This window comes from Mytilus trossulus, chromosome 3, assembly GCF_036588685.1.
Source record: "Mytilus trossulus isolate FHL-02 chromosome 3, PNRI_Mtr1.1.1.hap1, whole genome shotgun sequence".
Classification (NCBI taxonomy): domain Eukaryota; kingdom Metazoa; phylum Mollusca; class Bivalvia; order Mytilida; family Mytilidae; genus Mytilus; species Mytilus trossulus.
Window position 1 is genome coordinate 58973256 of NC_086375.1, and position 72089 is coordinate 59045344.

The window sequence follows — 72089 nt, forward strand, 5'->3', positions numbered from 1 at the left end:
TCGTTGATTATCGTACCGAATCCACTAGTTCTTATCAATTCTCTACTACATAATTAACCCCTACAACAAATATAATAATACAGTGTCAAATCAACTATCAGCAGCATTTGATCCAGTGTGATTATATTTAAATGAAAATACAAGTTTTACTTTATACCCTTATGAGGCTACCAGAAGAGTGAAAAGGGCTATTGTCTATATTAGTCTACAAGAATTCAGATAACCAGAGAAAATCTTGTAATTGATTTCTGTCTGCGGTTATATTCTTCAGTCGCGTTTGTCAACAACTAGAAGATGATTTTTCGAGACAGCATAAACTTTGTGACAAAATCCACTCAGCATAGACTGATACCACTATATCTCCATACAATCTGTATCACACAAAGCAAATCGATTTGATTTTAAACAACATCAACTATTTCAACCACACTTGAACCTTGAAAGAGAGACGAAAGAAACCAGACGGACAGTCAATCTCATAAATCGAAAAAAAACTGACAACGCCATGGCGAAAAATGAAAGAGACAACAACCCGACCAAAATAAAAAAACACAACAGCAGAAGGTCACCAACAGGTCTTCAATGTAGCGAGAAATTCCCGCACCCGGAGGCGTCCTTCAGCTGGCCCCTAAACAAATATATACTAGTTCAGTGATAATGAACGCCATACTAATTTCCAAATTGTACACAAGAAACTAAAATTTAAATAATACAAGACTAACAAAGGCCAGAGGCTCCTGACTTGGGACAGGCGCAAAAATGCGGCGGGGTTAAACATGTTTGTGAAATCTCAAACCTCCCCCTATACCTCTAATCAGTGTAGAAAAGTAAAAGCATAACAATACGCACATTAAAATTCAATTCAAGAGAAGTCCGAGTCTGATGTCAGAAGATGTAACCAAAGAAAATAAACAAAATGACAATAATACATAAATAACAACAGACTACTAGCAGTTAACTGACATGCCAGCTCCAGACTTCAATTAAACTGACTGAAAGATTATGATTTCGTCATATGAACATCAGGCACAATCCTTCCCGTAAGGGGTTTAGTATCATACCATCATAACATATATGAGAAGAACATAACCCGTGTCATGCCAACAACTGTTTTTAGAATAAATGTGTTTAGTTCCGACGCAAAGACCTTATCAGTGACTCAATATTAACGCCAAAATATGCAATCTTTAATGACTTGACAACAGTATCGTAATTATATCCCTTCTTAATAAGTCTATTCAAAGGTTTTGTAAGTTTATGAGGTGAATACTGACACCTTTGTGCTTTATAAAGAATATTTCCATAAAAAATTGGATGTGAAATACCTGAACGTATAAAAAGTCTGCATGTTGAGCTATATTTACGAATGATGTCTTTATACCGATGATAAAATTTAGTAAATGTTTTGACTAGTTTGTGATATCGAAAACCCTGGTGTAATAATTTTTCAGTAATACATAAATTTCTCTCGTTAAAATCTAAAACATTGTTACATACACGAGCAAATCGTACAAGTTGAGATATATAAACACCGTAAGATGGTGACAAGAGAACGTCACCATCTAAAAACGGATAATTAACGATAGTACACATCACATAACATAGAAAACTAAAGAATTAACAACTGGTTAACAGTCGCCAACGTGATGAATTATTTAAAAAAAAAAAGAAGAAGTGGTATGATTGCAAATGAGACAACTCACTACGAGAGACCAAATGACACAGAAATAAACAACTATATGTCACTGTACGGCCTTCAATAATGAGCAAAGCCCATACCGCATAGTCAGCTATGAAAAAAACCAAAATGATAATGTACAACAATTCAAACGGGAAAACTAAGGGCCTGTTTTATTTATAAAAAAAATTAAAAAAACAAATATGTTACACATATAAAAAAAACACGAAAACCACTGAATTACAGGTACCTGACTTGGATAAGGATGTTCTTATTCCAAGCAGAAAACCCTAGCCGTATTTGGCACAACTTATTTGAACTTTTGATCCTCAGTGCGGTACAACTTTGTACTTTGCTTCGAACTTTTGTATATGGGCGTCACTAGTGAGTCTTGTGTGGACGAAACGCACTTCTGACGTATCAAATTTAAAACCTGTTGCCTTTTGTAAGCTATTATTCCTGTGTTTCTTAGTCTAATATGTTGTCCTATTTATTTGCATTGTAGTCCTGTAATGTTATATTTAACATTGCCATTAAAGCGAGAGGTTTGACATGCCACAAAACCAGGTATATGGCCATTGTTATACATTGAAGTTCGTTTCTGTGTGTGTTAACATTTTAACGTTGTGTTTCTGTTGTGTTGATTGTTTTCTCTCATATTTGAGTGTGAATTCACATTACTATAAGACGTGTCACGGTACTTTTATATCGCAAATTCATGTATTTGGTGTTGATGTTATATTTGTTATTCTTGTCGGATTTTTTGTGTGCGTAACATGTTTTTAATGTTGTGTCGTTGTTCTCTTATATTTAATGCGTTTCCCTCAGTTTTAGTTTGCTACCCCCATTTTTTTCTATCGATTTATGAGTTTTGAACAGCGGTATACTACTGTTGCCTTTATTTGGGACAGGTACCTACATACAGAATGTGGCGGGGTTAAACTTGTTGCAGGATATCAATCCTCCCCTCGGGTTCGACGACTTACAGAAAAAAAGCGACGATTTACAGAAAAGACCGATAAAAATATCGATTTTTTTTGTAATCAAAGGAAATAAGCAAATTTCAAATCATTGAAAACCTTATACTGTGACAGGACTAATTCTAACTCACATGTGAAAAATTACAGGTAGGGTCGAATGCCTATCCTATAAAATAGAAAAGAATTTTGTTATTCACCAAATAAGGGCCCCTTGGAGGGCATATAGCATACAAACAATAACATATGCAATACACAGACAATATGAGTTATAAAAAAAATACTGCAAGAAACATGCAATAAAATAATAGCAATACACTATAATTCAATTAATACTAGAGTTGACATTGACTCATGTGTTCCAGGTTTATTAACCGTACTTTACCTATAATTGGTTAGTCCTGAGAAATATATATACACATGTCAATACATTGAATTACACATAGTTTGGTTTTTGAAATCAATTTACTGCACGCGTTGCCGTTTTATCGTAGTTGTCCTATCAGCCAGTTTCCTTTTCCTCTGACCTTTCTTCTTTCCTTTCGATCAAGCTACATTGACCAATAGTCTTCCATCTGTTGACTTAACCAGTTTGGTCTTCATACGGTAGCGCCGGAACCTTGCAAAATATTTGTACCTTTCCATTAAAGTTTTATTTGCCCAAACATGCCTGTCAATCTTAAAATGTTCGTGTGTGCTCGCAAGCGTATAAGGTCCTCTCCCTATCCCTGCTGTCTGCAAATCTTTATAATTAGCTTCTACCATGTCTGTTATCTTTATCACAAAGTCAACTTATGACTGAGGCTGCCAATCGACAGCTATTTTGAGAAAATGATTGTAAGATTCACTTTTCTTGTTGGTCCACTCTCTTTTAATTTACCGACCGTGCAAGGGCGGTATAGGCAGTCAAGGTCGTTAAAAACTTCCATTTGTTTGCTCTTTCAATTCTTTCCGCATTTTGCGGCTCATATATTTTCCCTTTGAGTACTGGCTTCAAAACCGTTAAAAAGTAGACTATTATTATTTGACTTCTTCACAATTTTCTTCAAAAAACGGCACTATTGTCCGCATTTGATATACCATTTCTTCAACAAAAAAAATGCGTTGCTCGATATCTAATCTGTCCTTTCTATGCATCCCAACTCCATTTTTCATCTTTTCTGAAAGGTTTAGTTTCAAATGCCGGGTACATAATACATGAGTTGCCTCTGGAAAACTTTTGACAATGGCTTTAACTAAAGATCCTTCTTGATCGGAACCAATGACCAATTCCGAGGAGTCCACATCCGCGAGTTTGGTCTTAAGATGCAAGAAAAAAATACTATACGTATCAAAATGCGAACAGTCGTGTAAAAACATGGGTCCAACAAATAAAGGCGGTTCTCCTTTTTCAAACTTCGTGACAGAAAGTTGTTTGAAAACAGATGGTGTCACAAATTTTAAATATTTTGTCGAAACCCAAAAGAGTTTGTTCACTGCAGCACAAGTTAACATTATTCTTCATAATTTCTTCCGTATACAGGATAACGCACGTTGTTTTACCTCGAGAATGAGCCACATGCTTAATTAAATTGTGTCCTTTCTGCATCATATTTTCTATAGTTTGTATGTTATATACCATATTTCCACGGTTTCATGTTACGCCAGTTATTTCTTCTAATCACGGTATTTTTTGTCACGAATCTGTCTTGGTGCCGAAGGCCCTGTTGCTTCATCACTACAATTGATTAGCAAATTATTATATGCATTTTGTGGACGCATGTTCTTCACAAGTTCTCCCATTTCTTCAAATAACAGTGCTGGAGTACGAACGAATTCGTTTCCGTTCTTTGAATTGCTATGAGCAGAAACACCAGGGTGTTTGCCTTTTTATTCCATGACAGCCGCGTTGAAGTTGATATCAAATGAAGGAGGTTCTTTTCCGACCCATGTTACTCTCTTCTTGTATGACTGTTGCTTTTTAAAGTGGAGTAACTACGACTGATTTCCACAATTTTTTCATCGGCGGGCTGAGGATCCACTGGAATGAATTCTTTCTTCTTGTTTATTTGCTTTTCGGTACAAAATATACCGTCTTAATACAAATAGATTTTAGCTTACCATCATCTTGAACAACATAATATGTCGTGTTGAGCCAGACAGTCTACATACAATAGATTTTAGCTTACCATCATCTTTAACAACATAATATGTCGTGTTGAGGAACTAGTCCAGACCCCACAGTCATCGGAAAATTCACTACGTAAGTTATTAACTCCTCTTGCAATATTTCTGGAGTTGTCGATTGTAAAACATACGTACGTTGTCTTTCTTTCCTTCTGGGATACCATGTCTAACATCTTTTGATTTAAGTTTATTTAAAAGTTCCTCTAAATTTAAAAACTCTCCGGATCTTAATTGTTCTTCTGGTTGAAACATACAAGAATTTGACACTTCATCGAGAGAATCGTCTTTTTCGGCGTCATCTGAACTGCCTCCATTCTCCAGGTTTTCGTTTGCATCATCTGATCCATTGCTTCTATGGTTATGAAAGAAGCTTAATTTGTCTGACAAAACTAATTGATCAAGGGAACTGTTAAGCGTATTGCTACCGCTTTCATCTGGATCACTTTCACCAAATAAATCCGTAACAGTTCTTTCTGCAGATTCACCAGTTTGGTCTGTAGTCTTAGGTTTTATGCTGTAAAAAAATACATGTCTTAATAGAATAAGAATGAACCAACGCGCCATATGGTTATCATAAAATACAGATGACACATCACTTACAAGTAAGTGCTACTTTTTTGTGCTACTAGTATTTAAAATTGAACAAGATATTCGCTTGATGATCAACTAAATAGCTAGAAATTGTATTTTATTAGGGTTTAAAAGCGTCATCACCATTGAACGGTAAAAGTAACGCTACAAAAATCAAAACTATATTTTATGCGGTAATGAGTTTTGAACACATGAATTTCATACCACGGACGTAGACAAGGGCCATTTCGCTACGGCGGTCCATACAAACGAATCTTATAATTATACTAGAACACACCCGTGAAATTGCGGGTCCGTGACTGAAATAAAGCATATAACAATGCGTAGGCCTTAATTTAGTATTGGTATTGTCATGCCGATTAGAAGATACACAGATTTCTCTGCTTTCAAATCTTTCTGTTTGAACCCGTTTGACCTAGAACTTATCAATTATTGGTAATATTTTTAATTGGAAGGCCAAAGTTCCTGGAATGGAGTTTTGTTTAATCAACAGCATTGTCCTATAAAGTTGACTTCTTTGATTCGCTGTTTTACGTCATGCCCGCTAACAAATTGAAAACTGTATCTATATATATATATACGCCTTATTTTAAGTCCAGATTTTTAGTATTCGTATTGTTATCTTAGAAAATCTTACTGATTAGAATACTACAATAGGGAACAATTTGACAATGATTGAATTTAGAGTATCAACCCTGTGATAAATACTACAATAGAGAACAATTTGACAATGATCGAATTTAGTAGAGTAAACCCTGTGATTATGACCTTTCTATATAGCAGAATCAAATACACTGTTTGGTGGTGCGCCTGAAAGATGCGGAATCCGTACAGATAAGGTAAAGGTAACAGGTGAATATACTTTTGGTATCGGTATCGGATTCGACCCTGAACTATGCAAACTCTGTAATGAGGAAATAGAAGATGAGATGCATTTTCTTTTAACATGTCAAACTCTGGATAATGTTAGAAATCCCTTTCTAAGCAAAATATATAGTAAAAATAAAAATATTTCAAAACTTGATAACAAATCTCTTTTTATTTGGCTAATGGTAAATGAAGATAAAAACATTTTGATAATAATTTGTCAGTTATTAGAGGTTTTAAATATAAACAGAAATACAATATTAAATTAGATTTCTCTATATAAAATTATGTATGATCAAATATGCATTTACATAAATTATTTCTTTACATTTGATAAATTATTAGTATATACTACGAGGTGTGCTGTCCAATAAAGGGACCAGAGTAACAGACTATTGGTCATATTGTATTATATATGTTTTTTATTTACAAATTGCCTACTTCATTTTCTTTAATATTATATCAATCAACTAAATCAAAATAAATCATATTGTGTACTTTGTTTAACCTATTTTTAATTTACTTTACATTATGTTTGAAAATTGTATTATAATTATTCTGCTCATTCTGGGCGCCGTGATTGGCAAATAAAATATTTGTTTGTTTGTTTGTTTGTTTGTTTGTTAATTACTGGCAATATTAATTATGTGGAAAACAAAAGGGTCTCGAGTGGTGTAATTTTTAATCTACACCATTGTCCTATATTAGCCATATATAAAGTTGAATTATTTGATTTGTCGTTTTTACCCGATGACGGCTGACAAATTGGACCTCGTTATTTATGTATTTTAGATTTTATAATGCAACCATGAAATTACTAGTTATAACAAATTTGATCGTTTTACTATGCAGTGGTGTGACGTTGTCGTGAGAAGCAATATCATGTGATGTAATAAAGTTTAAATTTTACTGAGTGATACAATTTGGTATTGCAATGTCATTTGTCATATTGAATAAGTACTTATATCATACCTTTCATTATTGTATGTAGCATCATTACTGTCTGTTGTTTTGTTGTCTTTGTTGTGGGGGTCTTGGTTATTGCCTTCTTTGTTGTTTTTGGCATTGCTTTGGTTGCTTGTATGGTCCTGGTCACTACTGTCGTCCACATACACGAACTGTGAAGTCGGTGTATGTAATCTCAAAATAATCAAAATAGGATTTAAAATCGTTAAAGAAAAAGTCCCGTTATCTCCATGCACAAGCTTATCTATAACAGATACATGTAGCGCAGGCCAACATTTATCACCATCGGACATCGTTTCGCTAATGTACATATCTGTTTTAAGTGTTTTGTAAGATAAAGTAAATAGAAATCAACAGGCCATTTTAACACCCTTAAATCTATATGATAATTATAAGGTAAACAATTATCAATTATACCGAGAGCGGGTGCGCTATTAATTTATTTATATATCCTATGAAAGCCGAAATGAAAAGACTATAAAATACTAATAATTGGGACTATTATCTTAAGTTAGTATCATTATCCCATCTAATAATGATGTCATTTTTTTTTTATTAATAAATCTTTTTTTTTATTCCAATGTAGCCCTTTGTTTTATACGAATTAAGAAATTGAAATAACACGGAGAAGCTCTGAGGGTCCATTACTCCCATTTTGTTTGGGTGTGAACCATCGATGTTTACAGCAATATCAAAGAAATAAGATGATGATGGTAGAAAGAACTATGGGCGTTATGTGGCAAATATTACATGCATATCGGACCATGAGTTGTCAATCTGTATGAAAAGATTTCCAATACAACCATATTATTGAGAAGCAAGGTTTAAATGCTATACTCTCGTACTAGTATTACAGGGTTCTTGTGGCGTTCACCTTAGACACACATCTTTTTAACGATGTTTAAAAAAACGACAGAACCAATTTAATGTCATATTTCCATTTTTTTTTTAATGTAACTAAAAGTCTTTTATCTGACAAGAATACCCCTATTTAGCGGACAAGTAATTTATTCTTTTTTCTGTTATTGAATACCAAGAAAGAAAACAAATCCCGAAATTAATTTGAAACTTTGATACTCAAAAGTTTCCCAGCAAAATATTCACATCCCTTGGGGATAATTAGTGTTCGTCCAGTGGCATATATAACAATTGTGATGACGAATTCCTTCTTTGTTCGAGAACAATCTTATTGAAATATAAATCTGTGATTTTACTATTTCCCGTGACAACTTCAATGAACCAAAGCAAAAGTTATACATCGACCTGTATTTAAATCAAATTGGTTTTCTTCTTCTTCTGGTATACAATAGTCTATCGACATTCAATGATTACATACTGTTGGCATACGTGGACTAGTCTATTTACAAAACTTTTTACCCCAATTTATTAAAAATATATGTTTTTTTTCTGATGTTTAATGTATACATGTAAATATTTTAAATTGCGCTTTAGTTCCATAACTTTCTACCCAGTCGTATAAACGAATCGTCGGCAAGTGGGTACATTTTTTTAAATCAATATTTCTGGTATGCTCCAATCTGTCCTTCACCATTGACCATGAGTATATATTACATTTTTCCAAATTCACCCTTGGAAAAAATATTTAAATAGATTTTAATTTCATCTAATCTTATTTTTTGGGTATTATTTATATTTTTATGAATAATATTCTTTACACCAGAAATGTTATTCATAAACAAGCGTATGAGTTTAGTAATGACAAGCAAGACAGAGTTGTATATTATACATCTGATAGTTCAAAATGGAAAGTTATAAGTTATCAGCCGTGTACACTGATCAATACATGCAGAAGTGAAACGATGCATGAACTTGCAAGCCCGACAGGAAATCGCTTGAATACCTGGATGTGTCACCTCACACCCCTCACAATACCTTTGAAAGTAATACCTTTAGCCATGCTGGTGATCAGATGAGGGAAGATTAAAAGTTATTTGAAAAAAGTTTATTACTTTAAAGAATTATGAACAAATTAGATTTTCGAAAACAATTTTCACGGAACACTTATTTATGATTTTAACTTTGACTTTTTACCTAATTCCAATATCAACAGTTTAAAAACAACAGACCGTGGTAATTTAAAAAAAAATAAGAATATTTTCCGTATAAAGTTAGTAAGTCGGATAAAACAACCGTACGATTGACAAGATATCGACACGCAATTACGACTACATCGGTTACTGTAGTTTTGTTCCTTTTGGGTTTATAGACATATCGATTTTATCAACCGGGAAAGAAGACAAAATGGCTGAATGCAGAGAAATGATTCTCTAAATTTAAAATCGATGGTGATCGCTTATCTAGCGGAATAAAACTTAAATATCTATGAATTTGAGTATTTTTATACCGAATGAACATAATATCAATTTTTGATTTTTTGCGAAGTTTCCCTTTAACAAGAATATCGTAAAGTTTGGCAAGTATTACATGTAGCAGGACTTGAATTTTCGTCCAATATTTTTATAATTCTATTTTCTAAATATTTACCTTAACAGGGACTGTTGGCAGTCAAAACTTTCCTGGTCATAACAGCAAAATTTGCAGTAAAATTTTAGTCCTCTCGTTGCCTATTGTTTTGTTAAATCTGACACAGCCGCTGTGCACCCATTTTTCACACCAAAGTAGAGGACGGATTCTGTCCATTCACAATCCTTACTACAGATTCAGCATGCGTACTGTTTTCGATATCGAGATTTGCAACTACGTGCTCTCACCATTTTTTTTGTAATTTGGAAAACAAAAAAGGAAACAAGCCTTTTTTTATTTTTGTTAAAGTTACAATTATCGTGATTAAATCACGTGCAACAAATGTATATTTGACATTTAACCTCCGAGAGGAAATGGTGATGCTGACATGTATATTTTTTATATTACCATACCTAATGCCAACGGGCAGTATGCTGACATTTTACTATAAACAAACGAAATATTTTTTATTAAATGTAAGGATAAATATTTATAGTACGATACTATTTGCTTTTCATTTTACTGCGTATTATTAAAAACATGATATATGCTAATTAAAACGTTAAAACCCGCAGCATTTATATTTACACCTGTCCTAATTTAGGAACCTGATGTTCAGTGCATGGCTGTCGTTTGTTGATGTGGTTTGCGTTTCTTTTTTCTCGTTTTTTATATTGATTAATCCGTTGGTTTTTACGTTTGAATATTTTTTTCGATAGTCATTTTTGAGGGCCCCTTTACAACTTGCTGTGTGGTGTGTGTCATGTTGAAGACCGTATTTTGACCTATAATAGTTTCCTTGTACAAAGTATGACTTTGATTGGGAGTTTTCACACCTTCTTATATCTCTATAAACAAATATTTAATCCCTATAAATGCACAATCTAAATTTTGAATTATGCATTCAATTTTATTATTACGATATTACTACTTTGTCAAGAGAAACTATTCTTGGACTACGATATTCAATGCCAAGATTAATTTTTCTACTTTGCAATTTAACTAAATCGTTGGTATTTGCTTAGGGACCCTTTTGGACAATTTTCACATAATTAGCTTTTTGCTAGAACAGCAACTAAGACACGGTCATTATTGTTAAAAACCAAAATTTACCTACAAATTTAAGATAAATACATGCTTTATCCGATAAAAACAGTAGGTATCACAAAAACGTTGCATTCTCTTCATACTAAGTCGACATTGGAGCCCACCCTAGATTTAGATATAGAAATAAATACAAATAGGAAACAAACTATAGCATGAATTTACGTTGATGAAAAGTCCATTTGACCACGTTTCTCACTGTTTCACATTTTTCCCGAACAAAATGACTATTTTTGATATTTTTCAAAGCCTTATTAAAATAAAGTGTCATTTCTCTATAGGTTACAAGTGCGCAATTATTCGTAATGCATTTTCCATAGGGTACCACTAGTGTTCCGTATTTTTTTTCTCGAAGACTACACAAACTAGGGAAAACGGCTGGCAGTTTCTGTTACTAGAAATGCCAAGTGTTGCATTACAACCAAAAAAAAATATAGGGTCATTCGGCTCAGATTGACTTAAAATGCAGTTGAAAAAGATCGTCTACTTTTTTCGCTGAATGAAAAAGGCATATTTTCAATGGCATCGACGTGCAGAAATTGAAGATATTTTCTATACTTGGTAAAATGTGACTATGATTTGCGGCAATTTTTAAACCTAATTGGATAAGCTTTCGACTAAATGTAATTCCAATCCTGTATCAACCAATCAGAAGCTGTATAGCATTATATTCTGAATACCATGCCGGTAAAATGTAAACAAATAATTTCGCTCTTGTAACCTATACTAATGAAATATATCCTGTTGAACTCACTTTAAATAAAAAATAACAATGAACAATGCACTCTCCTGGATCCTGATATATCATTATTGAGAAGCTTAATACCAAAATTTATAATAAAAGAGTTGATTTTTCGTTTCCTTTTATTTACTTTCCATTTTCAGATTATATCTCATCTTGTTCGATTCTGTCTTGTATGAGCAAGGTATTAAAATTTAACGCAAGACATATTTGTATTTCTGAAAATTTATAACATCAGGGGTTCCGATACCACAGATAAGTCAAAACATTTACTTAATTCAAGGACATCATTTGTAAATATTAATCAACAGTCAGACATCTTATACGTTCAGGTATTTCACATCCAATATTTTATGGTTATATTCTTCACAAAGCACCAACATGTCGCCATTCACATCAAAAGCTAACCAAACCTTTATACAGACTTATTAAGAAGGGATAAAGTTACGTATTATGTTATCGGGTCATTAAGGATGACATTATGTTTTGGCTTTAATTTTGATTAACGTTTAACGTCTTTGAATCTGGAATAAACACATTGATTCTAAAAACCAGTTGTTGGTATGATACGGATTGTGTTCTTCTCACATATTTTATAATGGTATAATACTATACCCCTAGTGGCTAAGAGCGTGCTTAATATGCATATGATGAATACTTCAAATTTTTAAATCCGTTTAAATTAGGTCTGGAGCTTGCATTAATGCTCAAAGTAAAACGAACAATAAGACGACAATAACCAGTTTTGTAAATTCTCCGAGGAAGTTAATATTGTACTTCATGTAAACATAACCATGGCAATAACTAATTTGATTGTGAAGGACTATCTATCATTTTATCGTACAAGGCGAAGGATTTATAAATTCAAATGAACCCAAATGTACATGTTTGTGAGTGTACGTTTAAGCTTTAGCCAGTATTGAAGACTTTAAGTGGTTCCGTTTTATTGGTTCATCAATTTTTTGTTTTGATATATCTGATTTCAAGTAGAACGGTTCAGAAATAAAAAATCTAAGACTACTGTGTTGACTGATTTATACGGCTGTATACTTCTGTTGACTTTACTAAACTAAAAAAAATATGTATTTTGATCCAAATCTGTCGTCCTTCTATTCATCTTATATTCTAGTAAAATTATCTAATGAGATGATGAATATGTATTTTAAACAGAAAATAAACAAAGAAATTGTGCAGTTTATTTATTTTATGTTCAACAATAAATTATGACGATCAATGTACCTGGTAAACTTCTTACAAACAGTGACATCGAAAAAGAGTTAACTTTGTCAATTTTCTTAAACTGTGAAATTAGGACAACAACATTTTTAAAACCAATGTTCAAATTCGTAAATTGACCCTTATGTGTGCGTAATCTTATTCTTAGTAAAGACGGATCGAGTATCACATCACACCTCATGCACTAGGCTTTTTACAAGAAATTAATTTGAATAACATTCAAAAGAGGGACGAAAGATACCAGAGGGACAGTCAAACTCATAAGTCAAAAACTAGGTATAAAATACGTAGATGCAGTGTGCTTCCCAAATGACATAAATTGATGCAACTATAGCAGGTGTCATAAAATGATCCGACATGCAAAACACGTGAAGCAATTCAGACGAAAATAAAAATAAACGTAAAATAAACTTGACAGGAATCCGGGTTTAGTTGGAAAACATATGGCTTTTGAAACAATTGGTGTATTATCTCATATGATCATATATCAAAATCAGTGTTCCATAATAGCAGAAATGTTGGATTTGATTTGTAAGATGGAAATTAAACAAATGACAAAAGAAGACATAACAATAACCGAATCAAAATGCTCACATACATGCTTTAAAAAAAAAGATTGACACTGTTTATGGCGAATTGTCGTGCCGAAATATTCAGTCATTTTTATCATTATTTCGGAATCGTATACAGCATAGTTAAGTTATCTTCTTGAATATCTAAGTGGAAATTGTCGCTGGAATTAAACAGTTATTAATCACCCAAACTGGCAATCCAAGAAATATATAGCATTGTCAGTTGAATGGTCTAGATCGCTGGACATAGTGCAATCTGAGTTACCAGGATGTCCGAGACGACCACCTTCTGCTCTTATTCATAAAATTCGCAAACCAGGTGGTGAAGCAACACGTTTGTGGGGTCGATGATTGATCTACAAACTGCCATTATCAAGGTGACCACACTACCACCAGATCAGCTGGACGGGTATATATAAACAGTAAAAAGTAGTTTTAGTCAAAAGCATTTATCTGTTTTTTTCTGGATTGGAAAAGAGAGAAAAGAAGGTGCTATGTATTATTTCTGGAGTGCAAATTAATAGCAAGCTGTTAGGTGTTAACGCTTTTGTTTATTAAAAATTGTACAAAAAGTCACGACTTTGAACCAAACAAGTAATATTTTATTCGTTCTAAAACTGTACGCATCTGCTCAACTTGCATAAATTTTCATGTATACACATTAACAAACATCATGGCGGTAAATGGCAAGATAAAGTTAATAAAGATAAAAAGCCATTTCGTGGTACAATGTAGCAATATGAAGAAAAGAATATTGCCTTATTCAAATCGTTGCTTCATTGGAATGCAACACTCAGAAACACATTTCTTTATATCGGTAGCTCGTTGTCATAAAAGTTTATTGATGATTTTCGAATTTACGATTTCATTAAACTGAAACAATTCAAAAGATATACTCCTGTTTGGCACTTCTTTTGTCAGTTGTGTGTCTGAACAAGGACTTAGGTCATGAATATCATGAATAAGAATGTTGAAGTATTTGGCTGGTGTGTACTTTCCTTTTTATTCCATATTTCTATCACATTGCTGGTAAAAATATCACATCAAAGGGTATTTTGTGCACATCAACTTCACAAATTCTACAACAAAATGATATATAATTATGTTGATTAATAAAGAAAGAGAAACCACACTGTCTACATTGCTAGTACATAATATCGCATCGAAGATTTCATTATTGCCTTCACTAATTCTATTTGTATCGCTGCCAGAAAAAGAAATGTCGTGAACGTTTGCTGTAAAGATTTACTGTCATTAATTAAATGAAAACACATTTCGTTAATGAACTACTGTTTGGTATTATAATTAACCTCTTCGAACGTGCCAGACAGAAACATTTTCTAATAGTTAGTACTAAGAAACTGTCAACAACTAAGACAAAACAAAAGCTGATAAACTTATCAACTTGATGGTTAGAATAACATTGAAAGGAAGAAAGGAACACTTGTGTAAAGAAATAATTGACACAAAACAGCCAACCGTTTGATTTGGTACGTAGGTCTTGCAGTACGTGTGGCTTTGTAAAGAACAAATAATTTAAAGCGAACCATCACTGCAGTAATTTTAATTGAATATGCAGTTTGTGTTCCGTCCTTTAGGAACACCATTATTTACACCATTGCATTCAAAGCATTATAAAGTCCTGTTTCATAATCATTATTTTTGTGTTTTGAAGGACTTTGGCATCACTTGCAATTGTAAGATAAAATCGCTGAAGATACTATTAAATTTTTATTTTGAGATATTTTGGAACTCCCTCAGATTGATTATGTTAATTCAATAACATTAAAGTGCATTCGTAGTGTAATCATTTTTAAACGATTTAAAACTATTAAACTAAAATATAACTTCATTTTCGAAGAAAGCTACAATTTTTAAATAGAAAATTATCGTTTTTGGTTTGCTCTTCAACAGAACAATTACAAAATAATAACTAATAGTTTGAGCGTTCCTATAAGATGTTATGGTATAACATTAATTGTAATCACAACAAAACACCCAAGTAATCAGATTTCACCACAATAGATAATTCAATATTTAAGTTTTTCTAAAATCATTTTTGTTCTCTGGAAATTTTAATTATATTAAAAAAAAGTATGTTTACTGAAAAGAACGGTGCATGCTGAAATCAACAGTACCACTACTTCGGGTGAAGTAAACCTTGATCAATTTAATTTGTCTTACTTAGGCCTATGGAATAATGCTCTGAAATGTTTAACTTATTTGGATTTCCTTAGTTTTTATGCTGAGCCGAGAACTACCTACGTAAGTTTCTATTAAAGAAATTCGTACTGTGCGCATGGTAATAAAATCATTTGTGCTAATCTTTTTGTTAAATTTGAGTTATATGTTTTGACGTGTACTTCCATATTCTTAGATTGTTATTTTTCGATTTTCTTAAGTACTATTTCACAATTCTATAATTACTTGGGAATCTGACGGTTCTGTCATTGATTGACAGAGCAGCCAGAAAGCGTACTAACTGATATATACGAAAGTTCATGCATCAAACCCACAATCGAATCTATTTTAAGCGTTCCCAAGGGCAAACAAAAGTCTGACGATCATAGATGCATGATATTCCGAAAACTTGGCATTTAATAAATTGAAAAACATGAAACGGCTTTGAACATTGTTGAAGGCCGTACGGTGACCTATAACTGTCAATTTCTGTGTCGTTTGGTCCCTTGTGAAGAGTCTTAACAAAACGTTAATATAGATTGCATTTAAATGTGAAATGTAAGAAAATTCCTGAGTTCGTGTCTGTTTGAATATTTTATTTGGTTGCAACTTTGGAAAATGTCTCTTGAAAACCTCCAATATTTTTTTTCTCGATGCATTCAGTAATACCTCATAGTTTTTTTGGGAACTCACTTTTTGTTTAAACTGATTTTCGGTGAAATACATTTTTGAATATGAGTCCTGATCAATTGGAGCAGTTTGTTTATGTATCCCGATAGTTATAAAAATTGTAATGCAACTTTCGTATGAACTTCTTATTCCCAAAACATTTACCTTCGTAATTCATCCTTCCGTCATAATCAACATCAACTTCTTTGATCATTTCTTCAACTTCATCTAATGTTAATTTCTCACCAAGATTCATCATACACAATCTAAGTTCATCAGCGTCAATGTAACCATTGCCATCCCGGTCAAACATTTTAAACGCCTCTTTTAATGCTAGTTCGTGATCCTCTTCGTCGAGGTCTTTACTCATCACAACCTCTAAAAAGTCTTCAAACTCAACTGAACCCGTTCCTACAAAATATGTGATTTGGGTGAATAAAAAAATGCTTATTTATTCAACTGGCATGACAAATATGATGGCCGAATTAGTTGTTACCGTTTAGTTTTTAATGTTTGTTTATAGTGAGTATATCTGATTTTATGAAGATAGAAAATGGAAAATGGAAATAAGGAATGCGTCAATGAGACAACAACCCGACCACCAAAAAGCAGAAAGAAGCTGAAGGCAAGCAATGGGTCTTCAACACAGCGAAAATATCCGCAACCGGATGCAAGCTTTAGCTGACCCCTAAACAGAAATACAAGTATGTACTAGTTCAGACAAAGTGGACGTCACACTAAATAAATAAACAAAAATTAAAAAAAGCATACAAGACACACAAAGGTCAGATACTTGAATTGGGACGGGCGCAAAAAATGCGGCGGGGTAAAACATGTTTTAAGAGATACCAATCCTCTTCTATACCTCAAGCCAATGTTAATAAATAAACACCCAGCATTACGCACAGTAAAACTCAGTTCAAAAGAAGTTCGAAACCGATGTTACAATAGGTTATAAAAGAAACTTAGCAAAATGCCAATGAAACATAAATTAAAAAAGGACTAAAAGCCAAATCTAGACCCCAATTAAACTCACTGAAAGATATTTTCATCAGAAGTTAATGAACCATAGTCCCTCCAAATAGGAGTTTAGAATTATAACGTCATAAAATATACGAGAAGAACGTAATAGTTAGCAAAGGTACTAGGATTTTAATTTAATATGCCAGACGAGCGTTTCGTCTACATAAAACTCATGATATCAGTGACGCTCATATCAAAATATTTATAAAGCCAAACAAGTACAAAGTTGAAGAGCATTGAGGATCCAAAATTCCAAAAAGTTGTGCCAAATACGGCTACGGATATATATGCCTGGTAATCTATAACTCTGATCATGAGAACAACTAGTTTAAGAAGAGCTGTGTTTATTTCCGATGTAATTACCATATGAGTGAATCAATTTTAATACAAAAAAGCCGAGAAAAATAATAGTCTTAAATACCTGACAACAATATCGTAACTATATCCCTTCTGAATAATTTTGTTTACAAGTTTGCTTAGCTACTGAGGTGAATGACGACGTTTTTTTGCTTTGTGTGGATTAATACCATACAAGAGTGGATGCGATATACCTGAAGGTATAAGATGTTTGCATGTTGATTTATATTTACGAATGGTGTTCCTTGTATCGATGATAAAATTAAGTAAACGTTTGGGATATTGAAAACCTTGATGTAATCGTATTTCAGTAAAACCGAGATCTATTTTGTAAAAATTATTATTACAATATTACATACACGAGCATAAGATGGTGACAAGGGAAAGTCACCATCTAAAATGAATAGTTTTAACAACAGGGAATGACAAATCGCCTCTGTTATAATAGTTTTGGTATCACACTTCTCGTTAATGAGACTGAAAACGACACTGCATAAACATATTGTATCGTCGCTATCATCATTAATGTGTCAACTCATTTACGACATGTTTTCATAGTTTTCGGTCTTAAAATACCAGAATAATCGCTTGATTTGAAAATATATCGATTATCTCCTATTCCCGTTTGTTACATTTTGACTAAATGTATTTTCGCATAACGGGTGATGCACGCATAGCAGGAGATGCTACATACGTCGATCTATCTGTCGTCCAACAATCTATAACACTCTATTCAGTCTGAATAAAATTGCATTTCACGGCTTTGTGACGTAATACACTTTAAACTAGACATATCGACGACGTCATAATGTTTGAACCGACGTAAATAAGTATGATCCAACGATAATAAACTCATCATAGAAACCAGGATTAAAATTTGTCTAAAAAAGATTCATTAGTGACGCGCAAATAAAAATTAAAAGGTTAAATAAAGAACTTAGTTGAAGTGCATACAAACGCCTTCCGGTTTGCTGATGAAACCTAGAAAACGCTCGTTTCTAGCATGCAAAATATTCTATTACAAACCAATAAATCGATTATCTGGTTGTCTGCGTGTCGGTATTGTAGATTAACAGCTGCTCAACACAATACAAAGCCTTTTTAAACACGTTCGCTGCGCTCACTCAACAAAAAGATTCATATTGTGACTTGTAGCTGATATATTATGATATAAGTACGCAGACAATTTGATAATCTGTAATAATTTGATAATCCCAGTAACGAGCCAGATAACAACATAATTAAAAGACAACATAAAAACGTGTACAGTTACATAAAAACGTGTACAGTTACATCAAAACATGAAAAATGAGAGTGTAGGCATGGCAGCATTAAGAAAAGATAGCATACTTACTGATAACACCGAAGAAAAAGCCAATATACTGATTTCAGAAGGTATTTCAACAGAAACATCCAATGAAACAATACCCGACAAGGGAATTTATAACCATCCAAAAATGAACAAGATACAAATTTCAGAAAGAGGCATGCTGAAGCTCTTAGAAAAGAGTAACGCACATAAGGCCACAGGGCCAGATGGCATATGGGCCTTTGCTTAAAGAACTTAGTACTGGCATCAGACCCATTATAACATTAATCTTTGTAAAATCCCTGAACTCTGGAAAAATACCTACTGACGGGAAGCATTCCAATGTATGCCCAGTATTCAAAAAGGGAGATTAACATAATCCTATCAACTACAGGCCTATGTCCCTAACATGCATCCTATGTTAGATCATGGAGTACATATTAGCAAGTAACAGCATGACACGTCTAGAAAATAACAACATTCTACATGATCTACATCATTGGTTTCGCTCCTTAAGATATATAGCAATGATAACATTCAATCTGATGTAAATGTGATGGACTTTGCCAAAGCATTTTTAAAAACTTTATAAATTTTATAAACTTAAACACTAGTGTTGACAACAAAACATTGAATTGGATAGATGATTTTCTCTCACTCGCACAACGGTATTACTGGAAGGAACCAAACATGAACAACCATCAAAAATAAACATGACTCAGAAAAATTACAAGAAGACCAAACAGCAGCAGCAAAGTGGGAAGAGGATTGGCTCATGTCCTCCCATCCGGACAAGTGTTCAGTCCTCCAAGAAACAATGCAGAAAAGCCCTCTCTCATATGATTACTTTTTACATGGGCACACTTTGCAACAAGAAACATCTACTAAATATCTTGGCTTAAGAATACAAATTGATTTAAATTTTACAAACACATAAATAGCATCACAGCAAGTGCAACTACACAACTAAATTTATCAAAAGAAACCTTAAAGTCAGATCACATTCAGTTAAATAAAAGGCCTATATTTCACTTGTGAGACCAAAGGTAGAGTATGATAGCTGCATCTGGGACCCACATACAAAATCACAAATAGAAAGTGTGCAAAGACGAGCAGCCAGGTATACATGCAATCGATATCATACCACTATTTCTTTGACAAAGAGCTTAAACATTTCAACTTGCCAACGTTTTAACTTAGAAGAATTGTAACGTGTAACCAGGCGTTTATATCCAAAACGTCCGTTCCAGTCAATACTTGGATCCAAGTTGTCCACAAAAAAATACGGTAATGCTAAAAACTACAACTATCTAAATTATGCACATTGAACCAAAATATATACACGGGCTCTTTGCCGATACAAAGTAAGTATGAACTCTTATATATACAAGTTTATACAATATAACACAATAAACCAGCCTGTCCTTCGAATGGGACGATGTGTCACTTAGATTCAAGATTTCAAGATTCTTTATTTCTTAAACACCATAAAGATACAATGGTACAAAGAAGTTCATCAAAAGTCATATAACATAACACAAACACACATGACAAGATGAGATGAAAATATCAAATAATAGAGACAGTATAGCTGGTACAGCTTGTCCTCCGAATGGGACAGTCTGTCAATACAAGACAGAGAGGTCTGATACAACTTGTCCTCCGAGTGGGACAACCTGTCACTATCAGACAGTGCGGGCTGGAACAACTTGTCCTTCGAGTGGGACAACCTGTCACTACCAGACAGTACGGGCTGGTACAGCCTGTCTTCCGAGTGGGACAGTCTGCTATGTCGATCCTGTCAACGTGTACGTCCACTCTGTACCCATTACGAAGTGTCCTCTGAATATCAAGGCTCTTCTAGCACTTAATATATCCGACGTACACTCAGTTGGAGGATGACAGCTCATCGACAGCCAGCCGTTTCTCACTCTCTTCTATACCCGGGGTCGATACCACTATCTCCTTAATAGGGGTGTTCTCTATATGTTACTTTTACGGAGCATAGAGAGTTATTTGCGATCACCCCTATAACTTTCGACCCTGCCACTAATTTCCCCGCCAAACGTCTAAATCCACACAACGTTTCTTTCTGTATAAAATAAGCATATATAATACAAGATTCTCCAGATTTATAACCATAACGACCAATAAACATTACATAACCCACGCCTCAATCTACATGCGTCCCGTATGATACATTCAAAATCACAAAATATAATTCAACAAAATTTATACACAATAGGAATTTTACTTATTTACATAATAAGTTATACAGGCTGGTCTCTTACTCTGGTGACGACCACTGTCCTCCTCTAATCTTAATGAGACACGCTTCCTTTTCATTGGGCGTTTTCTCCTAGTACACTGATTGCAACCAGCAACATACATCCTAACGTCGGATTGCAAACCAGGCCAATAGAAGGACTGACGTATTTTCTCTATAGTTTTATGTATACCTAGGTGACCTGCACACTTTGTCTCATGACAGCATTGTAAAACTTGCGTACGCTCAGACATTGGAATTACCGCTTGAAATTTCACAACGTTAAGTTCACAGTCCATGTGGCGTCTAACTACTACATCACCGTGGACCTCTAAGCAACCAAACTGACTCCATAATGACCTTAGAGAATATCCCTTACTTGATACCTCATTGTACTGTGGCCTTTGACCCTCCACTAGCCACCGCTTAACAAGTTTAAGGTCCGAGTCATTCAATTGTAACTCATTTAAAGTCAAGTCTCTACCTATATCTGGCATCTTACTTGTAACTATGTTGACCCGACTTTGTTCTCTTTTAGAACAACCACGTTCCGTATTTGACTGTCTGTCTGATTTTAACCGACATTGTTTTCTCTGAACATCAGCATTTATAGTTTGGGTACCTTGAACACCTAGGGAAACCTTAACGTTATCGATGTATAATACGTTAGCAGACACGTCAATCAGACACTTATTTTTCTTCATAAAGTCTAAACCTAGAATACCATCAACTTGTAGGTCAGTTACAACGGCATCTGTAGTAAACTTTTCTTTACCAAAATCCATTTTAAAACTACATTTACCTCGAAGGCTTAAATACTTGTCACTGACGGACTTTATCTGTGACCTAGTTTTACTCAAATGTGGCCTACACAAGTCAGGAATTGAATCGTATACTTTTGTAGAAACTAACGTTACTGTAGTTCCAGTATCCACCACAAATTTGACTGGTACACCTTGAATGCTTAACTCAACAAACATTCCTACATTCCCTGATGCTGAAACAACAACAGCGCCTTCGTCATTGTTTGAAGACTTAATTTCAGACTTCAGTGTCTTGACCGTACCGTCCGTAAATGTTCCGTTGTTATCTGTTTCCCGAATACTTTGCTTCTGATTATTATTAATACAGTTTCTTGCAAAGTGCCCTATTTCACCACAACTAAAACAAGGGCCACCCCTTTTCCCTTTACTGTGTGTGTTATCTCTCTTCCCCCGTTGGAACTTTCTTTGGGACTTTAAATCTTTAATCTCATTTGTTAAGGATTGTATACTATTTTCAATCGTCTGCATCCACGTCGTCATTTGTTCCATAGATACAGCCGTATCAGGACTAGTAGGTGTTTCTGTCCGTTCGTCACTAGTAGTCCGTCGTAAGTGACCTATACTTTCTATTGCTCTACTCTCAGCTTTGTCATATGCTTCAAGTTCAACTGCCAAACGTATAGCATCGTTAAGACCTTTTGGACGAGACTGTTTAATTCTCAATCTCATTTCAGAGTCTACTAACGCATCTATAAATTGTTCTTTGGCGAGCGTGTCCCTTAATTCTAACGGAGCAGTCGGGTATGCCAGATTAGAAAGTCTTCGAACTGACTGACCTAACCCCGGCAAAGTTTCACTTGCTTTTTGTCGACATTCCTTGAATTGTACACGATACAGTTCAGTTTGACAAGATGGAGCAAAGCGTTCCTCCAGTGCATATACTAGGTCTGAAAATATTTGTCTCTTTTCCTTTGGGAAATCACCAAGGACTGCTTGAGCCTGTCCAACCAGTGACACGGCCAAGTACAAACCTTTATGGTGTTCAGACCACATATAAACAAGTGTACACATCTCAAAATGTGCTAAGTAATCTATCCAAGGAGTATTGCCATCATATTTTGAAGGTTTGATTTTCAAATCATTCGAACCAGAGCAAACAGTATGAGCAGTACTTTGATTTTTCGTTAATTCCTGTTTATGATGGAAATATCGATCTTTACTTTCAGCAACCTTTGGACGCACACCCTGATCTTTAGGCGTAGATGATATTAAACCTTGTCCATGTTGTATTATGCTCTCGCTAAGAGACTGTATTTGTCTACTTATTTCAGCAATTTGATCGTCAATACTTGACATATTTATTACAGTACAGTGTAATCAAAATAATACAATGTTTATTAAATAATACACTCGTGTTACAACTCAACCGTGACTAACAACTATGTCTCACGGTTGATTCACTTTAATCTTTAAAGTAAACATTGATGTGAACTGACAATAAATAATGACGATCAATCAATCAAATAGTATTTGATAGACAACTTGAATCCCAACCGCTAGCCACCAAATATGTAACGTGTAACCAGGCGTTTATATCCAAAACGTCCGTTCCAGTCAATACTTGGATCCAAGTTGTCCACAAAAAAATACGGTAATGCTAAAAACTACAACTATCTAAATTATGCACATTGAACCAAAATATATACACGGGCTCTTTGCCGATACAAAGTAAGTATGAACTCTTATATATACAAGTTTATACAATATAACACAATAAACCAGCCTGTCCTTCGAATGGGACGATGTGTCACTTAGAGACAGTATAGCTGGTACAGCTTGTCCTCCGAATGGGACAGTCTGTCAATACAAGACAGAGAGGTCTGATACAACTTGTCCTCCGAGTGGGACAACCTGTCACTATCAGACAGTGCGGGCTGGAACAACTTGTCCTTCGAGTGGGACAACCTGTCATTACCAGACAGTACGGGCTGGTACAGCCTGTCCTCCGAGTGGGACAGTCTGCTATGTCGATCCTGTCAACGTGTACGTCCACTCTGTACCCATTACGAAGTGTCCTCTGAATATCAAGGCTCTTCTAGCACTTAATATATCCGACGTACACTCAGTTGGAGGATGACAGCTCATCGACAGCCAACCGACAGCCCCGAGTGCCGTTTCTCACTCTCTTATATACCCGGGGTATATACCACTATCTCCTTAATAGGGGTGTTCTCTATATGTTACTTTTACGGAGCATAGAGAGTTATTTGCGATCACCCCTATAACTTTCGACCCTGCCACTAATTTCCCCGCCAAACGTCTAAATCCACACAACGTTTCTTTCTGTATAAAATAAGCATATATAATACAAGATTCTCCAGATTTATAACCATAACGACCAATAAACATTACATAACCCACGCCTCAATCTACATGCGTCCCGCATGATACATTCAAAATCACAAAATATAATTCAACAAAATTTATACACAATAGGAATTTTACTTATTATCATAATAAGTTATACAGGCTGGTCTCTTACTCTGGTGACGACCACTGTCCTCCTCTAATCTTAATGAGACACGCTTCCTTTTCATTGGGCGTTTTCTCCTAGTACACTGATTGCAACCAGCAACATACATCCTAACGTCGGATTGCAAACCAGGCCAATAGAAGGACTGACGTATTTTCTCTATAGTTTTATGTATACCTAGGTGACCTGCACACTTTGTCTCATGACAGCATTGTAAAACTTGCGTACGCTCAGACATTGGAATTACCGCTTGAAATTTCACAACGTTAAGTTCACAGTCCATGTGGCGTCTAACTACTACATCACCGTGGACCTCTAAGCAACCAAACTGACTCCATAATGACCTTAGAGAATATCCCTTACTTGATACCTCATTGTACTGTGGCCTTTGATCCTCCACTAGCCACCGCTTAACAAGTTTAAGGTCCGAGTCATTCAATTGTAACTCATTTAAAGTCAAGTCTCTACCTATATCTGGCATCTTACTTGTAACTATGTTGACCCGACTTTGTTCTCTTTTAGAACAACCACGTTCCGTATTTGACTGTCTGTCTGATTTTAACCGACATTGTTTTCTCTGAACATCAGCATTTATAGTTTGGGTACCTTGAACACCTAGGGAAACCTTAACGTTATCGATGTATAATACGTTAGCAGACACGTCAATCAGACACTTATTTTTCTTCATAAAGTCTAAACCTAGAATACCATCAACTTGTAGGTCAGTTACAACGGCATCTGTAGTAAACTTTTCTTTACCAAAATCCATTTTAAAACTACATTTACCTCGAAGGCTTAAATACTTGTCACTGACGGACTTTATCTGTGACCTAGTTTTACTCAAATGTGGCCTACAAAAGTCAGGAATTGAATCGTATACTTTTGTAGAAACTAACGTTACTGTAGTTCCAGTATCCACCACAAATTTGACTGGTACACCTTGAATGCTTAACTCAACAAACATTCCTACATTCCCTGATGCTGAAACAACAACAGCGCCTTCGTCATTGTTTGAAGACTTAATTTCAGACTTCAGTGTCTTGACCGTACCGTCCGTAAATGTTCCGTTGTTATCTGTTTCCCGAATACTTTGCTTCTGATTATTATTAATACAGTTTCTTGCAAAGTGCCCTATTTCACCACAACTAAAACAAGGGCCACCCCTTTTCCCTTTACTGTGTGTGTTATCTCTCTTCCCCCGTTGGAACTTTCTTTGGGACTTTAAATCTTTAATCTCATTTGTTAAGGATTGTATACTATTTTCAATCGTCTGCATCCACGTCGTCATTTGTTCCATAGATACAGCCGTATCAGGACTAGTAGGTGTTTCTGTCCGTTCGTCACTAGTAGTCCGTCGTAAGTGACCTATACTTTCTATTGCTCTACTCTCAGCTTTGTCATATGCTTCAAGTTCAACTGCCAAACGTATAGCATCGTTAAGACCTTTTGGACGAGACTGTTTAATTCTCAATCTCATTTCAGAGTCTACTAACGCATCTATAAATTGTTCTTTGGCGAGCGTGTCCCTTAATTCTAACGGAGCAGTCGGGTATGCCAGATTAGAAAGTCTTCGAACTGACTGACCTAACCCCGGCAAAGTTTCACTTGCTTTTTGTCGACATTCCTTGAATTGTACACGATACAGTTCAGTTTGACAAGATGGAGCAAAGCGTTCCTCCAGTGCATATACTAGGTCTGAAAATATTTGTCTCTTTTCCTTTGGGAAATCACCAAGGACTGCTTGAGCCTGTCCAACCAGTGACACGGCCAAGTACAAACCTTTATGGTGTTCAGACCACATATAAACAAGTGTACACATCTCAAAATGTGCTAAGTAATCTATCCAAGGAGTATTGCCATCATATTTTGAAGGTTTGATTTCCATCATTCGAACCAGAGCAAACAGTATGAGCAGTACTTTGATTTTTCGTTAATTCCTGTTTATGATGGAAATATCGATCTTTACTTTCAGCAACCTTTGGACGCACACCCTGATCTTTAGGCGTAGATGATATTAAACCTTGTCCATGTTGTATTATGCTCTCGCTAAGAGACTGTATTTGTCTACTTATTTCAGCAATTTGATCGTCAATACTTGACATATTTATTACAGTACAGTGTAATCAAAATAATACAATGTTTATTAAATAATACACTCGTGTTACAACTCAACCGTGACTAACAACTATGTCTCACGGTTGATTCACTTTAATCTTTAAAGTAAACATTGATGTGAACTGACAATAAATAATGACGATCAATCAATCAAATAGTATTTGATAGACAACTTGAATCCCAACCGCTAGCCACCAAATATGTAACGTGTAACCAGGCGTTTATATCCAAAACGTCCGTTCCAGTCAATACTTGGATCCAAGTTGTCCACAAAAAAATACGGTAATGCTAAAAACTACAACTATCTAAATTATGCACATTGAACCAAAATATATACACGGGCTCTTTGCCGATACAAAGTAAGTATGAACTCTTATATATACAAGTTTATACAATATAACACAATAAACCAGCCTGTCCTTCGAATGGGACGATGTGTCACTTAGAGACAGTATAGCTGGTACAGCTTGTCCTCCGAATGGGACAGTCTGTCAATACAAGACAGAGAGGTCTGATACAACTTGTCCTCCGAGTGGGACAACCTGTCACTATCAGACAGTGCGGGCTGGAACAACTTGTCCTTCGAGTGGGACAACCTGTCATTACCAGACAGTACGGGCTGGTACAGCCTGTCCTCCGAGTGGGACAGTCTGCTATGTCGATCCTGTCAACGTGTACGTCCACTCTGTACCCATTACGAAGTGTCCTCTGAATATCAAGGCTCTTCTAGCCCCGAGTGCCGTTTCTCACTCTCTTATATACCCGGGGTATATACCACTATCTCCTTAATAGGGGTGTTCTCTATATGTTACTTTTACGGAGCATAGAGAGTTATTTGCGATCACCCCTATAACTTTCGACCCTGCCACTAATTTCCCCGCCAAACGTCTAAATCCACACAACGTTTCTTTCTGTATAAAATAAGCATATATAATACAAGATTCTCCAGATTTATAACCATAACGACCAATAAACATTACAGAATAAGAACAAAAGTTTTTCTTTAAAATTATAAACCACTTAGTATCAATATACCCTAGTCCTAAGAACTTGTTAATACCATCAGACAGTCGAACAAGATATAACACTCACGGTCACTCATTCAGGCACAGACAGGCAAACGAAATTATCATTCTACCCAAGGACAATCATCAAATGGAACCTATAAAGTTTACCAGTTACAGTCCAATGCACCACAGTTGAAGCCTTCTTACATTTTCTCAATCAATACTACACCATATAATTGTAACACCTTGTAAATAGTTTTATATTTTATGTACAGTGAATTCAAAAACAAGTTAGTATTTCTTTATTTATTTTTGATGTAAATATATATTTGTAAATTTTACCCTCGCATGCACGACACATAGTCATCAATATTAGTGCGGAAACTGAGAGAAGAGAAGAAGCATCAGGTCTAGCTCTTTTGGGTTTATACTTTGATTTGTATCTTCGTAGTGGATTTAAGAGATTTTACAACGTCATGATAAAAAACATTATTAAAACAAATTGATTCGAATTTATTCTATAATATATATATTTATTGTATGACAACCGGCTTCAAATTTTGCAAACAAAGAAAAATAATAATATCTGGCAAAATCACCCGATTTTAGAAATTACCCCTGAGACATAACACACGAGTTTAACTAATAAGATGTTTTGACACAAGATGTCACACAAAAAAAATGTATTTTCAAGAGCCCATATTCTATCTTCTATTTTGTTCAAATGATAAAGTAGTTCGAGGCTTAAAACATACTATTGTTGCGCCTGTCCCAAATCAGGAGCCTCTGGCCTTTGTTAGTTTTGTGATTTTTCAATTTAGTTTCTTGTGTATAATTCGGAGTTTAGTATGACGTCAATTATCACTGAACTAGTATACATATTTTTAAGGGGCCAGTTTCGGGAGTGTCTTGCTACATTAAAGATTCATTGGTGGCCTTCGGCTGTTGTCTGATCTATGGTCAGGTTGTTTTCGCTTTGACACATTTCCAATTTCCTTTCTCAATTTTATTTTTCATTAACTGTTGGCTGTTTTTTGCTGTCTATTTAAGAAAAAAGTATTTGTCACTGAGCTTGTTTTGACGTTTAAGAATTCCATCAAAAATAATATTTTACGTGAACTGAAAAAGTGTTGAACCAAATTAAAACTATACGATTAATTTTGTGAAAATTTTATGTTATGGTCACTTTTCAGAAAAGAAAATCAAATCGCCGATCATGTTCAAATCCATAAAACATCAAATAAATTAAGTTATTCTTATTTTTTTAATAGATAAAAATAGAATGAATGCATGAAAAAATAACAATGGTAGTTAAAAATATGAAGGTAAAATGTAAATGAAATCTTATGCAATTAAATATCGTTTTAACTTTTCAGTGTTCAATCTTCAGTTAAAATCTACGCCTGGTATTTCAGTAATGACTATTTTGACATCAAACTTTTTAAGCTGTTTTACTTACTGTCATGATCGACTTCATCAATCATTTCTTGAATCTCGAGTTCTGTTGGGTTGTGTCCCAATGATCTCAGTATGACACCTAATTTATGTGTAGATATAACACCATCATGGTCTTTATCGTACAAATTGAACGCTTCTCGATATTCTGTAATATACAGTTTTAAGATCAAAGTAAATATATTGCAAATAACTTAAGGTCTTTTATTTGAAATAATGTGTTTACCATTTCATCAAGCAAGAAGGAAAAGTTGTTGAGCTTGAACGTGCTTGTAAGATACTTCTGAAGGATAACTGTATGTTGCTTTCCGCTGTTCCGTGGATTTCGGATTTCCTATTGTCTACTTCCCACTTCTCAGTAGTTACATTACCTCTACCAAATCGTTTAGTTATAAACATATCTCGAAAAGGTATACATGTAATTGTTCGCGTTATGCCGACTTCTTGCGATGTACCAGCGTCTCAATTCATAAGATACACATTTCGCTGATAAATCTAAAGATAACAGAATAGTCGTCTGTTATTTAAGTTTACTGATTCGTGCGTATTCCTTGAGATTTGAGATTTGCACATCGGCTCTTCACTGGTGTGTTTTATTTAAATCCGCCAAATTTTCAAATGCCTGTCTAAAGTCAAAATATTCGTTAGTTGTTGGCTATTGAATTATTTTATTTTACTGTTGATAATAATTGGAGATTATTGAGTCTTAAAAGTTTGTTCAATCTATTCATATACCAGTTCCGATTAAGGGCGATTCGGTTTTTTTTGTAATTTTAAATAACGGCTATTTAACAGATCTGCATCATCATAAGGAATGTAGGGAAACCCAATTTCTTAGAAAAGTTTTTGGACAAATTTACGCATTAGTTTCAGATTCTAGAACTGATTAAACAACAAACGACGACGGATAAATGCAGTAATAAATCCACCAGGTGTCAAGTAAGACGCCAACTCTTTGCAATTTGTGTACTTTGAATTGAAAAAAGGACGCACGACATAAAACATAAGTAATTTAAGATTTTTACCTCGTACTTTATCTTCTTGTATTTGGCTTAGCTGAAAAAAAGAACATTTATTAAAAGAGAGGCGAAAGATACCAGAGGGACAGTCAAACTCTTACATAGCTGATTAATCTACACTTTAATATTTTCAATTTATTTCACGTATTTTCTAATTTTCCAATATAATCTTACCTGAGAGAAGAAAAGCAGCTGATGCTTATTTAAAGATGACATTTCACAAATCTGACAGTTTATTATCATACGTGTTTATCGCATATGGAAAAATGGACAATTGTTTAATTTTATCACACTCAGGATTAATTGGGCAATTCACCCCCGTAATTACAAGATACACGTTGAAATTGATTTTCTCAGTCTATATAGAATACTAAGTATAGCTGGGTTCATTGTCAGAATAAATTATTTTATACAAGATTATTCGTCAGTTTAGATAAGCTTTCAAAACTTTAATACAACAAATTTGAAAATACTATAGTAAAAAAGCTACAACATGAGTAATATAAGGATACAATAATTGATATATTTTATTTAAGTGTCACCATTCATTACTTATATTTCAGTTATAATAACTTGACAATTCGTAAAAAGATGCCAGCCGAAAACGACTTGTAAGACACTAGTATCAAACAGACAACACTTTAATTAAACATAAATAAAACAAAACAAATATTAATGAATTCTTAATTACACAATGATATTGAAGATTTAACACCAATCTTTGTAATGGATTTCCAATTGAAAATAAAAATAACACCACATGTTATTTGAATGATATCACTAGTATTTGTTCAAATTTGATTTCTGTTTTTTTTCCATATACAATTTTGGTATGATAAGATAATTTTAAGGTGAGCTCAATATATGAAAGTACAAATAAGCAGAAGACATTTAAAAGGCCGTGCAATAGAACAATAGGTAATGACTAACACGTTTCCGACTTATTCCACACACTATTACCAAAGTCTAGTGGCATAAAATACACTATAACTTGTACAACAACAAATTGATATTCATCAGTTGGTAGGTCATCTTCCAGGGAAATGTCCGATTGAAGAAAACAGGACGAGAAATATTCACTAAGACTTCCGAAAAGTCACATTTATAATCTGTGTGAGCGTGTTGGTTTCATCTAATGTTAGCCAGAAATGAATACTAGTAGTCTGAACTTAACAAAAGACAATTAAATATTTCGTTATGGTTGACTCTTTCAGCGGGTTTGACAGCAGTTATAAATTTAGATTTGTATTACAATTTGAACATATTTTTTTTCCTTTTGAAATGTTGCACTAAAAACCTGAACATGTATACATGTACCCACATATAATTGCCGACATAATCGTTTATACAATAACTTGTATTTAATTGATCGTGTTTTTATGATGATACCGTTGACATTTGCTAGCATGCATTTAGTATGTCTGTACTACTATGATCAATACAGTACGAACGTATTCAATATATATTTTTCATAATTATTCAATGCTTTTGAAAATTATGTTTACAAATTCCTCAGCTAGCACGAAAAGGAAAGATTATCAATGTTTGCTAAAATAATAAAACTCATCTTAGTTTTTAATAAGTCATCCTTGCCGAATGTTTTAAATAGTATATAATATTTAATATCTAATATAAGCTTACACAATCATTGCTTCAAAGTACAATCTGCAGCGTCGTTAAATTCGTTTAAAGTAGGAACTTGAATATATATTTTATCATTATCCAAAAATGTTCATTTTTACAAAATATACTTACAGTGCCCGAATGAAATACTACTAAATTAAGGCAACCGTAGTATACCGGTGTTCAAAAGTCTTAAATCGAATGAGAGAAAACAAATCCAGGGGAGACCCATCAACTATAAAAGGTCAACAAGGGAACAAGAGAAGTGCAACAAAACAAACTAAAACAAACATAGAAACTATCTGTTTGATAACAACTGTCATATTCCTGACTTTCACTTTCAAGAACATTAACTACAGAGAAATGCATAAACAAATAATATAAGAGTCGACACAACATACATGCAGTGGAACAACGTACATATTCCATCAACGACAGACACCACAGGGTATCACGAATAGGCACGCGTCTTAAGTAACTAACATGCAAAGATTTTGGCCTCAAATTTAAGGTTCATCTGACGTAATATTTTGACCACTTTTAAAACACTTAAGTGTCTGTTTCAATTGAATCGATAAGTTTACGGGAAAGATTTTAACTGATTAGGTCATTAAAAACGACCCGATTCAAGCTCAAATATGAAAAATCTACCAAATATGCCAAGAAATGTCACTTTTCAGATGTTTTTTGTCAAAAATGAAAGTGGCTGCATCCGTGTTCATCCACAACCTTTCTATATGTTATGTATTATCATCAAATGCAACTTACATTTCAATATTAAGGATGAACACGAATGCGACTACTTTCATTTTTGACAAAAACCATCTGAAAAGTGACATTTTATTTGAAAACCGTCTTAAATTTAACTAAAATGCTTAAAAAGTGAAGATTTCTGTAATTTAGCATGAATTAATGGTGCTAGTACCCGATATATGTGCATTGTATTGTCAAAAACAGCCCATATTTACGTAGCATAAGCATTCTTCTGTCCAATAAATAACTAAAAGTTTACATTTTAACAATTTTGCAAAACTGCTATATTTTGGGGCCAAAAAGGGGTTGAACTGGACAAAACGAGTAATCATCATTCTAAAGATAGAAAATGAATGATTTCTTATTGTTGTCGAAGTAATGTCAAATTTCTCAACTTCAGTTTTACGACACGATTTGAACACTCTTTTTGGTGCATTGAAAATTTGTATGCACAAGACCGTGTTATGGTACGGTTCATGACTTTGCATTTTGATATTTACCCGACAAATACCTATTTTCTATTGTAAGGAGTCATGTTTTTATTACTTAATAATATGTGCTATTTCTCTATTTCGTAGATAAATACAAATTTAAAGCATTCCTTTACTATACAGGGCTCAATGACACAAAACACAGCAATTCTGTGGGATGTAGATTTCCAACATTCAGTCGTTAAATAATGCAGCAAAAACCTTTACAAGTGAACGGTTGAATGACAGGTGTTACGTAAATAGCAGTCCTTATCACATTCTTGTATCTAGAAGTACGTTCAGCCTGTACAATCTACAAACTACATTAACAGAGTTATATAAATCCATTCTTAGTTATAGGAAAAAATAAAATATCATAATGTTGGTGTGATTCGGAAAAACTGGTTGACTACAAATGAGAAACAATTAAACTCAACAAAACTTCACAGCAATATTGAATTGAAAATGTATTTTTTAAGTGATTGAATGCAAACCGTCAAATGACTTGAATTCCCGACCAGAAGGCACGTGTTTGTAAAACAAAGAAATCGTTACGGATAACAAAACTCATTTGTTGTTTCAGCAAGCATATTTTTGTACTTTTTGCTTTCTATCGGTATATGAAGATTTTACAAAATGACAACTAATAAACATTTTTCGACCTTTATACTAGAAATTTGAAATGACTTTTTCTATACTCGTATGTGTCTACTTGGTTTAATATTATCAAAGTCTTAAAGGTAGTACCTCATTTGTGTTTTGGTTTGCAGTACCAGTGTCCTGTGGCGTAACAAAAGTAACAAATCTCTTCGGGAAATGGTCCATATTTTGTGCTCCAGGGACTGCAGTGCTAAATCTAGTGACTAGGAATATTGGTATTGTTCATCTGTGTTGTATCTTGCTGTTTCATGTACATAGGGTTCACTGAAGCCACATACGGATTTTTTTAGTATGATTTAGTTTAGACACTCCAAATTTACGTCTGTATATTATATGCATATAGCCCTGGTTTCAGTTTGTCGTATCCGGCACTCATCATCAGAGTCCTCAGTAAGAGGTTAACTTTCATACTCACTGACTGTGCCTCAACCATGTGTGTCACCAGTCATCATCAGAGTCCTCAGCAAAAGGTTGACTTTCATACTCACTGACTGTGCCTCAACCATGTGTGTCGCCAATCTTGATAGTGTTGTTACAAGCGGCAATATCTTGATAGACTTTATAGCAAAATCATAATTAAATCAAGATATAGCGGCTTTTTTTAATTTTAATATCCTAAAACAATCGTGTAGATCGCATTGTTTTTATTTCTTACAAATTTGAATTGAAAATCAGGCTTACAGGCAAATGTGCACGGCTTGAATTCTCCGCAAAGACTTGAATTATAATTTTCTGCTTCTCTTTAGGTTTTGTTTATAAACATGTTTAGAACAACAACTTCAGTTGTAGGATGTTTCTACGATTTTCAATTTCACAACTGCCTTGGCTTGGCAATTGCAGATGCGCCTTGAGTCAAATATTGGATTTCCTTGTCAGACATGACGAAACATAAAGCCAAATAGAACAGAACTAAACAGCAATAATATTTGAACGTGTATTATGGTTGAATGCATACCTACCGTCTGAAGATTAAAATTCCCGATAAAAATGTACGGGTGGATACATTTGAGAAACAACTAAGCATAACGGAACGTACACGGCCTGGTATTAAAAACTTATGTATGATCTTTCTTGTATTTTTTGGTATTGTTTTTGTTTTGTATCTATGATTTTAAAGGCTGTGACACCAATATTATTGGCTTTTTAAGAACAATTAATTCAGCGTTCGTATCTACACCTTCTGTTGATTCCGCTGGTATCGACAAAAAGGTAGATCTATTACTAGTATCTTTGAAACATTTATCAAATAACCACGTATGTTTCCAGAGTCAGGAACACCGATAGTTCAGTTTTATATCGCGGTTGATCTTGAATGTTTTTGTGATATAGATTTCGGAAGTGAATACATTTTTAGCATTTGATGTCCTACTGTCTAATGTCGTACATCATAATTATCATCTATTTAATCATTCCTAATTTTCGGGTTGTGTTTTTTGTTTAGTTATGGACTTCACAGAGACGAACTCGCATACATTCACCACAAGTTATTATGGAATTCATTTTGACCACAAATGAGTTGTCAAACAAAAGTTGAATTATATAACGGTATCGTGAAATGAATTCAATACAATTTAGTCAAAACGGTCATTTCGATCTGAACGTAAAATCGTTTAGACTACTGAAGAACTCAAGTAAATTTTCAGATATTTTCTAATTGTAAATTCAGTTCTGTTCAGAACTTTCCCTTGAAGTTTATTCAGTTCTGTTAAGCAGATGTAATACATCTCAGTATTTTGTTTTGTTTTGTACATGAAAACAACAAGCTACTGAGCAATCTGAAAACAGTCTGAACAGATCTTAAATGACAGCAAGTGAAATGTTGTGTTTTACATAAGAAAATGAGATGTGGTGTGATTACCAATGCTACAACTGTCTAAAATTGAAATGAAGTGGATGAGATTCAAGCTACCAAAAAAAAACGCATCAATGTATTGTCAGATATGTTTCCAGACGGTTTATAATCAGGAAAGCACAGTATTAAGCGTTAGGTGAATACCAATGCGTGCGACGACTCAAAACATAGCCCCTCACTTTCGTTCTGCGTTTGCCAAAACCAAAATAACAAAAAGGAGACAATACGATGGTAAGGTCATGGTCTAAAAGTTAAAATTGTAGCTCTTTTAAAAAAAAACCTGATTGTATAATATGTAAAGACTTTAATCTGAACAAGGAGACCTGATATGTAAAGGACAAAATATTTACTAACAACCTTAACCAGGAAGTAAAAAAAAATACTCTGTTATCAATCATTTCTTAATAGTCGGAAAGTTTTCCAGAACTTCTTCAAGAACTACCAAAATGATTTTAATGTTTTAGGATAATGAAAATTCTCTTTTCGAAATTACAATATTAAGGAACTCAATGGGAAAAAAGGGAATTAATTGGGACCCGATTCAACCATCTCAAATTACATTGATAATAAAACGGTCGGTAAATATGTGACTACTTACCACCGAGTTTGCATTCCATTTATGTCCTTCATCTTTTGATGCCATATTATATCTTTATCCATATCTATAAACACACACACGGTAGTGATATTTTGTCCATCACACAACTTTACACACAAGTAGTGTCATCTGAGGAGATGCATATAATTATTTTAGGTACAGACGCTCTTGTGTGTATGACAAACAATAATTACATTAAATATTATCTGCATACGTCAGTTCGAACTTATTTTTAGAAAGTTTTCATCGCTTTCTGTGTTGTCATCCAAAATAAACAAATTATAAATACGAGTTAATTACCTCATGCAAAAACCATGATACATGTTTTAAAAATAAAAACAATATCAGCCGCGTAGTGCTCATTCTGACTTGCATGACAGTTTAGATACGAGTCTTGTTTTCGTTTTGCCATATGAATGCAGCAAGATTTAAATCTGTTTACTTAACACTTTGTATATATGTTTTGATTTTTTCACTCATCCTTGATTACTTTAACTGATAAAATATTTAATATAGCATTATGGGAAATATATCATACAAAAGCTGTGTTGGGGAAGTACAATCAAAGTACAATGTATGAGCTGTAAATGAACATTTCAATCAATTTGTTTGTTTTCATACAATTAAAACACTGAAACAAAGTATCAGCTCTGAACTGACAAAATGTATGACAATGCATTTGACGCTTTATTTTACAAGGAAGTTGCAATCCGTATCGTCTGTACTTATTCACTTATAAGATTCAACTATGGAATTAGAGTATTGAACATTGAAATATCTGAATTATAAAAACTCCAAATATTTCAAACATTATTTTTCTTACACCCATGTGTTAAATAAAAATGTTTGATTTATTCTTTGCATACATGATGACGACAATGTTTGTAATAATCCAAACTTTTTATATTTTGGTGTTTTGTTGAATTATAATGAACATATTTAGAAATCAACATACATTAACTTGTATTTGAAAGAAAATAAATGGATATGTTGGTTAATGGTTTTAAATGTCCTTCGGCTTTCATTTTTATAATGAATACTTCATAATACATTTCATTTGTCAATGCACTTTTTGCAGTATTTAATAAATTAAGCAGTGATTTAATCAGTATGTATGCATAATGTCGTTAACTCTCAGTCTATGAAACCACGAACTAGTGTAGTAGTTGAAAAACTTTCTAAAGTATTACCGACATTCGATATATTACTACCTTTGAAAGTAGTGCAAACTGGAGTGTTGGGCATAACGTTCTATTTCATTAATTTTAGATATATATTTATATAAAAGGAAATAAGTTTATGTCATACTATTTTCCTTAGACAAGTATTACAAGATCAACGCCACATTTTAACAGCTCGTTTGGTTGAATTTCTTATATTGTAACTTCTGTATGGTGAAAAACGTTATTTATTCCCTTACGTCTGTAGTTCATTTTGTGAATAAGCATTTTGACAAGTTCGTGTAGTCTCTTGCCTTTGTTAGTCTTTTTCTTAATTTAATGTTTCTTGTGAATAATTCGAAGTTAAGTATGACGTCCATTATAACTAGTATACATATTTGTTTAGGGGCCAGTTGAAGGACTCCTCCGGGTGCGGGAGTTTCTCGCTGCATTGAAGGCCCATTGGTGGCCTTCGGTTGTTGTCTGCTCTATTGTCGGGCTGTTGTCTCTCTGACACATTTCCCATTGCCATTCTCAATTTGATCTTTGCAGGGTTTTGTTAACACCAAAGTTTATTTTCAACTACAAGCAACAATCAGCTCAATAAACAGGCCGACCGATCGTGCAATTAACTTGTAAAAATTTGAAAACAAGCGATAAAGTGTTGGTTTATTAAGTTACGGCCGTTAACATATCATTATATTGAATGGCTCTTGTATGTTATTATTAATTTTATTGTTTACATATGTGCGTGGTAGTAATGTTAAATATTGGCATTAATTGATATGGTACAGGAATGAAGAAACTGTCTTGCATGATTATCTAACAAACATTGAGATACAACTGCATACTGCATATAGCTAAATAGTTCTGGCAGATATAACAGAAGGAGGTATTCTTTTTATATTCAAGTACAAAAATTTGACCTAGTCTCATTTAAAAGACAAAACAGTTCCTATTGTCATTCATTTGACACGATGAAAACGGTTGATGCATTATATTTATCTGGTTTGAGTTATTGTTATAATATCCTGTCGAATTTTATAAAAAAATAAACCAATCAAGAGATGTAGTTTGATTATCAATGAGACAACTCTCCACAAGAGACCAAAATGACACATATATTAACTTTAGATCACCACACGGCAATCAAACATTAAACAAAACTCATAGTCGGCATTTAATTTAATTATTATTTCATTATAAACTTTTTTTTGTAAGTTTTCCCTTCTAATATAAAAATATGTAAATGAATTATCTGACTATTTTTCCATTGCAAGGGGACGGTGTGGTCAAGTGTAATAAGCAGTACAGCTAATTAAAAGTGTCGCTATAGCGTATCAACTCTGAGGTTGTGAGCTCGAATATCGCATGTGGAAGTTGAGCTCGACTCCAGGTTTAATTGACTAGAATTGTAAGTTTTCCTGTCGAAGTTATTTTGTCCTCTCATGTTTCATATACCAATAGGAACTGGACGTCACGAAATAAACAACAGTGCTGTAAGTGGCCTAAACACCAACAAATCAATCAATCTTCAATGCGAGTATACAATTTGAACACTTGTATGTATGAATCAATGTTCTCTGAGTGTTCCTTATAGTCTTATTTAATAAGCATCATTACATTTTGACGGATACCGTACGCATTTACCACGCTCGCTTTAAAAATAAAAATAGAGTATCTGTTTCGTTGCAATGTTTAACGATCTCTTGGTTATTTTAATTTAGGGGAAAATGATAAGATTTTTTTATTTCAATTTGGTTCCATTGTTATTATATACTCCTTTTCACAATGTTTAGAAGCACAACTTCTAACTATAAATTTAAGTATATAGGTAAACAGAATGTTAATTTATCTTTTAAGTTTGTGTTTTCTTTTAACTCTTTAATCTTTTGGGTTTTTATGTTATAGACAGCTATACTGTTCTGGAACTTTGAGGAAATGTTTCAAAAATTAAAGTCACAATTTTGTTACATTTTTTGGCACATGGTCTATTTGAAAATGCAAACAACGCACATAATAAGCTAACTGGTGAATCTGATGGCGTAACTGGGTTCATATGAACAGAAAACTAACTTTTGGCAAATACATGAAAAAAAATGGTAAGTTCACTTGTTACCCCTAAAATTGTTATAAATGTTTAGTATTTGTTTTTTAATGACTTCAACATCCTTGTTGTTAATTTCTGATCATTTTAAGCAATTCTATTTACAAAGTTTGGGCACTCAAAGTTTGACCCCAATCAATTTTAATAGGAGTGTTGCAAAACTTTGTGAATAATATCTATAAAAACTTGTTTTCTTGAGAACGTTACGAACATTGCCATAATTATAGTGCGAAGGGAGAAACTTCTATCCGTTTGCAACTAAATATTAACGATATTTATACAACAATCAGTGTAAGTATCAACAATATAAAAGTAACATTACTGCAAGTTTAGGTCATATTGATTGTCCGAGAGTCCTTCCGTTGTCGTTGGAATTATTTTGCCTTAAGTTATCCCCCCAAACTTTGCAAATGCACAAACACTGCGTATGATGTATACAGCAAATAAAAAAAATAACGCAGTTGTTGACATAGCAACATTGTGAACTTTGTTTAGATAAAACTCATATAACCTGCTGTTCTCGTCTTGTGTTAAGTGCTAAAGAAAACATCACTATTGTGCCATGGTATCAATACTTTTGTTTTTGTTTACAGCTCCTCTTAATTAAATCAACTTTGTTTTGGTTATTCGTCCGAAAGAGATGGCCTTATTCTCCATTCTAAATTGTATCAAAGATGATAATTTTGCTATCCATTTAAATCGTACTTCGTAATTTTGCAACAGAAATAATAAACATGTTCATGTATATAGCATGAAAAATTATTTAAGTCATTTGAAACTGACTTCAACAGTTTGTATTAATGCTGTACTATATAAAACACAACTTTCCCAGGTTAGGTGAGGTCTAAGCATTTACACACATGCTTACCCCCGTCACATTTGTTATGTGTCTATCCCAAGTCAGGAGCCTGTACTACAGTGGTTGTCAGTGGGTAATGTCTATCATACTCATTCTTCGAAGATTGTATTGTATATATTAGGCCACTAGTTTTCTGGTTTAAATTGTTTAACATTTTTCATGTCGGATCTTTTCAGCTCTACAACTGACTATATAGTACGAGTTGATCTCTTTGTTAACTACGATACGAAGACATATAAATGCTGTTACACGTTCATTTGGAGTCTTTTTGACAGTTGTCTCATTGGAGTTGATACCACATATCCGTATCTATTAATTTTTTTTTTCCATGTGTGTTGCTTTAATTCTAGAGGTATGCCACTTGAATTATTTCAAAATAGGACAAACACTCAACTATAACTTCTCGTATGTGAGAAAAAAAAGTTCGTTTCTAATTCAATGCACAAAGTACTCCAGTCATTAATTTCCGTAGCATGTTTTGGATAGTTTTTCCTTATAACAGATTAGGCCAGTTCCTACCTAGAACTGTTTTGTGACAGTTATATCCTATTCCTAGAACAGATTATGTCAAGTCTGACCACAGAACGCTTTATTCATTTGGTGTGTTTATAATTTTTATTTTATATCATGTCTGTTTATATCAGATTTCATTTGAATTATTTCAAAAAAAATATTCTATAAGAATATTGTTGATATTTTCACGACTTTTTTGTTTTGTTTTTTGTTTTAAAAATCATCTCTCAAATAATAAGAGTCACATGAATTATTACTTGATAAGATTTGAATGAAACAACTAATCACTATTACTAGTAAAAGAAATGAAATTACTTATTTAGGTATAATGATATTTACTATAATTACAATTTCATTATTGTTTTTTTTTTATCAAAGAAACTATCAATATTATGCATATTTCAACATTTTATAAACCGTAAATTTACAGAAAATGAACATATAAATGATATTTCATATAGGAACAAACGTGCTGCTGACCTCTAAACTGGTGATACCCTGGGGGATCAAACATTCACCAGCAGTGTCATCGACCCAATGATTGTAAAAACTCCTCAAATATACCCAAGTCATCATTTCGTATGTCAGTTGCGCCTTTCATGTACACAACTCGTCAGTAGCAAATATATTTCTTTTATTATTACATAATAATCTATAAAAATAAAAGCAACAGTAGTATACCGGTGTTCAAACGTCAAAAATCGATTCAGAAAAAACAAACCCGGGTTAGAAATCAAAACCGGAGGAAACACTTCAACTATAAGAGGAACAGACTTTCAAGAACATAACAAAACTCACATAGATCCATGTATTAATTTACAAAGATTAGTAAGTAAGTATGATAAACAGTACTTCCAACACAAAACCCAATTTAAGCCAGATTGACTTTCACTATCTTAAATATGTATAAACTGCTAAACCTACTAATCCAGCCCGTAAGTAATTTATTAAACCAATAGAGACAATAGACAATAAATGACGGGGACAAATTAACAGTCGTAAAATAAAAAGGAGAACCCAACTATATTGTTTAACGTTTACTTCATAAATATTCTGAATTGCTCAGGCTACATAAATCGTGACGTCGTAACTCCCGCAGTATTTTCAAAATCCTCCAATCCGGTAGCTGCATTTGAAATTCCGCGAACTATAATGACGCTTGCAGTCAAATAGTTTCATTGACCGGTCCAATAGTTCAACGCTTAGAATTAAGAAAAAATTGTCAGAATATTGTGTACTTATTTTATATAGAAAATGATAACTGAGGTATAATTAAAGATTATCGTTGATTATCTCAAAGAGATTGATTTTCTCGCTTGAGCCGGGACGGCGAAAGCGAGAAAGGCAATCGAGTTGAGATGACCAATGATAATCTGTTTATCGCTATTTTACCTATGACGACGATGTCAATTTCATGTCAATTTCATTAGCAACGCCACGTGCCTGCTTAGTTTCTAGCAATAATTTTCCATATCAGGCGAGTAGCATGATATGAAAATTATCACAAAAAAAGATCAAAGGAAAAATGCACAAAATAGCGATAATAATACTTACTAGTACAGTTGGTACAATAAAAAACATGGTAAAAAAATGTTCAAATAAGGCCTTAAAAAATAGTGGAATTAATTACTTTTGGAGTGTACAAATGTCGAAGGAAGTACTTGATAAATTACATGATTATATTGGTGATTTCGAATCAGTTCAAAATGTTGATTTTCTACCCTATATACCCTTTTGTATCATAATCTAATTTAAAAAAAATCACACACCCAATTAAAAGGCTATTTAAAGAGTCGGAATGCGAATATATATGTTCAAACTGTTTTAGGTCATTGTTTAGTAACAACAAACAAAAGAACTATGTCATTTGGACCTGCTTAGAAACAATAACTGTCCTTGAGTTTTTTCTATATAACATTTTTGTTCGCAATGGAGATTCCGTAAATCGTCAGATTATCGGAATTCCAATTGGGACTAACTGTGCACCACTTATTGTGGACCTGTTTCGGTATTGTTATGAGTAAAATCAGCAAATATCCATCTAAACAACATCTGATTCAAAACTTCAGCAACACTTTTAGATATTTAGATGAAATGATGGCTCTCAATAACGACGACCTTGGTATGTACACAAAAGAGATTTATCCTGCCGAACTGACTTTAAATAAAGATAATACTAACAATGAACATGGCCCCTTTCATCGATCTTGATATCAATATCTTTAATAAACGAGAAGCTTAATACTAAAATTTATGATAAAAAGAGATATCTTTTTATTTCCTATTGTAAATTATCCATTGTTAGATGGTGACGTGCCCTTGTCACCATCTTATGGTGTTTATATATCTAAACCTGTACGATTCGATCGTGTATGTAACAACGTATTTAATTTAAACGAAAGAAATCTCTGTATTTTTTAAAAGTTATTACACCAGGGTTTTCGATATCTAAAACTAGTCAAAAAATTTACCAGTACTAAATTTTATCATCTGTACGGAAGCGTATTAGCGCCACACATTTTTTTCTTTTATTTTTCTTCCTATGTTTGCGACATAATGCGACATAACGCAAACATTTGAGTTATAACGCAAACATTTGTTTTATCTTATTTCTTATTAAATATTCAAAGGAAACAGTAGTTATTAATGGAGGAGGCTGTATATATTAAAATTAATCACCTTTGTAGTCATTGCAAAGTAAAATGCTTGAATAAATTGATCATATCAATGACTAATAATGAGCAGAATAATATAAGAAGGTGTGGTATGAGTGCCAATAAGAAAACTCTCCATCTAAGTCACTATTCGTAAAAGTTAACCATCATAGGCCGAATTACGGTCTTCAACACGGAGCATTGGCTCACACAAAACAACAAACTATAAAGGTCCCCAAAAACGATATCCATGTTACTACTAGTATATATATTACAAAGAAAATTGAGTAAATTGAAGTTTATTATACCTAAGAAAAAAATCAACCCTGCTAATATAGCTATAACCGAATATAAATATACTTCCAAAGTAAGCTCTCGTTTGAGAAATGTGTAAAGTAGGTTAGATTCCAACAAGATACCCTTTTGCAATAAATGTATAGAATGAAGATGTTTTATTAATAAAATTATGTTCTCTCTTTTCACATTGCTACCCAAACATCTTAAAAATACTACATTATATTGAAATGGAAATTCAATGACTTTCTATCAAAGAATCTTGATCATATTCTGAGATTTAAAAAAAATGTTTCCTGTTTAATCATTCATTTTAAAGCAGAAAGAGCATTTTGTCTATTTGACTTGGAGGTTTTACAATTGTATGACATTATTTTTGATCTTTCAATTTAAATATGACTATAGAATCATATTCAAAACAGTGTGGTCCTGGTCATTGATTGACTACCTCAATTATCCCATTGACTGGGACTGATTAGGTGAACGTTTGTCGGTAACAACCACTGCTCACTATGTACTTGTTAAAGACACTGAATCTGTTGGGTCACCAAAGGTTCTCAACACCTAAATAAAGCAATTCGAAAAACGAATCCGGAATAATACAATGTGTTGATTTATATCAATAATATAAATCAAAACATAAAGGTTATTCCTGAATATTTTTTCAAATTCTTTTATTATTAGAGGCGTTAAGAACCTTTGGTGACCCCACAGTTTAAATTCTATAATAAGTAAGAAGTGAGCAATGGTCGTTACAGACAAACGTTCACATAATCTGTCCCAGTCAATGGGATAATTTAGATCGTCAATCAATGGCCAAGACCACACTGTTTTGAATATGATTCTATACTAAACTATATCTATTTTCTTGTTAAATTCTATACTTTTCTGATGCACAAATCAGTCTTAATTTATGTATAATTGCACTTCAAGTATTTCATTATTCCTATCCATATTTATTATAATGATTTGGCCTTGTATGTATGTTTCTTTTTTATCTACTAGTTAATCGCATCCGAAATGAATGAATGACGGACATATATACAAAACTTAATGAAGAATTGAAATCAAAATGTTTGCGTTATAATAACGCAAAAAGTTTTGCGTTATGTAACGCAAAGGTTTGCGTTATAACGCAAAGGTTTGCGTTATATCGCAAAGGTTTGCATTATAACGCAAAGGTTTGCGTTATATAACGCAAACATAGGAAGAAAAATTTTTAAAAAATGTGTGGCGCTAATACGCTTCCGTACATCTGTGCAAGGACATCATATAAATCAACATGCAGGCAAATTATACGTCCATGTATTTCACATCCAATATTTTAGGGGGTTATATTCTTTATGCCCGCGTCACACTGTCCCGATTTTTACGCCGATGGCAACACGTTTATGGAAATTTTCAAAATCGGGACTGATCGTATACAGATTGGGCTATTCGTAGTGCCATCGTTAACCATCGTAGAACCATCGGCCACTTTTTTCTAGCCTTCGGGGACAACTTCGGGAAGGGTTCTAAATTTTTTAACATGTTAAAAAATCCCCGAAGGTGCGTCCGATGTTGAGGGTTCGTATTGAGTTCGTATCACCATCCTCGCCATCGTAATGTCACCGGGAATGCATCTTTGAACATCGTATTGCATTCGTGTTTCCATCGTTTCCATCAGGCAGTTTTGACATTACGATGTCTACACGATTGAATCACGATGCTACCCGAAGGTCTTACGATGACAACACGACTTCGTGAAGACCTCGTAATCCCGTCGTGTTGCCATCGAATAAAAGTACGAAGGCGACAAGATGGAACTACGACAGCAATAAATCCAGCTAAATGTAAGTTAATTTTCGCGCTAAAATACATTTAAAGTGCAATGAGCGATATGCACTGGTCAGTCTAATACGACAGTTAAGAAAGACGTTAAAAAAACATGGAGCTCATATCATATGATTCTATGAAAACAAGAAAGGCGACAGCGTTGTTTCTATTAATTCAAATGGAACAAGAAGAGCAGCTATTACAGGCTCAGGATATACTTTGACAAGGAAAATATTATTTTTTGTCAATCTTTCATATCAAATAATATAATGAAAATCATAAACGCGCCTCGTACACCAACACTGCAGGTACACGTATATAGGGAAACCAACTTTTTCTTCCTTATTCTGATTTTTTTTATGTATCGTCTGAGTTGTTGTCACACGAATGTTTACTCCATAACGATTTTGTTTTCTATATGTCATATTTTGCCGCATTTGTTGCTTTCCCAACATCCTTCCTTATGTCTATATTATTATAATTTTCTCCTGGAAAGAGCTCTTTTTGAATAAAAGGGATCAACGAACCCATCACCTTATCTTTAAGATAGATCAGTAAACATGGGCATATTTATGGGTGATTATTCAGACTAGTGCGGACATTTTACAGTTCAAACAAAGCAATGCCGAGCGTGGCATCCCCTCGTATGTAACATATAGGGGACAAATATGGACACTTTATTTGTATATGACACATGCAGAAAGTGGTAAATTGAATATGCATATTTGATACATAAACTTTTTTTTTAGAAATCCACCAAAACATTCAGAAACAAAAAATATCTTTAATGTTGTCTTTAGAACCAGCAGGTAAAAAAAAAATGAGCAACCAATTTCCTGTGTATTATGCTATTTCAACGAGAAACAACAAGTCTATCTGCATGACCTTAACCTTTGGCCTTGGACGTAAAAAATGTCAGATCATTACATGGAAGAACAATATACCAAATGTGGTTAAAATCTGTTGAAGCATATTGGGTTTAGAGTGTCCACAAGGGTGATATTGCCTTGTATAACTACTGCCACTGTGACCTTGACCTTTGAACTTTAAAGTCAATAGCGCTTAAGATGTTCCTAACGAGAAACACCATACCAAGTTTTGAGCATTTTGGTTCTAGAGTGTCCATAACAATTTTATCTACACGCAACTTACATGTAGTAGACGAGGGGATAATAAACTAAGAATTATTTTTAGACATCGTATGGCCATCGCACCATCATCGTGATCCATCGTGTAGCCTTCGTAATCCATCGAGTAGCTTTTGTGATCCATCGTGTAGGCTTCGGTTGAGATATGAAGCTTAAATACCCGTCTTCGGTTAACCTTCGTATGGACATCTTTTGCTATCGTATATAATTTCGGCACCATCGTATAGACTTCGTTATTCATCGTACTTGCTTCGGTCACTTTTTGGTATTTTAACGAGATCGGGACCAACTTCGTACGAACTTACAATTTTCGAATTCGGGTGTCCATCGTATATGAAAATCGGGACAGTGTGACGCGGGCATTACAAAAAACAAAAATGTCGGCATTTACCTCAAAAGCTATCCAAATCTTAAAATGGACTTATTCGGAAAGGATTAAGATACGATACAGCTGTTTTCATGTCTTTAAGGATTGCATATTTTGCCTTGATATTAATATTGATTCACTCATAGGGTCTTTGCATCGGATTAAAACACATTCATTCTTAAACCTGTTGTTGGCATGATACGGGTTATTCTCTTCTCATATATTTTATGATGATATGATTCTAAACCCGATTGTACTTGCTTTTCATATGATGAAGACATAATCTTTCAATCAGTTTAATTGATGCCCGCAGCTAGCATGCCATTAACTGCTTTGTTAATATATGTGTTATATCCTTTTTGCTTAGTAATTCTGTTACCTATTCTAACATCGGACGCAGATATCTTTTCAACTGAGTTTTACTGTGCGTATTGCTATGTGTTTGTTTATTCCACATTGGCTAGAGGTATAGGGGTTTGAGATCTCACAAAACATGTTTAACCCGGCCACAGTTTTGCCCCTGTCCCAAGTCAGGAGCCTCTGGCCTTTGTTCGTTTTGTATGATTTTTAATTTTAGTTCATTTATTTGTTTGGAGTTTAGTGTGATGTCTATTTTCACTGAACTAGTACACAATTTTAATTTTGATATATTCGACATTTCAATTTTCAATTTTATATTTAAGATTCTATATTTAATGAAGCTGGAGCACCCATTACCATTGGAATAATTATATTTTTGTTATGCTAGCAAATACTATAACTGGCGCATTTACGTGCATATCTCAAATCGTTTAAGGTCCTCTATTTGTTAACTTCAAGCGATCCTTTTATTCAATACCTAAATTCGAACATCGAGATTCGAAATTCCTGCAATATCTTAAACAGACTACATGTATCTAGAAAAAAAACTTTTTATTTAGTAGCATTGATTATTTAGTCAAATTGGATTGTTGAGAAATACAGAACTGATTATAACTTACAATTTGTTAATTGAGGGTCGCTTATCTATTAATATGAAATTGCATCAAATGGCAAGAGTTATTGGGACGAATTTTCAACACGACTAATGCCGTCGAAACATATATTAATACATGACAAGTTCACTACAAACAGATAAAAAAAAAACTGACAGATTAAAAATCTTCACAAAGTCTCGTTATCTATTTCAGCGTTAACAAGTACACATTCAAAAACCGAAAGTTTTAAAAGAAAGGAAATTGTTAGTAAACAATTTAAAATTATAATAAGGTTCATCGAAAAGATTAAATTACGATTTTGTTTCATCTTGTTATCAATGTTGCCTATGTAGTGACGTCTCCGGCCTGTTCTTATGTGCAGGCCGAATACTTTTTTAATTAATGCCAAGCTTCAAAATTGTTCGATTGGTCACAAGAAAAAAATAACATAGCAGTAATTTGTCGCAAACTTTTTAAAAAGTTACATTACAATTATAAAGTTGATGCTGTCTATCGTTACTACCATATACTACATGTGTGTTCTTGCTTATGAATTTAACACGTACATGTACTATTGTATGGGTTAACCAGGTGGTAATCAGCTATGTGGTCATATATTTAAGACAACACACAAGGGAAATCTTTTGAATTTACACAATTAATATAAATTAATGTTCTTGTCAATGAACATTCGACTTCTTGTTCATCCTGTTATCTTCATGCATACGAATACGTGAATCTGGAAATTCCATGGAATCAAAAATTGAACAACCAAGTACAACTGGTATCCGCATGTTATTAAAGGAGCACTAGCTACGATATTTATAAAAAAATAAAGTATATATTTTTTTAGATTTATCATTAATTAAATTGGAATAATGAAATAATAATTTGCTTTTAGCAATCAATTTGCTTTAATTTTGTTGAAATAAGCGATTATACATAATTTTTGACTGATTCACTTGCAAGTGAAAACGTCATCATCATTCTAACCGGTATTCATGTGAACTTAACTTAACCCCCTAGCTAGAGACTGACAACGCATGCATTGTACGTGAACTGGTTATTTAAAGAAAAAAAATGTCAACAATGAAAGTGAAACTACGGTAAATCATTTGATTACTAATTCGATCCACATAAATCATTTCTTATACGGTTAAAAACAATGAGTAACTTATATTTTTAATCTATAAATTCAAATCAAACAGACCTATAAAAATCCAATTGCACGTGCTGGTTTAACCTATTCATATCTTTATTTGTGTTTACATCGCTTATATGGTCATCTGAGGTCAAATCGATAGTTAATTAGATGGCGTCTGGATTTAAATACACACGAAACGAACCTACATATCATCTACCCCATGCTCTGTAAACTGTTTATTTTAAACGTTTGATAGATTGGATAAATTATTTACATTGTTATTAATCAAATATGAGAATTTGAGTCAAATTGGTGACCATGAATTTGACAGCTAGTGCCCCTTTAACTTCCAGAATACAAGTATCACAACAAACAAATCAACTTTTATTTAAATGAGACCAAAAATTAAAAATAATTTCATTTCTCTTATTTCTAAGAACTTACTTTATCAACAAGACCGATTTTTGTACACAATTGACATACAAAATATCCAATAGATTTTAACTATGATGGATAATGTAAATTATTTCCCCTCTTTCAATTATAAACCCACAAAGATCATCTGCAATATATTCGTAGGTCCCACATGAATATTAATAAGCCAATGAACTACAGACTTATTACGATAGGACATTCACGAATTTAGATTTCAAATCTTGAAAATAAAATTTATAATATTATTAAGTCCCATATCTTGAATATCAAACTTCAAATTGAATTTAAAATACTCTTGTCGGATATGGTAGGCCGTAATAAAATACAACGAAATGTTCGCATGGACAAATATACCTATTCCTACGTTGTCAGTTCTTTATCCATTGGAAACTTAGAGAAAAACAGTTCTGGTAAAAATTATTATGAAATGTAGAAACAATGGATTAGACAGAGACAATAAATTAGTATTTGTGTAGGGGTGATGCAAGGTCATTCCAATTTACTTACTATCATTTTATGGAACATTTCAGTATGTTCCTTGCTACTAGCCGTTGCATCCAACTGAAATCCCACTGCATTGTGTGTGTTCATTCCGAAGACATTTAAAATTCAAATTATTATAACAAAAGCAGAAAAACGACAATGATTTCACTATATATCTACGTGCACGAGATCTCTAGAGTCGATGTATACACTGACCAATGCTATTAATAATAATGAACGAGTTGCGTCTCTGTTTTGAATTAGATGCATCGACAATGTAGTGAGAACAGTCATAACTTATAACCCTCCTGCTAATTACCATGCATGCCAGTAGTTTTTTAATTACCTTACAAGTAATTGTATATACAATATACTGTATTAAGTAGGGTAATTGGAAGAAAGAGCCACAAAGTGGAGACATTTTGAGAAAACACAACTGTGTGCCAGTAAGTTTTGGTTAATGTAAACGAACTACTAGAAATGACAATTCATTCGAACATGTTAAGTTAATTAGTAATAAAGGTTAGAGAAAATCATCAACATTCAAGTACTGTCGTTAACTTGACGGTTTGGCAACAGTCCTATCAATTATGTAATTTGTTTGCAATGATTGCTAGAAATAAGTGGTTATTTCCACACGGTTTTAATCAATGCCATCAGACCGGGGTTTTCAATCTGTGTCGGTCTTCCATGCAAGTACAGTATGACGTATATACATGTATGTATAGTTTTTGTACTTGTTTACGAAAGATATACAAAAGAATCGGTTGTTTGCTCTGTTTATAAATATTTTCAGGTTTATGTATAAATCCGCTTCAATGATTTTTTCAATTAGTAAAAAATACAAATACACGAAAAACATGTTAAATGAAGGATATGTATCATAATGTATTCTATTAATCTAACTTATATGTAATTGTCAATGTAAAGGAAGACAAAAGCAACACTTTCTTGTTATATAAGTGAACTGCAAAATTACTATTTCCTTTTCATTTTAGTTTGTTTCGGGACAAGTCAGTAGAACGGTAAGAAAAAATCAAAATACATAGAAACATACCAGATTTAGCAATTGAAATGTTTATTTTTTCATGTCGGGGCTTTTTATAGCCGACCACACGGTATTGATTGGTTTTTCTATTTGTTGAAGGCCGTGTAGTTGATTTTAATTGCATGAACTTCATTTGAACTTTAGTGGATAGCTGTCTCATTGGCAATCATACCACATCTTCTTACTTGTATGCAGACTTAAAATCGGGTATTCATGTGAACTTCAATTTGACCCCTTAGCTAGAGATAAATAACACACGAATTGTTCGTTTAAGTTTATTTAAAGAATGTCAATATTGAGAATGAAACAAAGATAGATAATTTGATTGACTGATTCGATCCACAAAAAATCATTTTTATACAAGTCGTCTTGATGATAAACAAATATTTTAATCTAATATGAAATTAAGCAGACCTAGAAAAATCCAATGGAACGAGTTTGCTTAATCTATTTATATCTATATTTATGTTTCAATCGCTTAAATGGTCATCGGGAGGACTTCGGAGGTCAACTCGATAATTATTTAGATGGCGTCTAGACTTAGATACACACGAAACGCAGATACATATTATCGACCCCATGTCCTATAAATTGTTTATTTTAGACTTTTTAAAGTTGGATATTTGTTTTGCATTGCCATAAATCAAATATCAGAATTTGAGTCAAATCGATGCGATTGAATTTAATAGCTAGTGCCCTTTTGAACATTCTGTTTGCAGCGATTGAAAGATTCCTATAAATAACTGCCATCTTAAATGGATAATAATATTGTGTAGTCTTACCATGGATGAAGCATTGCAGAAGAATGTGTCCCAAATGTGATTAGCTATTTGATTCTTTTATTACAGAAATGAGCGGGAAGTTCTTGGCTGTGCGTGTGTGCTTTTTGGTCTACTTTTTGTGCTTGATTGATGGAGTGACTTCGCAACACAAGGACATTGATGTGGGCGGCGGTGGTGGTGGTGGCGGGGGAGGAGGGGGAGGTGGTGGTGGTGGCGGAGGTGGAGGAGGAGGCGGTGGTGGAGGTGGTGGTGGAGGCGGAGGAGGAGGAGGTGCCAAAAAGGAAGAAAAACCAGCGATAAGCACTGGAGGTGGCGGTGGTAGTCATGATTCTGCCGGACCAGAATCAACGGACGTCGATGTGGACTTTAATCTTCAAACTCCTAACTCTGGTGTTAACATTTTGAGTACTGTAGGACTGAAAGGAAGTGTCAATCCGATTATTGTGGGAGAGGGTCTTCACAGTAATCCTAGTGCACCTAAACCAAAAGAGAAGTTCAACAACCGACAAGGTAAAGATTGTCTGTAAAATTAGCAAATTTATCTTTGTGAGCATTCATGCTTTTTTTTAATTTCATCAAATGGCAGTTATTGACTAATGTGAGTAAATTCATTCACGGTGTGTATTGTCCATAATGAGGCTGTAATACCATGTAAGTTGTAAATCATACGTTTTTATAAAAGTTCATAATAATGGTCGACTCAAATACAGGTAAACAAAAGAAAAACACAAGTTGTCAGGAAAACTGTCTTAATTCAGTTACTGCATGTACTCTTATCTGGTTACTTTGTATTTTCATTCATTTTGTTAATTGATTATGTGCTTCAAGCTGATTTGATGAAGTGACCCCTTTCCTTTATGCTGTTACATCTCTATCGCATGTTAGGGAACCCACATACATTCTATATGTGCCGTATATTTCAGGCATCTTCAATTCATTGGATTTTATTTATCGTATTTTTTGTTATTCTTGTAACAAATGGTTTTCTAATTTGATTTTTTTTTCAAATTTTGTCATGTCTGGTTAGAGCTTATTGTACGGTATTGGATTTCGCTGATTTTTAAAGACAATACACTTTTTTTTATCTGAGCGTCACTGATGAGTCTTATGTAGACGAAACGCCCGTCTGGCGTATTAAGTTATAATCCTGGTACCCTTGATGACTATTAACCTATATTTTTTACATCTTCGTCTTTTGGTATCTAGTTGTTACTATTCTCATCACTTTTATATTAGATTTTATAATAAAGATGTTATTGTCCCAGGTGTATAAACCTGGCCGTATTGGTCTCAATGTTTTTAGAACTTTTGGTCCTCAGTACTTTTCAGCTGTGTTCTTGTTTTGGCTTTCAAACATTTTTCATCTGTTCGTCGCTGGTAAGTATTGTGTGGACGTGTCGCGCGTCTGGCGTACTAAATTTTTTAACCAGACACCTGCAGTTGGCTTGTAATCGTTTGTTCCTCTGTCCTATATTTTTTCCCATTTATTTGTATTGTAGTCCTTTCATGTAATATTGTCATTTTATTATTATAATTAACATAGCCATTAAAGCGGGAGGTTTGGCATGCCACAAAACCTGGTTCAACCCACCATTTTTATCTTAAAATGCCCTGTACCAAGTCAGGTAAATGGCAATTGTTATATTATAGTTTGTTTTTGTGTGTGTTACATTTTATGTTGTGTTTATGTTGTGTCGTTGTTCTCTTATATTTGGTGCGTTTCACTCAGTTTTAGTTTGTAACTCGGATTTGTTTATTTTTCTCTCTATAGATTAATGAATTTCGAACACCGGTATACTACTGTTGCCTTTATTTATACAAACACTCATTATTTTTATATTTAGAATATTTAGACAATTCCTATAGTATATGAATAAGGACTTTCCAGATCAATATTCTTTTAATTTTGCAGATAACTTCAAGTGACCTTTAAAGGCAGCACTTTTTTTATGTTGCTCATGCAAGTGTTCAGATTCCTTTACATTTCTTTACCCAAAGGGTTTTCTGGTGTGTATAAATAGAAGAACCCCTGATTTTCTCCTTTTGGCACTAAAAATATTTAACGTTTCTTCAATTATTTTTCTTGTTCTTACGTATGTTGATTCGATAAATACGGTCATACAGATAATCGAGGTGACTATATATCAAATTAAAAAGAACATTGCTGTGAATGATGTTTATTCATGGAATATAAACCATATGGTACGTCGATTTAATATATTTCCCTTGTTTATTTGACATTATTGCACTTTGAAAATTTTACTCATACTTTTAGATTAGGGGTCATAAAACTTACAATTATATTAATTTTGTTTTATATACAACTTTACACATGTATATTTTTATTTTACTACTTATATTTACATCCGAAAACATGTCCAAGGAAAGTCTTTAAATCAAGTCTTCAATGTTGACTTTTTTACGACATGTCTATAATGATACTTCAATGGATATGGTTCCCAATGTTATTTATCCTAAATTTTGATTTTTACTTTCAGGACTTGCCCAATTAATGAGTATGACAAAGATGTTCTTGGAAGGACAGTAGTTCACAGTACATGTAAAACTTCCTTCAGTAAAACACAGATACTATAGGTGTTTTTTCTAATAATTTATTTGTATGGATATCATTCTATACAACTATCACATACTCCACATTATAGAATTTAAAATGGAAATTGGGAACGGACCAAAGATACAATCCAAACAAAATGCAGAAGACAGCCCAATTGCAAGGTCATCAATAGGTCTTCAACATAGCAAGAATCCCGCACCCGGAGGCGGTCTTCTTCTAGCACTTTAACACAAATATGTACTTATGTGTCTAGATAGTGAAAATAGACATCACACTAAACTCCAATCATAAATAAAACTAAAATTTTTAAACAAAAAAATTACTTAGGTCATGCAGAGTCTACTGACTTGGGACAGGCGACGGGATTAGGGAAATAAGCAGATGTGATATGAGTACCAGTAAGACCATATACATCCAAGTCACAAAGTGTAAAAAGTAAACAATTATGGATCGATCAAAGTACGGCCTTCAAAACCGAACCTTGGCTAACATCGAACAGCAAGCTATAAAGGGACCCAAAATGATTAGTGTAAAGGAATTCAAACAGGAAAACCAAAGGTCTAGTCTATATAAAAAAAACAAGAAGCCATGAAACACATGAACAAACGAAAAACAACGAACAACAGATTCCTGAACATGTAAAGTGAGATTTCAGCCCTCCGACATACATCTAGCCAATGTAGAATTAACAAACTAATTGCAATGCACACAGTAAAACTTAGTTTAAAAAGAAGTCTTAGTCCGATATAGGAATAGGTAACAGAAGAGAAAAGTTTCTGATGGTTCAAAGGTTCCATTCAGTCATTTAAATCAAACATATTCTAGTAAACCGTGCGAGTTATAAACACGCAATGGAATGCGACTAGTTCCCCAAAAAGAAAAGTACATGATTTTTATTGTTGGCTGTTATTATAAACTTTATTAACAGGCTGATGAACTGTACACGTGTTAAATAGATATAGGAAGATGTGGTATGATTGCCAATGAGACAACTACCCACAAGAGACCAAAATGACACAGACATTAACAACTATATGCCACGGTACGGCCTTTAACAATGAGCAAAGCCCATACCGCATAGTCAGCTATAAAATAACACAAATGCGATGTAAAACAATTCATACGAGAAAACTAACGGCCTTGTTTATATATATATAAAAAAGAACGATAAACAAATATGTAACACGTTAACAAACGACAACCACTGAATTACAGGCTTCTAACTTGGGACAGGCATATACATAATGTGGCGGGGTTTATTATGTAAGCGGGACCACAAGCCTTCCCCTAACCTGGGATAGTGGTATAACAGTACAATATAATAACGAACTATAAAAATCAGTTGAAAAAGGCTTCATTCATCAGATGGACAAAAGTACAAGTGGACGTGGCCGGGTACGTTTACACCCCAACAACAAAAATACAATAGGAGCAGCTCAGAGAGTACTCGCAGTGTGAGTAAAATAATGAAAATCATTACTTTTTAAGCAGATTAAGTAGCAAGCAATTGACATATACACCACATCTCCTGTATTCAAATTGTGCAGAATTTCAAGGGGGAAAAACAATGAGTCTTATTTCGTACTAAACATAAAACCGAATTAATAATAAACGATGGACAAAAATCAGAGTATTGAAGTGGGTTGACCGGTTAACAATGATAATTATGTTCTGTGCATCACACCAAGATAACAACACGTTTGAGTTATTTATTTATCCGAAAATATACTTTCTCTCACCAGAAGCCTTTAAGCAAATATAAACAAGTACAAACAGATTAATATTGAGAATAGTATTTGTAATAACAGTGTTGATGGATCTTAATTGATATAAATAGGAAGATTGGGTAGGATGGCAAATGAAACATATTAACTGGCATGCATGTACAAACTCCATGTGGTATTTTTTTTAATTTGAAATAAGGTTTATTATGTGGTCATTAAATAATAGTTCTTTAGTATGTAAATATCAATGCTTTTTATAACAAAATCCATACCATAAATTATTGTACAAATTGTAATTTGTGCAAGCACTTTTTTATGAATTAAAATTTGTACAAATTCAAAATACAAATTATGATTTGTATAATTTGAACAATTCTTTTAGTACAAAATGATAACTGGTACATAAAATATATAAAAACGAGAAACGAGAAGCGCATACGAAACACCTTGAACTTACAGTGAGTTTTTGCTAAATGTTAAAGGTCACACTGACTTTGAAATAAAGATACAGCAAGATTAGCGTTTTATTTCTGCTAACGATTACTCAGGTGTATAAAGGGATTGTTGTTCATGAGTTAGTAATGGTAGTCGCTCCTTCTTTGTCATTCCAGATAATAAAGGTCGACAAGTTAAGACCAACATGTCTGACTATGGCCATAATTCTGCTAAGTTCTGCTCAAGATTACATCTTAATGAAGCAATAATAACATTAACCGTGCCATCTTTATTGCTCAAATGCGCATTTGGAAAGTAAGTGTCTCTTCAAAAAAATATTTGAAAATCAAAAACCTTTTTCAAACAATGAAAGGATGAAAAGATGAAAAAAAGGAAAAAGAAAAGCCATACCCGGGTCATGGAATCGGATGTACAGTATGTTTTAAATAAACCATGTCAGTATATTTCGGGAAAAGAAAAAAATTCAAGGGAAAGAATCAGAGACATCCAATTCAATTTGAATGATCAGGCCGCTCACACTCAAAATATGTTACACTACACTAAAGTATTTTACATATAACTGATACATGATACTTCTTATATATAGATTGGATAACATTGATAAAGTAGACTATGTATCTTGTCCTTTATTATCATGATTATAATCAAGGTATCTTTAAAACAAAGACATATGTGATCTACACAATGATAGTGGTGATCACGTTTATGACATGTACTAGCGTTCACGCAATCCGCTACTTGATCATAAGGTCCGAGTACACAGTTATTTCGTAGTGCATTTCTTTTAGACAATAAAGGAAAATTTAAAAAATCCCACCTGCACTTTCTCAATTATATTTTTACAGTATGTTGTACTACTTTTGGAACAAATTATATCAAAATTATACAAAACTTCATCAGCTGTAACTCAAAATTGGACACAAATGGACAATTTTATGTTAAAGGGGACTTGAAATCTCAGTTTGACAGCTTCTGAAGTGCTAATTTTTTACTTTTTCAGCTGGACCTAATCGCTACTTTACATTAATATTTATGACCCCCCTACTTGCTATATTAGGAATAAAACATGGAAAAATAAATTTGGAAGGTGTATAACAAAAATTGGCAAGTAACACACTGTTTACACTAAGGACTATGTATAACGAAAATCAAAAGACGATAACTGTGTACTCGGACCACAAGCTACAAAAAAAATAATAGACAAATATAGATAATTCGAATTCCATAATTGTTCAATGTTTCTTTATATATAGGATCCTTTAGCTGTGTATGGCTGAACATTATTTCCTTGTCGAATTTGCGCTAAAGTCACTGATAATTACTTTTTTGCATTATACACTTGTTGTATCTACCTTCTATGTCTAAGTGTGTGAGGTTTTTTATGCCCCACCTACGATAGTAAAGAGGTATTATGTTTTCTGGTCCGTGCGTCCGTTCGTCTGTTCGTTCGTCCGTCCGTCCGTCTGTCCGTCTGTTCGTTCGTCCGTCTGTCCCGCTTCAGGTTAAAGTTTTTGGTCAAGGTAGTTTTTGATGAAGTTGAAGTCCAATCAACTTGAAACTTAGTATACATGTTCCCTTTGGTAAGATCATTCTAATTTTAATGCCAAATTAGAGAATTTATTCCAATTTCATGGTCCACTAAACATAGAAAATGATAGTGCGAGTGGGGCATCCGTGTACTGTGGACACATTCATGTTTTTATATGTATTAATCATTAAAGAACGAAATAGTTTCCTATCAAAGTTATGTGTAGCCTTTCAGACCCCTGGCTACAATTTTCCAGTTAAAGTTCATGTCCCAATGTGAGTCATGATACTGAACCACGCACATTACTTCACTTCATTACATACGTTTCTTTTATTTTTTTATAATTATATTATACAAAATTGTTACTTTTCGTCTATTTTTCCCGAACCTCAACTTCATTTCCAACAAATCAAAACTTAATGCTTTTACGTTCAGCGGCAAATATTACATGCATATTCCAGACGATTGCATGTCAATTAGATATGAGGAGATCTAAACGTACTATATCACTAAGGAAAAGTATGTAGGAAGAGAAATCACTTATAGGGAGCCAAGGGAAACAATGTCAATCTACTGCAAATATGTCCTTTCATCCTTCAATCGACGGAATTATTTAAACTTTGAGAATGGACAAGAATGCGGCCACTTTCATTTTTGAGGGGAAAACATATGAAAAGTGACAATTTATGGCATATGATAGATTTTTCATATTAAATCTTAAATTTAGCCGTCTTTTAGGACTAAATTAGTTCAAATCTTTCACATCAACTATTTGAATCGACTAAAGAAGACATTTTACTCCTTTGTATTGTTAGCTTTCTTACATATTGAAAAACCAAGATAAATATTGTTCAAACACGATTTTCATGCTAAATTTATTCTGAAGTGCAATTCAACCTCATAAAAAGCAGATTCGATTTTTTTAAAAGGTCAAGCTTTTATGACCATGCCAATTTGAGTGTAAACCAAACATTAGGATATTTTAGAACGAGATGTACACCTCGAGATTTATACCATTTTGTGTTTGTCTCTATATAATTTCCATATTAATCCACTGACAACAAAACACCTGTGTGTGTAAGTTTTACTTACCCACGGACAAGAAACCTGCAAAAATCAAGCACTCAATCATTTTCTAAAATTCCAGTCCAGCAGACAAATTTGTAGACTAAATATACATGGAACCATACACTTCAAATAAACTTTTAAAGGATTTAATTTATATGTTCGTCCTACGAATTAACATATGAGTTGTCATTATAATATGTATACATTTGAAAACATTTATGTTTGACTGTGACTGATCAAAAGTATAGTGCGTTTTGGTCTAAATGACCTCAAATGATTGATTCTACTGACGACCACGACAACAGTTCGTTTAAGGCACAATCAATAATACTTGGAAATTAATAAAAATATGATAAAATTCTACTAGTAAGCGAGCAAAGATAGAAAGCAGTTTTAATTAGATTTGGAAGGAAATGTATATTTTTTTCTATGAAATTTCTAGTGTCTAACCTAAAGCTACCCTGTAAATCCTGTTTCCTTAGGGAATTTTAAGAAAATGATTTATCATGCACGTATTCATTCGCCAATTCTTTCTTTATTAATGCTTAGATTATTTTGGAAATGTACAACAGCAAAACATAGAAAACAAAAATGTCTCCATGGCACTATTATTTCTTTGTTGAATGGACCGTAAAAAAAATGGGTAAAAACTCTAATTTGGCAAAACAATTAGAAAGATCATATCATAGGGAACATGTGTACGAAGTTTTTTATATAAATAAAAGTTGATTGAACTTCAACTTCATCAAAAAATACCATGACCAAAAACATCTACCTGAAGCGGAGCGGACGGACGGACGAACAGACGAGTAGACGAACGGATGCACATACCAAAAAACATAATGCTCATAAATGGGGCATAAACAGTGTATATAAAGTGCGAATCCAGCTAGTTCATTTTCACTGTCATATGCGGGTATGTCTATTGTAGAATAAAGGATCATGGGAAAACTGTATTTGTTTACGTTTTGAAAATACCAAATTGATTGATTTGAAGGAAAGTTTTTACATATTTTCATTGTGAAATGTCTTTATTATGTACAAACATAGCATTAAAGTTCAAATAAGTGTTATAAAAGCAACATAATATAGCATATCGATTATTGAAAGCGATCCATTTTAACTATAGATGCGATGAATTATCACTGTTAGTGCAGTCATTTCTGATGTGGAATTTTGGAAGATGCGAGGAATTTTTATTGTAGAATTATGTGATAAATGCACTTGAAACAAATGAAAAATCTTAGTTGATGACTTTAGAATTTATGATAAATGTATTTTCAAATTGAAATACAAACTCCTCATTCTTTCTTTATCAAATATATAGCTTTTCAAACTTGCAACAAAAACGCTTCTCAAAATGTCATATTGTATTCTTCAAATTACGTTTTCCCTTGATTTAAAAAAATGATTAAAAGATATTTCAGTATTTTTTTTTAAGTCAAAGATTGATATGGCGGAGTTTAAGTGCAGTCTGTGTAAAATGGAGACGAGTACATTTGAGGAAGTTATCTTCCACACAATAAATACACTTGCGAACAAAGAAATATGCATCTTGAAACGCAACGTTGACAGAAAAGCTTATAAAAGATTAACTTTCCCAGTTGTACCCTCAACTGCTTCAATTTCCATATTCTGATAAAGACAGTTTTGGTAGAACAAATGTTCTTGACTCGATTGTTGCTAGCATGATTTTTACTGTATAAGGTGAAACGGTATGTGACATAAATTATACACAGTCATTAAAAAATGAAATGTAAGGTGTGTGGGCGAACTTTTTTGTTTGCATTGGTACGTGAAGTAGAGCACCCTTGATACAAACAAAAATATCCGTAATGGACAGCTCGATACCAGAGGAGGATTTAGGGGACAGGGGATTGCCTCCTTTTTGGGAAAACATTTGGTTACTTTTATATGGAATCACTGGAGCAGGTCCCCTCTTAGGCAGTCATCGGACCCCTACTTATAAAAAAAATCTAGATCCGCGAGTTAGATTCAGCATGTCAAAGAACCCAAATATCCATAAGGTCTTTTATCTATAAATTTGGAGACCACAAACTTGAAAAAGGGACCAACAATATAAAAATGCATGCATGGGATACATTTGTTATTGAAGGCATGACTGTAACAATAGGATGAAGATAAACAAAAATATCTTATTTTTGGGTGTCATTTGGGGGGAGGTCTGATCCCTGATCCCGCTTACTGCTTTGTCAGATTCCCGTATCCCGCTTATACTATGCAGTTCTCATTTTTTGAAAATTTCCGTGTCCCGCTATACTGTATTTCTCGTTTTCACGACACAATAATTTGACTTTCACGTGTCACGCTTACAAAAAAAATCGGCTTACCCCAACGCGACCCACTATTCTACTCTTTTCTGACTCATATTAAGCCCATTATAAATATATTAAAAAAGTTTGTTTTTTATCCCTTTCTATCCCGTCTTGTTTCGGTTTGAGCCACAGATAGATAAGATGTCATATGTGACAATGAGACAACTCTCCATCCGAGTCACAATTTATAAAAGTATACCTTTATACGTCAAAATACGGTCTTCAACATGGAGTCTCGGCTCACACCGAACAGCAAGTTATGAAGGGCCCCAGTGTAAAACCTTTTAAACGGGAAAACCAACAATTCCATTTATATCAAGATGTACGTAATTAGTGGTGAAGTGTCATGGAAATGGATAAAAAAAAACAAGGATAATGAAATAGATAAAAAAAAAAAAGCATGGAAAAAGATCCCTATACGATTTATGAGAAATTAAATGGAATACATTTGAAATAAATGGTATTTCTATTGAATTTATTTAGAGTATTTTAAAACCAAACTTTCCTCCGTAAGTTAAATTTTATCAAATCCGTCTCTTACTCTATCTATTGTTTGAGCAAGTCGGCTAAATTTAGGCTTTACAGCTAATTTCCTAATGCATGTAAAGCAAAACTTTGGTTGACTTGCTTGCTTAGTTTGTATAATTGTTTATACCAAGTTTGTAAATAAGATTGACATCTTTAAACAATATGTATCGGCATAGTTTAACCTGTATTTATATAATTATGATATTTGAATTAAATTGGGTGTTATCATAATGATTGTACCAACAAAAAAAAAGCAAGCACGCTAACTAAAGTCTTGCTTTACATGCTTAAAAAAATACGCTGCAATAGATTAAAAAAATAAAAATATCATACAGTAAAAATGCGCCACATATACAATAATAATGAATCGCTCTACAGTGAAAATGAAAGAATAGTATCATTATTCGACAGTAAACATAAAGAAAGCATCATAGTGGAATTCTGTTCAATATGAAAAAACTGAATGACAAAACCTATTCTACGTTATACAACTTTAATAATTGCGTTGAAATGAATATTTTTTCTGCAACAACATCTTACGTGTTAGTTATAAAACACCTGCACGATCTGTTCGTGAAATATCCTAAATATTCACCTATTTTGGTATATGTTTCACAGCTATTTGGATTTAGGCGCGAAAAAAAAACCGTTCGCATCTCTTACTTTGTTTTATTAGTATTACGTGTTTCTTACATATACTTTTTAACTCATTTTCTTCATTTTCTTCAAAAATAAAAAAAAAGTCGTCTGTTTATTTATCATTCTACATCAAAAATTTCTGGCATATACAGTAAAAATGATATTTTAGGATCCGCACTTACACTGATAAAACCAACCTGAATATCTGATACCTTTGGTTAAAAAGAGATTTATCAACAGTAACTAGTGGTTAGCATTAAGATCCCCAGGAAATAATCATTAAAATGATGAGGGGCAATTTTCCTTTTATCTATTTCACAAACACAGTTATCTTAGATATGACAATACACTACAATTTACAGTGTCGAAGCATCATCATGTGAACATTGAAGTCTTGGTAACATCATAAAGTATCTGCGTTTTTTTGTATATTTATAGAGACAGATAACAGCTCCTACAGTTATAAGGAGAAAATAAAATGCTTCTTACAATGCATGCCAATTTACCAGTAGCAGTTATACTCACAGCAGAATAATACAAATGATATATAAAAATATAACAAGAGTGCACACACTTAAATGTATCACCTGCTTTTCTTATGATGGAATTTATGTTGAAAGTCTGTATAATGTTAAGGCTGACAACCAGACCTAACATAGTCAATGTTCTGTGGAAATATACAATGTATATGGCCAAGGTCATATGAACCTAAAAGACAGACATGTACACAATAATTCTATTCATCAAACATATAGGTCCTACCGCTTATAGTTCTTACAAGAAAATCAGACATAAGAGTGCACACGCTGAAGTTATGAACTGTCTCGCCTTCTTAACTTTTAACCATTGATATTATGCTGATAGTTCTTAATATAAAGCTATACTACAACTATCTCATCAATTTAACATGATCCAAGAAGATGAGACCGAGGTCAGATAAACCAAACTGGAAATACACGTACAACTTACAACCATTCCATACACTAAATATACTGCATACATAGTTGAACTATTGAACATCGAAGAAACAAACTAAATCAGAAAAACTTAACATTTATCAATGATCCATGAAAACGAGGCCAAGATCAAATGAACACTGCCATACAAACATGTAATCATTACATGTTTTAAGTAAAGTTGACCTTTTTCATATAGTATCTAAAGGGGGGGGGGGGGGGGGGGGCAGGAAAACTAAAGATTGACTAGTGAACCACGAAAATGAGGTCATGGCCAGATGATAATTGCCACAGACATACACCTGACAATTATTCCATACACCAAATATAGTTGACCTATTGCTAAAAGTAACATTAAGCAATGAACCATAAAAATACGTCACGGTCAAATAAAACATATCAGCCTGACATCTTACAATTATTCCATTCACCAAATAGAGTAGACCCATTGCATACAGTATAAGAAAATCTTACCAAAACACAAAAAAACTTAACTATATCCACTTAACCATGAAAATGAGGTCAAGGTCAGATGACACCTGCCAAATGGACATGTACACCTTACAATCATTCGCAGGCTCGACCAAAACCACGACCACCTCTTATTAACGTAAGGTATCTGCATAAAAGGTATGAAGCATGCAGGTCGTCTACTGTCTGAAAAACTTTAAACAAATAGTTTACGCCATGACGTCGCAACTGTTGGATTGTAATTCTTGAATAGTTATCAAAAGTACCAGGATTATAATTTTATACGCCAGACGCGCGTTTCGTCTACATAAGACTCATCAGTGACGCTCAGATCAAAATAGTTAAAGAGCCAAATAAATACAAAGTTGAAGAGCATTGAGGACCCAAAATTCCGAAACGTTGTGCCAAATACGGCTAAGGTAATCTACTCCTGGGGTAAGAGTTATGTATTGCACTGTGCGACGAAATTTTAGGACTTTCGTTGCAGGGGAGAAAAAAGCACAATGGGAGGATGCAGCATTTTTTAGATGACGAAAGACATCTTTCTTTAACAGTAAATGTAAGTATTAACCCGACCAAAACACAGGTGTTTAGGGCATGAATCCCCTTTTACCTATTTAACTATGTTTTTTTTCAATAAATTAATTTTTATTTTCAAAGAAAACAAGGAAGAGAGTCATCATAACAAAATTATATCGACTACGATAATTGCATAAATCGTATTGATAAGAACAAATTTAATGAGTGAAAAGGGATAAATAATTTTAAAAATATTTACTAAACAATAACACATATGTGGAGGATTAATTCTCCAAACTCCTGTGAATCAAAACATAAAATAGGTTTTGGTCTGACTCTATATACAAATACAAATGAAAAAAATCTATATATGTTGACAATATGAATTTTATATCTTGTTAATTGCAAAATGGTAATAAAAAATAAACTAGAGGCTCTCAAGAGCCTGTATCGCTCACCTGACTCTATTTGGGTTTTTGAATTCATATAAAAAAAGATAAAATTTGGCTACAAAGTAACAACACTTGGTCAGCACCAGATAAAAAACATTCATGCTATGTTTGGTTTCATTCCATTCAGTGGTTCTCTAAAAGAAGACATTTGTATGTTTTTCCCATAGGGTCCTATGTTAAACTAAGTCCCCTGTTGGCGTCCATCTTCGATGATGGATCGGCTACAAAGTAACAACACTTGGTCAGCACCTCATAAGGAACATTCATCCCATGTTTGGTTTCATTCCATTCGGTGGTTTTCTAAAAGAAGTCATTTGTATGCATTTCCCATAGGGTCCTATGTTAAACTAATCCACCGCTGGCGGCCATCTTGGATGATGGATCGGCTATAAAGTAACAACACTTGATCAGCATCTCATGAGGAACATTCATGCCATGTTTGGTATCATTCCATTCAGTGGTTCTCTAAAAGAAGTCATTTGTATGCATTTCCCATAGGGTCCTATGTTAAACTAAGTCCCCCACTGGCGACCATCTTGGGTGATGGATCGGCTACAAAGTAACAACACTTGGTCAGCACCTCATAAGGAACATTCATGCCATGTGTAGTTTCATTCCATTCAGTGGTTCACTAGAAGAAGTCATTTGTATGCATTTCCCATAGGGTCCTATGTTAAACTAAGTCCACCGCTGGCGGCCATCTTGGATGATGGATCGGCTACAAAGTAACAACACTTGGTCAGCACCTCATAAGGAACATTCCTGCCATGTTTGGTTTGATTCCATTCAGTGGTTCTCTAAAAGAAGTCATTTGAATGCATTTCCCATAGGGTCCTATGTTAAACTAAGTCCCCCGCTGGCGGCCATCTTGGATTATGGATCGGCTACAAAGTAATAACACTTAGTCAGCACCTCATAAGGAACATTCATGCCATGTTTGGTTTCATTCCATTCAGTGGTTCTCTAGAAGAAGTTCAAAATGTAAAATGTTAACGACGACGACGACGGACGACGACGACGACGGACGACGGACGCCAAGTGATGAGAAAAGCTCACTTGGCCATTCGGGCCAGGTGAGCTAAAAATAAAAAAGGTTTTTCGTTTAGAAATTGAAAGATGCGGTTTGATGCCAATTAGACAACTCTCCATCAGAAACCAGTCGAAGTGAGCAACCATAGGTCACGGTACGGCTTTCAACATCGAGCAAACCTATACCTATTATGAAAGCCGTGGTGTAGTGGTTGGCGCATCAGACACCTAACATCAAGGTTCCCCGTTACGGTATGAAAATTTCAGGGACTGAATTTTCGGCTCTTTATTGACACCATTTGCGAGAATGGTCTTGAGAGTCCGTCGGAAAGGGACGATAAATGGCTGACCCGTGTTAAGAGAGAGCTATTATATATCTTGCACGTAAAAGACAACATTGTAGATTTGAATAAGAGCAGGCTAAGGCCACTGCAGAACAATGTTTCCCAATTCACTATAAATAAATATGTTTAAACTGAAACCTAACCCGCTTATTAAGTTATAAAAGTCCCTGAAATGACAAATGTAAAACAATTCAAATAATTAAAACTAACAGCCATATTTGTGTACCAAGTTTGTTTTCAATTACAGGTGGAGAAAATTTACATACTTTTAATGATTATTCAGGGGAAACATGATTATGTAAATAGAAAAAAACTAAATGAAAACTTTTCAAAATCATTATGAGAGGATAGCTCTTATAACATGTTTTATGAAAACATTTCAATATTTTTGTATCAATCAATAAATTATTGCAGTCTGCAAAAGCAGTCGTAATACAGAGATAAAATCAATATATTTTGGTTCATTTAAATAAAAATTGCATTCCTTTCTCAAAATTGCTCATTCAAGTAAAAACCCATACCGATTGTTATATCTATTAAAACGACTCAATATGGCATAAGATCATAATACTACTTTTAAATTGCCCTTTTTAACCTTATGAAATAAACTTAGACGACTTCATTACAGAAATCTGTAGACATACAAGGCCATGTTATATGTACTTATTGCGTATTTAATTTTATTACCTTTAAATCATATACATTATGTAAATGTGACAATTGATTTATTGTAAAGCGATATATTTTAACCGAGTGAACAAAAAAAAGAACAATATCAATGCTTGTAACATAAATTGGATTTTTTCCTTTGATGTTTTTATGAAATAATTTGCTTAAAAAGTGTGGCGAGGGAAACCCATGGTATATTATATGCAAATTAATGTTGTACCATACTTTGCTAATTAAATATGCAACTCAACTAGAATTCAAAGGGGAAAAGGCGGAGCTTCAGCCATGGTATAACATATTCATGTTCATGTTATTCCATGGCTGAAGCTCCACCTTTTTTTTTTTTAAATGTATCCGCCTCTTAAATATTTAGAAAACTGTTAAAAGTACTAAAAGGTCAATTTCTTCGTTTGTTTTCATTTCATAACAAAAAGCAATAAATTATGTGTACCCAAATCTTAAGAAACCTTTTTCAAACTATAAAGGATTGTTACGAATTCCCCTAATTTAGGAAACAATTACTATATGTTTCTTTTTTAAGTTGTGAAAAAAATGAAATGTGAAACTATCATTTCCTTTTAGAAAATCCAATTAAATTTCGATTTAAAAAAGGGGGTACCTACAGAAAAGGAATAAATATCGGCTACAAATATCGGTGAAAAAACATGATTATTTTTTTTTGCGATCAATTAGGGGAACGTGCACTATCTACGCTCCCTGGATCCGCTACTGTTTAAAAACAGTGTTTTATCATCAAAATTGTGGTTTAATAAATAATCTAAAAATCGAATTAATAAAATAACGACAGAAAGCAGTTTGTACGAAAACTAGAAACGTATGCATTTTTCAATGAGATGAAAATTCTGTAAAATATGATTAATTTGTATGATACTTGAAAACAAAAACAAAACAATTCTTACCGTCATTAGAATAATTATTTAATCCTTGTCACTGGAATCCGATATTTTTGTTTACCTCAGTCTGATGACATTATGAAATGACTTGCGCAAACAACCATACACGGGGCGCAAAACTAAATAAAAATCGGGAAAATCTGACATTTCTTTCCTTTTTGCTAATTCAGGGGTTCTATTACATAAAATACACAGCAGATCATACACGAGGCGCAAAAGTAACTTGCGCGAGCTTTCATTTCATTGGATAAAACTGTAACGTGATCAATTTCCAATATAAGTTGAAGGTCTTGAAGCTGTCAATCATAGTATTTATATTACAAATTTTATATACCATGTGTCTTACTCATTAACATATTTAAACAAACTCATCCTTCGGATTCGTTTGTTTAAATATGTTAACTCGTAAAAACCATGGTATATATAGTACTTCAACTGACGCAGGAAGTTATGGACATACATACGTTACGGATATAGAGTTTCTCCGCAGTGTCCTTTATTTCATACTCTATCCCCGTGGTCTTGACGAAACATGTAATGTGTTCGTCTTTAGAGTTAAGTACCGCCCGCTTGGTGTTGTGGGAGAAGATTATATAAGTTTGATTAACGTGTGTCGCATCCCTTTTGCACATTTAAGCAAATAAAATATGCTTAAACTAAAATAATAAATGGCAAATCACATTAATCAGTAAAATCAAACATGTCTTGGTTGAGGACTGTCATTGCAGAATTGTTTTTTTTGCGGATTGACTTAACATGTTCATCTGTTGTTACCCCCTGCTGTTTCCTACATTTGATATAATTCGATAATTTTCAAACTTTTTGAATCATCAAGAGTGTGTTGAAAATCTAAATGTCTTCATTCTTTAAAATCTCAGTTTATTTGTGTACAGTTGTTCTTTTTGTTTTGTTTTGTTTTTAATTTTATTTATTTTTTAATCTTTATATTTCTTTTTATTTGTTCTTTTTCTTTTGTATCATTGTTTTTGCAAAATTAAAATGTTCAGCCTAATTTATGCAAATGTTGAAATAGTATGTTACAATAATGTTTGCATGCCATCATAAATTGTATTAAATGGAGAATACTCCGCAAGTCTGTTTGACTTGTGTCTAATCCAATGTGTGTTTATATAAATAAAGTGTGCATACAATATCTTGAAATCCATATATATATATACAGCATCGTACTAATATTGTGTAGAACTCTAAACATATAATAAGGTGGTACAAACACTATGGTGCTATTTTCCCTGGTTTTCTCAAATGATAAACCAAAAGATATTTAACCTTTTATATGCATGTGTGTTGTTGTAAAACTGACGTTTTGTATTCATGTATAAATCCTAGAAATGACAATTATTTTTAAATAAGTTTTAATTTTTCAAAAGTTTTTTGAACATTTGTAAGAAGGTTATCCTTATACATCATCATTCTAGGATTATGTTTTCCTGTAAATATTTCTTTTTCGTTAAACCAATGTCGATAATGAAACATTAAAGCGTCTTCTGGTGGCACGTGATATTCGTTTCCGGTGGAGCCGTCTCTTAGTTGCCATACATTATGAATACCAAGCTCTTTTACTCTACTTGCTTCGACAATATACTTTGTTCGTGTAGTTCTATCATAAACAGGACCGTGATTTTGCTTCAATAATGTGACAAGATTAAACTTTTTGACATTTGCCTTTCCTTGAAAATTAGTTTTAATATCTTGAATATCAACGCTAAACTGCACACTTTGAAAACTATAAACATTCAGCCCGGAAGGCATATCTAACATCATTTCATGCCACGTCCGATATTTTTTTGGTATTATAAATTCGTCCATATCCTGCACAACAATATACCGGCTTTTGTGCCTATTGCGATATAAACAATCATTTAATGCAGCCATTTGTCCATAGTAATGTATTCTTGTTAAGTTAATAGGCATATTCCATGTAACTAGATCAACAATGCCTTGTTTTATATAATAGTCGAGAATACGGTTCACTCTACTACTAATGTTAAAGTTGTAAAAAGTGAAATGATCAGCACCTAATATTTTATTTAATTCTATCATTTCTATCAATTCGTTTATATTATCGTATGGTCCGTAAAGTGGTGCCACACAGAGTGTAAATTTCTTTGTTATCTCGGTAGGGTATTTAACTGGAAGCATCTGTGATGGTAGTTGACAGAATTTTCTGGAAAGAGCAACACTCGTTGGATGGAAATTATTTGGCAAGTCACATGTAAAGAATGTAGGACTATATCTGAAATAAACAAAACACATTTTTTCATTAATTTATCAAAATAATTGAAATGCAAGAGTTCAATAGTACAAAAACCTAATGTCCCGTTTCCATGAAGTACACCTTACACACATTCACTAACATGTTTTCTATTTTCAAGTCAGAAATTTTTGAAGATAAAAAAATCCCTTTTTAATGATATAATGAAAGTAAGTCAATAAAAATAAAAACAATAAACGTTCCGTGAGTCCTAAGCGCTTATTGGAGTTACCCATTACAGTAACACCCATTTCAGAAATGCTCAAACCTAAGCATATTGACAAGTTTTATCTTTCCAAAATTAATATATAGAATAGAAAAGAAAGCTTTGTTTTGATACGGCATAACATAAAACATACGGAGCTCTTCAAAGTATTTCGAATTAAGGTAATCTATGACAAGTTTATTTTATGTTTGTTATTTGTAGAATAAAGTATTATTTTCAATTTATTTTCGGATACCTTTATAATGGGTCCGAGTTTTCATTATTATTTGCAATTTGATACAAAATGCGACCAAACAAAGAATGTGCTCCTTTCCGAGGGTTACACATAGTCAACGGTACTGTGAAAGAAAATTCGTTGAAAATTCCGTAGACCCTTTTTACAAAAATAACTATTATTGTTTTTATATATTTTCACTTATTATAAATGTGTTCTCTCTCTGATTCATAATTTTTAATATCTGTATATATATTGCCACTCCATTTTAAAATATTTTCCATCGTGATGCGCTTAAGGAATGGACCCCAATTTTGTTTTATAAATACATGTATATGTTTGTAAATTCCTTAATATTATTACTAACTTTCACCAAGTAATGCGTTCTTCCATAACAGTTTTTTACACGTAAATGTAATTGTTTTGGGGAAATAGAAAATAACTATTGATATTTACCTCATCAAAAGGCAGTAATTGTGTATTATTCGTTTGTTCGCTGTTTGCTTAAAGCAATTGTTACTTTGAGTAAAAGTATGTCCATTTTTATAAGAAACGATATTGTAAAGTTAAATGTGTAAGGGGCTTGGTTTCATCTCATAGTAAGACCAGATGTAAAAGCAAACATGGTCTTTTTAACGAATCTGGAAAAATGTATACCAGTCACTGTCACTTTACCCCGTTACGACAGAGGAAGACAAGGATAAGGGAACCTGAGAGTGAGTGAAGCAGAAATCAAGACGAGCGAATCAAGTAGAAGAGGTTTAATACATAGGATTTACTGGAAAACATATTTTAGCCGATTTAAGTTTGTTACTTAAAGGGGAGTGAAGTCTGAATTAGCAGAGGAAAGTGAGAGCTCGGAAAAGACGTGGGAGTTGAAAGAGGGGAATCAGGAACCACCTGTCCATACCCTCAATCCAAGACATATAAAACACGAAGTATTTTGCGTGTTCAGTGTTTTGAGAATTGTAAATAATCCAGCAAAATTGCCCTTTAACATTAACAAGAGGCTCTCAAGAGCCTGAATCGCTCACCTGAATTTTTTTGGTTTAATCTCTCATCAATAATTATTTTGGCTTTTCAATTTATTTAAATGTTCTTTAAATCGTCCTATTCTCTTCAAAAGCCAAAAAAAAAATCATTTTCTCCTATGTTCTATTTTAGCCATGGGAGCTATGTTTCTTGACATACAAGGAAATGAAATATAAAATTTATACTAGATACTCTGAAACTCTGAAACTCATTTAGCCTAAGTTTGGCTGAAATTGATACAACAGTTTCAAAGGAGAAGATTTTTTAAAGTAAGTCAACATGATGAACAAATTGTGAAAAAAGTCTTTAAAGGGCAATAACTCCTTAAGAGGTCA

The 72089-nt window shown here is 33.4% G+C and overlaps 2 protein-coding genes and 1 long non-coding RNA gene across 4 annotated transcripts in view; 1 reads left to right on the forward strand and 2 right to left on the reverse strand.

Moving 5' to 3' along the window:
- Positions 1-13972: 13972 nt before the first annotated feature.
- On the reverse strand, positions 13973-50214 carry LOC134711979 (calmodulin-beta-like). Of its 2 annotated transcripts, none has more exons than XM_063573043.1 (5): positions 49997-50214; positions 30088-30118; positions 29067-29210; positions 16399-16644; positions 13973-14462 (listed from the first exon to the last, which is right to left on the reverse strand). In XM_063573043.1, the coding sequence occupies exons 1-5, from the start codon at positions 50078-50080 to the stop codon at positions 14422-14424; spliced, it is 546 nt and encodes a 181-aa protein (XP_063429113.1). In that variant the 5' UTR covers positions 50081-50214; the 3' UTR covers positions 13973-14421. The 2 variants fall into 2 exon arrangements, with proteins under 2 accessions (XP_063429113.1, XP_063429114.1); XM_063573044.1 differs by lacking the exon at positions 49997-50214 and adding an exon at positions 36038-36296.
- Positions 50215-50595: 381 nt separating this feature from the next.
- LOC134711980 (uncharacterized) lies at positions 50596-51975 on the forward strand. The gene is made up of 3 exons (XR_010106250.1): positions 50596-50690; positions 50971-50997; positions 51869-51975. It is a non-coding gene; the product is annotated as an uncharacterized LOC134711980 (long non-coding RNA).
- A 17391-nt stretch (positions 51976-69366) lies between these two features.
- Positions 69367-72089, reverse strand: part of LOC134711981 (uncharacterized) — a 5730-nt gene continuing 3007 nt past the window's right edge. Inside the window, exon 2 of the mRNA XM_063573045.1 lies at positions 69367-70264. Within this exon, the coding sequence (XP_063429115.1) occupies positions 69373-70264 (892 nt within the window). The 3' untranslated portion in view covers positions 69367-69372. The remainder of the gene's footprint in view (positions 70265-72089) is intronic.

Coding starts and splice junctions, on each gene's coding strand:
- LOC134711979 (XM_063573043.1), bottom strand. CDS start 50,080: ATGAACACACACAATGCAGTGGGATTTCAGTTGGATGCAACGGCTAGT. Junction 29,211..30,087: donor ACAAGAAGATAAAGTACGAG/GTAAAAATCTTA, acceptor TGTATATTACAG/AATATCGAGAAGCGTTCAAT. Junction 16,645..29,066: donor TGATGAAGTCGATCATGACA/GTAAGTAAAACA, acceptor CATATTTTGTAG/GAACGGGTTCAGTTGAGTTT.